The sequence below is a fragment of the Triticum aestivum genome, chromosome 7D (assembly GCF_018294505.1).
Source record: "Triticum aestivum cultivar Chinese Spring chromosome 7D, IWGSC CS RefSeq v2.1, whole genome shotgun sequence".
Classification (NCBI taxonomy): domain Eukaryota; kingdom Viridiplantae; phylum Streptophyta; class Magnoliopsida; order Poales; family Poaceae; genus Triticum; species Triticum aestivum.
The window spans coordinates 170,979,498-171,051,586 of record NC_057814.1 but is presented as its reverse complement, the minus strand read 5'-3'; the positions used below and the strand labels follow the sequence as shown (position 1 = coordinate 171,051,586).

General features: G+C 45.8%; 1 long non-coding RNA gene and 2 pseudogenes across 4 annotated transcripts; 1 reads left to right on the top strand and 2 right to left on the bottom strand.

The window, feature by feature from the left end:
• The first annotated feature begins 30,644 nt into the window (after positions 1-30,644).
• LOC123170016 (uncharacterized) lies at positions 30,645-35,710 on the top strand. Of its 4 annotated transcripts, XR_006485013.1 has the most exons (7): positions 30,650-30,993; positions 31,077-31,176; positions 31,657-31,736; positions 32,021-32,100; positions 32,256-32,402; positions 34,091-34,276; positions 35,503-35,710. It is a non-coding gene; the product is annotated as an uncharacterized lncRNA (long non-coding RNA). The 4 variants fall into 4 exon arrangements; XR_006485012.1 differs by having other exon boundaries at positions 30,645-30,993; positions 32,256-34,276; XR_006485014.1 differs by having other exon boundaries at positions 30,645-30,993; positions 32,256-34,276; positions 34,356-35,710.
• Positions 35,711-37,755: 2,045 nt separating this feature from the next.
• On the bottom strand, positions 37,756-39,379 carry LOC123170465 (uncharacterized; annotated as a pseudogene).
• Positions 39,380-70,842: 31,463 nt separating this feature from the next.
• LOC123163883 (NAC domain-containing protein 41-like) overlaps positions 70,843-72,089 on the bottom strand; it is a 1,339-nt pseudogene continuing 92 nt past the window's right edge.

The following is a 72,089-nucleotide window of genomic DNA, read 5'->3' as shown; positions in this document are numbered from 1 at the left end:
GTTGTGGACTGCTTCCGGCTTACTAAAGTGCTGATGGACGGCGGCAGCGGATTAAACCTCATCTATGAGGAGACTCTTCAAAAAATGGAAATAGACAGAAGTCGCATTGAGCAAAGCAGCACGACCTTCAGAGGAATCATCCCTAGTCGGGAGGCACGATGTGCTGGGAAAATCGCACTAGATGTGGTATTCGGCACGCCGGAGAATTATAGGTCCGAAGAAATCACATTCCAAGTGGCCCCGTTCAATAGCGGATACCACGCCCTTCTAGGGCGGGAGGCATTCACGATCTTCCAAGCCATACCCCATTACGGGTACATGAAGCTCAAGATGCCCGGGCCCAATGGAATCATCACTCTAGCTAGTGATCTGGACATAGCACTACGCGCCGAAAACAAAACAGCCGCACTGGCCCTCGAGGCGTTATCCGAAGCCCTCGCAGCCGAGGAATTAACTGCGCTGCGATCCACGGTGGACAGGGACGACGTGATACTCGACAAAAGATCCAAGTCGACCTCTTTTAAACCAGCGGATGAAATAGTCAAATTCCAAGTCCACCCAACGGACCCTACAAAAACAACATCCATTGGGGCACAGTTAAACCCCGCTGTAGACGCCACACTACGGGAGTTCCTGCGTGAGAATTGGGACATATTCGCCTGGCATCCTTCAGACATGCCAGGAATCCCACGCAGGTTGGCCGAGCATAGCCTTAACATTCTAAAGGGATTCAAGCCGGTCAAGCAGACTCTTCGGCGTTTCTCTGAACCTAAGCGACAAGCCATGGGAGAGGAGCTAGCCAAGTTACTGGAGGCCGGATTCATTAGAGAAATAAAACACCCGGACTGGCAAGCAAACCTGGTGATGGTACCAAAGAAGGATAAATCCTCGCGCCTATGCGTCGATTTCAAGGACCTCAACAAGGCTTGCCCCAAGGATCCCTTAGCCCTCCCCCGCATCGATCAAATTATCGATGCTAGCGCAGGACACGATTCATTGTGTTTCGTCGACGCATACTCCGGATACCATCAAATCAAGATGGTGGAGTCTGACCAAGCCGCAACGGCATTTATCACCCCATACGGCCCCTTCTATTTTAACACCATGCCTTTCGGGCTTAAGAACGCCGGTGCAACCTATCAACGCATGATTCAGACATGCCTGGAAACACAGATCGGCAAAACAGTGGAGGCATACGTAGATGATGTGGTCGTTAAAACCAGACACGTAGAATCCTTAATAGACGACTTGAGGCTCACGTTCGACAATCTCCGAACATACGACATCAAGCTCAATCCGGAAAAATGCGTTTTTGGCGTGCCCGCCGGAAAGCTCCTGGGATTCATCGTCTCCAGTAGAGGAATCGAAGCAAATCCGGCTAAAATCCGAGCTCTGTCACAGTTGGCTATCCCAACAGACCTCAAGCAAATTCAGAAACTAACTGGATGCGTGGCGGCCTTAAGCCGCTTTATCTCCCGATTAGGAGAAAAGGCACTACCCATTTATCGCCTTCTTCGGTGCACCGAACACTTCGAGTGGACGGATGCGGCCACGGGCGGATTGGAAGAAATAAAAGCCATCCTGGCCACCAACCCAATCTTGGCCGCGCCAAATGTCGGCGAACCAATGTTGCTGTATATAGCGGCAACACACCAAGTTGTAAGCGCAGTGCTCGTCGTGGAACGAGAGATGGACGGACATAAGTTCCTGCTTCAAAAGTTGGTGTACTATGTATCCACTGTCCTCACTCCATGCAAATCATGGTACCCACATTATCAAAAGATAGCATACGCGGTCTTCATGGCATCCCTGAAATTACGGCACTACTTTCAAGGGTGTTCAATTACGGTGGCATCTGAAGTACCACTCAATGAGATAATAAACAACCGCAATGCCACGGGCAGGATTGCTAAATGGGCTATCGAGCTCCTCCCGTTCGACATAACATACAAACCACGGCGAGCCATTAAGTCACAAGTACTGGCTGATTTCGTGGCCAAATGGACAGAAGCCGAACTCCCTAAAGAGTACGACGCGTACTCCAATTGGATCATGCACTTTGACGGTTCAAAGATGCTGGCAGGTCTGGGGGCAGGCGTTGTCCTGACATCCCCCACCGGAGATACAGTCCAGTACGTACTCCAAATATTATACACAGACTCCAACAATGCGAATGAGTATGAGGCCCTGTTACACGGTCTCCGGATGGCAGTCTCCATGGGCATTCAACGCCTGGAGGCGCGTGGGGACTCGAACCTCGCAATATCTCAGATAAATGGAGACTTTGACGCCAAGGATCCAAAAATGGCGGCTTACCGCAACGCCATCCTCAAAATGTCAGCTCGGTTCGAGGGGCTCAAATTCCACCATGTGGTCCGAGAAAACAATCAAGAGGCGGACATCCTCCCCCGCATCGGCGCTAAGCGCGACCCTGACCCACCCAATATCTTCTTGGAAAGGTTGTTTAAGCCATCCATGGTATGGGAAGGAGAGACCAGCAACAATAGTCCGAACTTGGCCACAACACCAGATACCGAACACTCTAACGTAATCGGAGGCTCCGCCACCGAAATAACACCTTCCGCCCACGTGATTATGGCTGTCATCGCCCCGTGGACAGAACCCTTCCTGGCCTACCTAACTAGGCAGGAACTACCTGAGGACCCAAACGAGGCACATTGCATTGTGCGGCGGTCTAAAGCCTACAAGGTCCACGAGGGAGAGCTTTATAAGAAAAGCGCTACCGGAGTCCTTCAAAGGTGCATCCCCGAAGAAGAAGGGCGGAAACTTTTGGCAGAAATTCATGCTGGACTTGGCGGCCACCATGCCGCAGCTCGGGCCCTTGTAAGCAAGGCCTTCCGTACAGGTTTCTACTGGCCGACGGCTCGAGCAGACGCACAAGACCTTGTCCAACGTTGCGTCGGTTGCCAGCTTTTTGCAAACCAAAGCCATATGCCGCCTACCGCTCTCCAAACAATCCCCATTACTTGGCCCTTTGCGGTCTGGGGGCTTGATATGGTCGGACCCCTCAAAGGGGGAAGCCATAAGAAAAAATACTTATTGGTCATGGTGGATAAATTCACCAAATGGATAGAAGCCAAACCAATTAAAACGGCCCGGACCAGTGATAGACTTCATATCTGGGGTTGTACAACGTTATGGCGTCCCCCACAGCATCATCACCGATAACGGCTCGAACTTTACAGCCGACGAGGTAAAACTTTGGTGCAGCAACATGGGCATCAAGCTCGATTATGCTTCTGTCTCTCACCCGCAAACTAATGGTCAAGTTGAGCGAGCAAATGGTCTTATCATGAGTAGCATTAAACCTAGATTAGTGCGGTCCTTAAAGGAATCAAACATGCACTGGGTAGAGGAGCTCGACTCCGTACTATGGGGGCTGCGGACCACGCCGAATCGCACTACCAGATACACACCGTTTTTATGGTGTACGGCGCAGAGGCGGTACTGCCCTGCGACATAATTCATGACTCACCTCGAGTGCGCATGTATGAAGAGAAAGAAGCCGAGCTTGATCGGCAGGATAGTTTGGACGCCCTGGAGGAGGAGCGTGACGTGGCAAAAGCCCGTTCCGCATTCTATCAGCAACAGGCTCGAAGGTATCAAAGCAGAGAAGTATGGGCCAAAACCTATAACGTTGGCAAACTCGTTCTACGCCTACCGGAGAAGAAAAAGAGCATGCTCAAGCCCAAATGGGAAGGTCCCTTCATTATCGACCAAGTTCTGACCGGTGGAGGGTACCGTCTGCGGGATGCATCGGACAATTGACTCAAGCCAAACCCATGGAATGCAGCCAGACTCCGAAGGTTCTACGCCTAGTGCCGGACTCTATGTTCGTCTCCTTACCCCCGTCAATTTTTTACATATCCGTTATCTGTCTTTTATCTCTTTCTTTTTTCCTTTTTCTTCAAGGCCTTAAAAGGCTAAATTGTGTCTTGAATACACAATCTTGACGCGCTAACCGCGCTCATTATACCTGGGGGCTTCTTATACAGAAGCTTAATATAACTATTTTCCAGGCTCTATGCCCCACACATGTGTTATTCTTCCACATGTACCTTTTTCGCCATTATATGCATCGATATGACTTAAGTTTTGGCCAAGATGGGTTGCCTGGCTCTTGTGTTTATGCCCTACGTTCCCGTTAATTCGGCTAGGGCATGAGGGGAACACCTCTGCGATTGTTACTGCCGGGTCAGCCGGATGTGTACCTCAGACTGGGTGAAGCCGAAAGCTAGCGTTCTTAAGGGAATACTCGGTCGGTGAACAAAAGATGACTTTTATTTATTTTAATACATGCCCCCGGATGCTTATAGCCTGCGTCTCTTTTCGCAGTTTGGACATGCACATTAGGGCATGCATACCCAGGGAAAGGAACCCTTAACGGAACTATTCTCCCTGGAAGATGTTTCTTACTATCCATGTAATATAACATAGCTAGTTGGGTACTTGTCTGTTCAAGCACTTATGACCCCTACGCCTGGTTTCCACGCGTACCCCGGTTTTTACATAACTGAGCGGGTATTCGGATACACTCCGGACTATTGGGTCCAGAGGTCGAAGCGAAAAGGTCCGCCATGACAAATGATTTACAATCTGGCTAGGGACAATATATGTCACTTGAAGTACACAGTCACTTAGACTGACTAAATTCTTCTACTATACCATCCAACAGGTTGTCTAGCCTACAATCCTGTTGGGAATACTTTGCGGCTAATTCTACTTGGTCATACACCAAACTGACGGGGATCTCCTTCCCATCAGGCCCCACAGGTCCGACCTCGGCCATGTGGTTAGGGTCGGCCTTGGTATACCGCGTCTTCACCATGGCCCAGGCTTCCTCGCACCTTGTCGGCAGGCTGATATCTTCCATAATTGGAAGCACCACCGCGCTCCCTTGAGCTTCTCTAAAAGCTCCCCCATGCCTCCTGGCAGGGAGACGGATGGCCACAAGGCTTGGGCAATGCCCTGCATCACCTGTCGAACTTGTTCGTGCAGTTGTGAGAGCTCTGGCAGAAGATCACCCGCGGACCCGGGCATCTCCTCCTCTGGACGACCCGTCAGCATACCTGCAGATATAAGACTGTTAGCCGGTTTCTTCGCCGAACTCTTTAAAAGTTTGTTCAAACACTTACTAAAAATGCCGTGTCGAAGCCTCTTATTCTCCTTTATGGAGTCAGCAAGCTGGGCCCGAACATCCTTCAGTTCCACGCCCAGCTGGATATTGGCATCTTGGAGATTGTTTTTCTCCTGCCTAACCTTTTTAAGCACGCGCTCACCAGCCTTTAGCTGTCGTTGGGCATGCGGCTCGTTCCCTACCTCGACCTTCGGATTCACTCCGGAGTCATCTGCAGAATCTATTGTTAGATTTGCATGCATGCCGCATACTATCTGGTACCTGTCATTCTTTGCAATAGAGACAAGTGTTACCAGAGGGGGCCTTCTCGGACTCCTTCAGCGCGGCAACTGCGGCCCGTAGCTGGGGTTTGCACTCTTCCAGCTCTTGAGACAATTGGGTATTCTTCTCTGTAAGAACCTGCACAAATAATGATCCTTAAATCAGTTGTGTCAACTGTTTCAAGTCTCAGGGGCTACTGATATATATATATATATATATATATATATAATTATCAGATTTTCTTGCCAGTATATCCTTTACATACTGGTTCGTGGCTCTAGCAAGACCATTTTGAGCAGCACGGATGTACGCGTCTCCTGAGTTGAAGGCATCAAATGCCTCTTGGGAGAAACAAGCGTCATGGAGTACGGCCCGGCGACGCCTGTGATTCATAGCGCTCTCCACTTCGGAATTTGTAGCGGATAGCCTATCCGCATCCTCTGTAGGAGGAACATCCGGTGTTCGCCCTATGTTAGCTTCCACCTCTATGTCCGGCCCTGGAGCCCGACTGGTGGAGGCGTGATCGGCAACCTCTCCAGATATAGTCCGGCGAGCGTTTTTCCTACTAGGAAACATGGACGTTATTATATTTTAAAAGACGACAACCACGGAGCGAGGTTCTGTATCATACCTCTGCGACGGTGTCTCAGTCCTGACCGCCTTCCTTTTTAGCCTACCCGGCTTCGGTGCCCCTTGTTGGCGAGTCACTGCGGGTTCGGCATGGCGTCCCGAGGGCCTTCCCTGTAAGATACCATATGTGTACGGTAGTTGAAGTGTAGAAAAGGGGATCCTTCTCGGAAGTTGGAACTCCGGTTTTACTTACATGCGATGCAGGGAGTAGTCCAGGATAGTCGGCTATGATGGCCACCATGGCATCATCGCAGCTCAATTGATAGAATGTCCTGTCGATCAGCTGCACAAATATGTCTGAATCCTCTTCGAGTCCGGGATCGAGGGCCCGGTCAGGGTCCTCCGGTTGTGGAGGCAGGCTGTGGACCTCCCTTACAGCTTTTCGCAGTTCCTGCCATGAAACGGCAAGGTAAATACTTATGACGAAGAATGCGGGAAGGTTGGGAGTAAAAAGTGACAACTCACCCAGCTTGGAGGGTTGTACATGGAGAATCCATCCATGGCTTAATGCGGATGAACTCCTCTTCCTCTCCCTTGTACAAATCGGATAGGATTTTTGCGAGAGCAGCGACTGAGTCCAGTCCCTTACGACCGCAGCGGGTGGCATCATCTTCTACGTTAAAGTGCCACATGGGATGCCCCCGATATTGAAGTGGCTGTACCCCCCGCATTATACATATTGACATAACCTCGATTATTGTCAGTCCTGATTGAGCCAGCATTTTTATCCGGACCATCAGGTAAAGGACTTCTCCGTTATCGTCCTCCTGGGGGCTCCAAGGGTGCCAGCTGCAGCGTTTCTTCAGGGGAGCATTGTCGAACTCAGGAAGACCCATCCGAATAGGGTCCGGAAGGGGGACGTCCTCCATATAAAACCACTCCGAAGGCCAATCTTCGGACGTCTTCTTCGGAGTACCAGACATATATCCGGTCCCGGCGATGCACCATATCTCGACTCCGCCCACTTGACATATCGACCCCTCCTGTGTACGGGGTACGAGGCATAATAGCCTCTTCCATAGCTCGAAATGAGCTCCGCAGCCCAGAAACAACTCGCAAAGGGCGACATAGCCAGCAATGTGTAATATGGAGGCATGAGTGAAATTATGCAGCTGGAGGCCATAGAACTCCAGGAGCACGCGGAGGAACGGATGAATTGGAAATCCAAGCCCTCTTAATAAGTAAGGGACAAGGCATACTCGCTCCCCCAAGGATGGGTTGGGAAAGCTATACGCTTGCTCCCCGCCATTATAGGTGGCAAGCCCGGCTCGAACGGGGACCATATACGCTGGAGGGAGAAATCCCTGGGTCTGCAACTCTACTAATTGGTTGTGCGGGATGGAACACTTCTTCCAATTGCCGGGCTTAGGGCTACAGGAGCGAGAGGAGGAGCTGCGATAGCCGGCCATGTTGGAATGGATTTTTTCCGGGCGCGCTCCGATGGATACTCGTTGTGGGAGGATGGTGTGATCTGGATCTGAGGATCCCCGTCTCTTTAATAGGCGATTTACCCACATGGCTAGGGTGGCAAATGTAAAAATGCCCCGACTTCTCGCATTCGCTCGACGCGTGGAGGATATCCATTATTAGGCGCGGAAGCCAAGGAGCGCAACATTTATGGAAGCCGGACACTACTCAAACAAGTATTCAGAATTTGGAGAAGAACCCGCCTTGCAATGCCGAAGACAATCTGCGCGCCGGACTCATCGCCATTGAAGCCTGGTTCGGGGGCTACTGAGGGAGTCCTGGATTAGAGGGTCCTCGGACAGCCGGACTATATCCTTTGGCCGGACTGTTGGACTATGAAGATACAAGATTGAAGACTTCGACCCGTGTCCGGATGGGACTCTCCTTGGCGTGGAAGGCAAGCTTGGCAATACGGATATGTAGATCTCCTCCCTTGTAACCGACTCTGTGTAACCCTAGCCCCCTCCGGTGTCTATATAAACCGGAGGGTTTAGTCCGTAGGACAACAACAATCATACCATAGGCTAGCTTCTAGGGTTTAGCCTCTACGATCTCGTGGTAGATCAACTCTTGTAATACTCATATCATCAAGATCAATCAAGCAGGAAGTAGGGTATTACCTACATCGAGAGGGCCCGAACCTGGGTAAACATTGTGTCCCCCGCCTCCTGTTACCATCCGCCATAGACGCACAGTTCGGGACCCCCTACCCGAGATCCGCCGGTTTTGACACCGACAAGGGTCTTCATCCAACCGCCTGAAATGGTCGACTGACCCAAATGACGAAAGTCACGCGGCTTGCGTGCAGACATTCCTTTATATTCAGTACCATCATTGTAGCTACTTAGCACTGCTCCTCAATCCATCAAGCTAAACAATGTGCCACTCATAATTCCAAACGTGTTGCTCAAATACAAATCTGATATGATGCTGATATTACTAAAACAGATAATGTTTAATTGGTCAGCTAATGTTCCTACTTTACTTTCGAAAGCACATGCACCACATATAGAGAGACACCAGGGAGTTGCATTCTTAATGCGCTCTGGTTCATCATGTGTGGGCACTGCGCAACGAACATTTTATTATCCAAAATATGCTTGCTCTTCTTTAGCATGTTCCTCTTTTGTTCTGCTTTAATGAGTACTCTCTCCGTTCCTAAATACAAGTCTTTGTATAGATTCCACCATGGACTACATATGGAGCAAAATGAGTGAATCTACACTCTAAAATGTATCTATATACATCTGTATGTGATCCATATTGGAGATCTCTACAAAGACTTGTATTTTGGAACGGAGGGAGTACGATAGTAGTACGGTATGTTCCTTGTAGTGAAGAGGAGCAGGGACATTTGCAGTGTAGAGGTCTATTCGGTCGGTTGTGATGGACACTTTCAACTCTTCGGGCCTCTTTGATTCGTAGGATTTGTTAAACATAGGAATAGGAATTGTAGTGGCCTGCCCACTTGAATCCTATAAGGTTAGCAAGGAAATGCGGGGACCTGTGTCGCCTTTGAGAGCTACACTGATATTAACAGTACCGAACCTTCAGTTGAAGAGAGCTGGTATCCGAAGCCTTTCTAGCCGTACCGGCAATAGTAGCCCATATTTTCCAGCAAGTTCCACTTTCTTGATTTTACTTGTGATGCTTACGGTTTTCTCGTTATATCTACACTATGATCTGTGTAGCTGCTTTGTGTCGCACTAGCAGCAGTCCACTCTTGAAGCTAAACAACACACCAATCATAAGTCTAAAGCTTACTTCTTCAAATACGAATTGTGATATGATACAGATATTAGTTAACAGACACACATTTAATTGGTCAGTTAATGCTCCCACTTGATTTTCCAAATGCATGTGGCCACATAGAGAGAAAGCATGGAATTGCATTTCTTTGGGTGCTGTGATTCATCATGAGTGGGCAACCAACATTGTATGCAAAGAAGCGGAACCTCAAGAATATGCTTCCTCTTCTGTTCTTTAACATGTTCCTCTTCTGTTATTCTGTATTTAGTACATACAGTATGTTCCTTGTCAGGAAGGGGAGTAGGGACATCTGCAGTCAACAGCTGATAGAGCTGGCATGTACGTGATCGATAGGCTTTCAATTAGTAGCGGCCATACAACACCGTATTTTCCAGCGAAATCCACTTTCCTGATTTATATATCCTGGTTATGGTGTACCCCTTTTATGTACACTACGATCTGCCTAGTTGCTGTATGCTCTTGTTATCATGGTTTGGCAATAAACTCTCTATATAGTAAGTTATGAACCTATCATGTGCCAACTATCCTTACTTCTGGAGCCTATTTTTTGTGTACTTGTGCCAGACTATATTAATGCACGCACCATATTACAGCACACATGGGCTCTCTCATCAGAATCCAGTGATAGCACACAAGGGTTTACAGGGAGCCCTATATTAGAATATCCTCTGAATTACAAAGATAATCTCACTACTGTTTATGTTTTCATGCTTCTTAGATATTGTACGAAATCACAATGAATATCAAAGTGCGTGCATCAGAAGAATATTGTTGAACACTGCAATGACTAACAAAATTGGCACCAAGGCAATGAGTGCCTTTCTGGATGCAATGCAACTCATACGCTCCTCACCTGCAGATTCTTGTTCAGAATATGATCCTAATGACTATTCTGGCCTTGAGGAGTCGAAAGCAGATGGCCTGTCCTGTTCACCCATCAAGGTGCCTGTTCTAATTTGGCAACGTTTTATTGATTGCGCGTATCTTGCATAAGGTGTCTTGCATTTCTTCTACTTTGTTGCACTCCTGTTTGCTTAGTTTACTCATCATATATGTCAAGATGCCATGCCCATCCATTATCAGTACATATTCCATCTATCATCATACAATGTTTTTCCACTAAAATGTTGTTCTTGTGCATCAGACATCACAAAGGAAGAGGGTGATTGCCGAACCTGAAGGAGCACCAGCAAAGTCCTTGAAAAACATGGTGGTGCCGAAGAAATCAGACAACACCCCACTTATATTGGCTCTACAACCAGTGACACAAAACATAGGACTGACTCTAGCAGACTGTACCCATACTTCACTAGCACCACCACACAGGACCTGCACTCCAGCAAAAGGTATGCCGATTTCAATTGCCATAGCACCAGCCGTACCATAGAAAAATCCCACTCCAGGAAGAAGTACAACAAGTCCACCGGCCGAAGACGTATCCCAACTGCAGAGACGCCCAATTCCTGCAGTTTGGAACCCCATTCCAGTTATTCCTAGTTTAAAAGACAATGCTTTCAATGTTGTTAGGGACTACGTGCATATATTCCCATCATGGGAAGATTATAGTGAAGACAAACACCATTTTCACATCTTCCTGTCCCACTTACGTGTAAGTGCTATTATTCTTGGTGATTGTTTTCCCATTTTCTAATAATTGAACACATCAATGATTTACATTACATTATGTAAGTAGGCAAGGGTCAATGTGGATATTCATGACAAGCAAAGCTTGCATGCGCTTTTCAAGGAAGCATTGCAGCAGTATCGGTGTTACCTGAGGAAATCACACTTTGATAGAAAGTCTATAAACGAATTTCCGGTGAAGTCTCCTATGCTAAATTTAGAAGATATTGAATGGAAAAACCTTGTTATGCACTGGTCTCGTTCCCAAGATGATGTACTATCTATGACATCAAATGACAATTTGAACTTCTACTTTTCCGCATGTGCCTTACGGATCTCTTTTGCAGGAAATCTGCTCGAAGAAGAATTCCGGTTTGAAAAGGACGACAGGATATCACAAATATGCTGCCCGCTGCTTTGCTCTTGTTAGTACCTGTTGTCCTGTATCACTGTACTTGCATTCATACCTGGTTCATTATGTGACACAATATGCATGATAGCTTGCTTATCAATTGTTCTCTCCAAATTATCTGATCTGTATGCATGGTTACATTAGTGTAGAATATATCCAACGCCAATGAAAAAGTTTAGCTCTGCATTGTTCTTGTAAGTACCTGCTGCCCTTTATCAGTGTACTTATATTGACAGCTAGTTGTTCATGTACCATCACTCTGCAGCTGATTTTCCTTTTCCCTCCATTTTCTACACATTAGATCTATATTTACTCTTACCATAAGGTTGGATAACACCGATGGTACTGAAGAAGTTTAGCTCTGCATTGCTCTTGGCTATACCTTTTGCCTGTATCGTTGTACTTACATTTATAGCTACTTGGTTATGTAGCATCACTCTTCATCTTATCTTAAATATTCTCCATTTTTTCTTATATTATCACATCTATATTTACTCTTAACAAAATGTAGAATAAAGGCAATGCTTATGAACAAGATTATGTGGTAAACTTCTTGAATTGCCCCCCCCCCATCGGCATGGACAAGGGCTTTATAGAGCCAGTCTTCACCACTAATGTAAGTTTGTCCTTCTCAAGCCTTCAAACTTTGTTGTGTATATTTGGTTAGGCATGACTGCAACAGCTGTTTATTTTTGGTGTTTGCATCAAATATCATGTTTAAAGTTTGTTATGTAGTTCATAAATAAAGTTTGTCCTTCTCAATTTAAGTTTTCAGCTGTACAACCAAGTTCCTTCTTCATACCATGTAAATTAAACTATGCAGAGCAAGTGATCTTCTTTTGCACTGCATATATGCTTCTGTTCTTGATCCGTAGTCCAGTGGTGTGGTGAACCTACCCACTACAGCACAATGTCATATTCTGCAATGTCTTAACTATAAACAATGTCATATCATTCTAATATTATTTAAACTGTCTCTTTCTTTGCCAATCTGAAATGGGATAAATTGACAGCACACTAACCATTGATGCTTGTGAGTTCTTGATCTGTAATCCAGTGGTGTCGTGAAGCTTCCAACTCCTTCACAATGTCATTTCCTGCCATGTCTTAACCTGAACAATACCATATTGTGTTAATGCTATTTTAAACCGTGTCACTTTATTCGTCAATAAGAAATGTGATGAATTGTCAGCACTGATACTTATATGTGCAAAACCTGTCATGTGTCTGCTTGTTTCTCTTTCAGAGTGAGGAGGATATAAGCGTCAAACAACCGCAGTGTCATCAGCTTGCTCAACTGCTTGCACTGCAGCTCCCGAGCAGGGCTAACCTTTCTTGAACTCTATTGAAGTGTTGTGGGTTTTGTATATTATTTTGTCGGTGTATTTATTTGCACTGGTGGCGATCTTTGATGCCCAATGTATGTAATCTGTTATCTGCTTGTGCTTTATTTTCATAGTGGCAAACTTTGATGCCCAGTGGATGTAATATGCCATAATTTCTTTATTGTATAGTCTAGTTTTTATTATTCACGATGCTGCAGTTATTTTACTGTATATATATCCTATCTTCGCTCCATGAAAAGTAAACCCGTCGAACCGTAAAATTACGGTACATAATCAGGTCGCCATGCAAATCACTATGTATGGGACGCATCATGGGCCCAGTCATCTTGGTCCGTTAACAGGCCTAAATGTCAATTGGCCCACTAGTAGTTTCGGGCCTTTAATAGGCCAAGTAAACCACCGGCCCTATTTTTGCAAGAAAATTCAATGGGCTTTTACTAGGCCGAAAAGTAGGTTGGGCCTGAAACATGCCGAACAGCTCATGGGCCGACCGCAGGCCGAAATAGACCCCGGTCCATGATTGTGCTAATTACATCATGGGCCGTTAACAGGCCAAAATTCTCTCGGTCCTTGTTTGGCCCAATCAAATTATTGGTTGTGAGCAGGCCAGATGCAAAGCGGGCCATAGTTAGGCCCAACTATATGACAGGCTTTTAACAAGACGAAATAAATATAAGGCCGAAATGTTAAACGGCCATTAACAGGCCAAAACTAATAATAGGCCGTGTTACTAAATGAGCCTTTAGCAAACAGAAATCCTAACCGGGCCTCAAGTGGGCCCAAAAGCACAACGTCCAGTTGACGGGCCGAATCTGATATGGGCCATAATTTAGCCCAAAGTCTCTTAAATGGCTGGATCTGATATGGGCCATAATATGGCCCGGAACGTGGTAGGCTATTAACGGGACAGATCTCATATCGGCCCTTATTAGGCCCAGAACGTGGCAGGCTGTTAATGGATTGGATCAAATATGGGCCGGCATTTGGCCCAAAACATGGCAGCCTATTAACGGGTTGGCCCACTAGTGTCTTCAAAATCTTGCGGGCCTTTAGTTGGGCCAGCCCATTATGGTCTGCAAAATCTTGTGGACCTTTAGCTGGGCCAGCCCATTATGGTCTGCAAAATCTTGTGGGCCTTTAGTTGGGCCGGCCCATTTAATCTTTATGGGCCACTTTTGGGCCGGTCCACGTATCAACATATCATAGGCGCATCTCGCCCATTGGATGAGTGACAGCTGTGCCAACGCGGAGCTGACATGTGGTTCTGTCGGCCAATGAGAATTTTACACGTGGAAAATCAGCATTGGTCGTGGCTGTTAGTGGGTTATCCGATCCAAAACCGGACCGATAGCTTAACGGCGACCCGTTACGGTGGATGCCACGTGTCGGTTACCCTTGACGAAAGCACTTCCATGACGCTCCATTTATCGCCATGGAAGTGGACACTTCCATGATGATAATTTTGGTAATGTCATGGAACACTTCTACGACAACACAGGTATGACTATCTTGATTCTGTCATAAAATCGTCATGGATGTACATGCATGACAGAAAACGTGACCTACTGTGACAAACTCGTATCATCGCGGAAGTGTATTTTTTTTGTAGTGGTGGTGACAACGCCGCCTGCACCGACCACGTCTCCCACAACGCCCACATCCTCATGCACCTCCGCATCCCCCGCGGCGTCGGCAGGGCCTTCGAGTTGGACAGGTGAGCTGCGGCACAAGGCTTCTTCTTGGGCGCCATAGTCGATGGAGCCATCAATGATAAAAATGGCGATGAAGATGATGTGCTGCTTACGCTCTCAGGTTCGTGCAAGTGATCCCCCTACCTGGCGCGCCAAAGATGTCGTGGGAAACCACGGCCACATATGGGGCCATGATCCCCTTTTGGTTCGGCGGGGGGATGGGCACGTTGCACAAAGAGCGGAGAAGCGCAACACAGCACGACAGAGATCACACGGGCAGTTTTACCCAGGTTCGGGCCGCCGGGAGGCGTAAAACCCTACTCTTGCTTGGTGGATTGATGGTGGAAAATGGTGGAGAAACGCGGCGCTCTTGCCTGGCAAGGTTGCCTCAGAGCGAGAGTGGCTACGCGCGTATGAATGTGCGGGGGCCCGAATTCTTTCTACGGTTTCCATGGGCCTCCTTTTATAGATCAAGGGGTCACCACAGTGGCAAATCAGTCTTTCTATACTGATTAGATAGCAAACAGTGCTATCATACCTAACTCTATAGGCTGACAGAGCGCATTAAATGCGCCGCTCAGTATCACATCACAGCTTGCCCGGCAGGCCCTGACGGGCTGTTTTGCCAGCTTCGCGCCTGCTTGCTTGACACGTCTCAGGATGGGTGTCGCTTGGAGGTATTTTCTGTAGGAAGTGGCTGCCATGTGGCAGGGAGCAGCCACTTAGTCACTTAGGAGCTTGACACCGCACTGATCGACGACGTGCGTCGCTGTGAGGTGATGTGGTGGAGTGGTTTGCCTTCGTGAGCCCCGACGGGCCTGCCAGGGCGATCTTGGAGGCTCGCTTCCGGGGTAACCCCAACCTCGCCAGGCTCGCCTGCCCAGCAAGGGAGGTTCCTCTCGTAGTGGTATCTTGTCTCTCTGGCTAGTCTTGGTCTTCTTGATCTGCACGTTGGTCCTTCAAAGAACTGATCCCTCGTGCTTTGATCTGATCTTGGTGTTGTAACCTTGTTCTTGGGCCTATGCACAGTCTGGGCAACGGACCCAGGGTTTGTTGCACTGACACGCATCGCCAGAGGGCTTGGAATAAATCTAGGAAAATACGAGCACCAGTGTCAAGTCTAGGACTTGAACTTTGGTGGGCTAGGAATATCACTTTCCTCCTAACTATCCAACCATAGTTTGGTTCATGCCCGCATATTACATTTGGTGCCATATATATACTTACAAGACTACTAATTCTAGTAGTTTGAAAAGGTAAAAGAGCACACACTCGTCCATCTAGCTAGTCACCATAACAATACACTACCATGGATCCCCTCTCGCTCGTCTCCCAACTAAAAGGCAATCCATAGCACTCACACTGATCTTGGCAATTTTAGACTAGACAGTATTAGTCCCCAAGTACTCCTTAACCATAGATGCGGCTATTCGAATAGATTGTTTACCCTGTAGCAGTGTACTTCTCCACACATGCTTTCACTACTAATCACCATGTACTCAGCAGACTTCAAGCGAAAGCCGACGAGGGTTTTGGCCACGACCGTTAACAACACAAGACTCTAGTCCAGGGAAATCGCCTATTTGAGACTGACCCCGCATGGAAGTTTAGCTGAAATTTCCAATATGCCCTCAAACGTTAGGTGCAGGGTTCGCCAGCCCACCACGCCATATGACACTTCGCTTGGTACACGGGGACACGGTGCCTAGTCATCCGAATCCCACCCCGTTGTGTAGTGTACGCTTTGTAAGACCAATAGTACATCCTATAAATACAGAAAGTACTTGCAACTCCTGGACAGAGATCAGGTAAGTTAATAACACTACAAAAAAAGACACATCCTTGACATTTTGGCCCGAACAAACTTTTTTCCTGTCATGTTTATGACACTTCTATGATGATAATTGTGACAAAAACATGTATCATCGTAGATGTGGTGGGATCCTACTTCTATGACAAAAAATCATGATAGAAAATGAGTTTTTCGTCGTGGGCGGGCCGGAGACGCACATGCATGACACTGTTTGGGCCATCCATGATGGAAAATAACATGGTAGAAGCGAGGGCGAGGAAAATATCGGGGAGTTCCCAGTTACGGTGGGTGGTCGGGGCTGAGCGATGCACTGTGGTTTGCGCGTTTCTCTTGTGTACGCGTGTGTCTGTGTGTGCGGCGTTGGCTAACTGAACCCGAGAGATCGCACTAGCCGCATCCTACGCCTCCCACGTATTGATAAATAGTTCATCCACTTGAGGGAAATTTGCTACTATCCTACAAAACTCTGCGCTTGGAGGCCCAACACGAGTCTACAAGAATAAGTTGTGTAGTAGACATCAATCTCTTTTCTGACGCCATTGCGGGGGAGGTGAGTGCTTGAAGGTATATCTTTAGATCTTACCATTGAATCTTTTAGTTTGTTGTTTATCACTAGTTTGGTTTATAAAAAGAAAATTACAAAAAATGGAATTGAGGCGGTCTCATATTGTTCATATTTATAATGTCTTTCTTGAAAATGATGGATCGGAAAATTGTGCTCAATTGATAGAAGAAGAATTCAATAAAATGTTTGGCATAAAATCCATGAATGATGAGCATGATTGCAATATTGCTAGTATGAATTCCTTGAATATCCTTGATGTTAATGATATGCAAAGCCATAAGCTTGGGGATGCTATGTATGATGAAGATGATATTTTTAGTCCCCCGGGTTTTGATGTGCAAATTTGTTATGATGAAAGCATGGAACCTATTTATGATGATTATATTGATGAAAGTGGGCTTGGAAGAGTGTCAACTTTAGATAATAATGATCCCACTATTTTGAAGGGTGTTGAATCTTATTATAATAATTATGAAAGTGGATTTGGAGATGTCATGACTTTATTTAGTAATGAATTCACTATTTCGAAAGAGGTTTCAATTGATTATGACAATATAGTTGCTATCTATGATAATTATGGTCATGACATGTATGTTATAGAGAATAATTATAAGCATGAAACTTGTCATCATGGTTTTAGCTTTCAATTGAATTATGTCAATCAACAATCTCGCGACAATTATTTTGTTGACTTTGCTCCCACTACTATGAATGAGAAATTTTTTGCTTATGTGGAGAGTAATAAAATTTATATGCTTGTGGATCATGAAAATAATGCTTTATGTGATAGTTATACTGTAGAATTTCTTCATGATGCTACTGAAAATTATTATAAGAGAGGAATATTTGCTTTTACATATCTAAATAATATCAAGTTTCCTCTCTATGTGTTGAGAATTTTGAAGTTATACTTATTTTGCCTTCCTATGCTAGTTGATTATTGTTCCCATAAATTGTTTGCTCACAAAATCTCTATTCATAGGAAGTGGGTTAGGCTTAAGTGTGCTTGTATGTGATTCATGATGCTATCTTTATATTTCAATTCTTTACTTTTATGCGAGTATCATTGAAATCATCATGCGTAGCTAAAAAGGCATTTAAAAAAGCGCTTGTTGGAAGGCAACCCAACATTTACCCCTGCTGTTTTTGTGTGTTTACATGATTAATCTACTGTAAATTGTTGAAATAAAGTGCCAAGTAAAGCCTTTGGGATAGTGTGGATGATAGTTGACTTGATTCTGTGCAAAAACAGAAACTTTTGCGCCCAGTCTAGGAATTTCTAAAATTCACGGGAACGTGATTTTGATCTAAAATGTTTACAGATGATTGATATATGAATTCTCTATGTTTTCCTAATTTTTCACAATTTTTAGAGTTGCAGAAATATGGTAAATGTTCAGATTACTACATATTGTTCTATTTTTGACAGATTCTGTTTTCATTACATAGTTTGCTTGTTTTACTGTTTCCATAGCTTATATTGCTCAATATAAATTGTTGAAATGATAAGTTACAGTAGGCATTGTGTGAGAACAATTATGAATATTGTCTTTGATAGTACGAAAGTGAATGATTTGTTTTATCATACTAACCTATTTCACGAAGTTCCGTTAAGTTTTGTGTGATTGAAGTTTTCATTTTTTGGGTGAGATATCGATATGAGGAGAATAATGAGTGACAAAACCCTAATCTTGGGGATTCCCAAGGCACCCCCAAGGTAATATTCTATTAATATCCAAGCAACTAAGCTTGGGGATGCCCCGGAAGGCATCCCCTCTTTCGTCTCCAACATTATCGGTAACCTCACTTGGAGCTACATTTTTATTCGTCACTTGATATTTGTTTTGCTTGGAGTGTTATTTTATTTTATTAGGATTTTCTTGATGTTATTAAGAATAATGTTTTGTATCTTTTACTTCAATAAAAATGTCAAGTATAGGCTTTGCCATGCTTATTTTGCAAGTATATGAGTTGTTGTTTCAGAACAGAAAGTTTATCGATGTTGCAAAAATTACCAAGAAAAGTCAGAATGTGATAAAATGTTGAAATTTTTCGCACAATAAGCTATGATAAAATTTCTATAATGTGGTAAATTTTCAGAACTTTTTAAGTTAAATAAGTATGGATCTTGCTGAATCCTTTATAGATTGTCCTGTTTAGACACATTGTTGTTATGTTTGCATATGGTTGCTTGTTTAATGATTCTATTTGAGGATAGGATTATTAAATATGCAGAGGAATTTAGTATGCAATGTTAAATAATAATTTAAGTTATTTGTTACAGTAGAGAATGCTAAGGTTATTGCATTGATTTCTACTAACTTATCTCACGAGTTCTTGTTGAGTTTTGTGTGGATGAAGTTTTCAAGATTTAGGGAAACCGTGATATAAAAGGAATTAAGGAGACACAAAAGGTCAATATGGGGGATGCCCAAGGCATCCCAAGATAGTATTTCAAGAAGTCTCAAGCATCTAAGCTTGGGGATGCCCCGGTAGGCATCCCACCTTTCTTCATCAACAATTATCGATTAGTATTGGTTGAGCCTAAGTTTTTGCTTCTTCACATGATATTTTCTATTCTTAGAATTTCATTTTATTTTGCTTTTCTTGCTGTTTTAATAAAATACTTAGATCTGAGGTTTTTAAATGAGAGGGAGTCCTCAAATAGCTACCCATTTACTAAACTACTCGTTTGATCTTCACTTATATCTTTTTGGAGTAGTTTGTCATTTACTCTTGTGCTTCACTTATATTCTATGAGTAAATTGTTGAATGAATTGAATATCATGAAGTTGAAATTATATGTTCATATCATGCCTAGTGGTAGCTTCATATTTGGTTTAGAAAGTGAAATCTTTTGAAGCTTGACAATCACAATATTGATCATACAAGCAATTCATGGATAATTGGTAAGGAAGATAACTTTCAGATACAAATATATTATCTTGGACATCTTCTATGATTGTGAATACCAATTAATTATTTTCAAACTTGAGAAAATTAGTTGAAGTTGGACAAGGAAGACAACGTAATGAGTTATGGTTGTGTATTTTTGCATAGAAGTTATATTGTTATGGATCCTCCAACATGTGGTGTTTGCTTAGGATCTTTTGCTAGCCAAAAATTCGTACTAAGTAGAGATACTACTTGTGCATCCAAAAATCCTTATACCCAGTTTCTTGCCATGAGTGTCCACCATACCTACCTATGGATTGAATAAGATCCTTCAAGTAAGTTGTCATCGGTGCATAAAGCAATCAAAATTGCTCTATGTTTGATCTTTTATTGTAAGTGAAAATAAGCGTTGTACAAACTTGTGATGGCAAAGTAATAAAAGTGATGGACTGGATAATAAAGGTTTCTATCATAAGGGGAAATATAACGTGATGTTCCTTTGCATTAAGAGATCGTGCATCCAAAAATAAAAAGTGCATGACAACCTCTGCTTCCCTCTGCGAAGGGCCTATCTTTTACTTTTCGGTATTTACTGTTATGCAAGAGTCAATAGTATGCATTCTCATTTCAACCTCAATTATTCTCTAGTTGGAATCATCATGTGGCGGGGAAAGATCTAGGCACATATGGCCAGTCAAATATATTTGATCATGATTTATTATTGTTGACAATTATCTCTATGATAAATGAGTTGGGAGGCGAAACATTAAGCCCCTATCTTTCTCTGTGTTCGATGGATGCCATTTGTTCTAAAAATATGGTTTGAATACTAGCAATCATAGAAGACTATATGATGATTGAGTATGTGGAGCTCTTACTTAGACTTTTTTGAATAAGTTGAATAGCAATTGTTTGGTGACTAAGAATATAGGTTGTTAAATTTCAAGAGAATTTATTGTTTGAACCATGAGATGTGAATTGGTTGCTACTTTAACATGAGAAGTTTTATGAGAAAGAGTTGATGTTATGATGCTAGGAAAAGTGATTGAAATTATCATTGATCAAACTTACACACTATGCTAGCATTCACACTGCATATTTTTTTATCATTTACCAACTCGAGGACGAGCAGGAATTAAGCTTGGGGATGCTGATACGTACGTCTCCAACGTATCTATAATTTTTGAAATATTCATGCCATGTGTACAACGATTTTATATGGTTTTGGTGTGGTTTGAATGGAACTAACCCGGACTGACGCTATTTTTAGCAGAACTACCGTGGTGTTGTTTTTGTGCAGAAATAAAAGTTCTCGGAAATGGACGAAACTTTTTGATAATTTTTTTCAGACGAAAAGAGAAATAATAGAGCAAAGAACCACCAGAGGGGGCTGCTGCCCACAAGACACCAGGGCACGCCACCTCCCTGGCGCACCCTGGTGGGTGGTGGGCCCCCTGAGGCCCATCTTCACGTGATTCCAACGCTGAAAAATCCTATATATTCATAAACCCTTGAAAGTTAACTTAGATCAGAAGTTCCGCTGTCGCAAGACTCTGTAGCCATGGAAAACCAATTGGGAACCCGTTTCGGCATCCTGCCGGAGGGGGAAATCATCACCGGAGGCCATCTTCATCATACCTATGGTCTCCATGATGAGGAGGGAGTAGTCGACCCTCGGGGCTGAGGGTTTGTACCAGTAGCTATGTTTCTAATCTCTCTCTCTCTCTCGTGTTCTTGATATGGCACAATCTTGATGTATCGTGAGCTTTGTTAATATAGTTGGATCATATGGTCTTTTCCACTCTCTATCTTCTTGTGATGAATTGGATTTTCCCTTTGAGATTTCGTTTTTATCGGATTGAGTACTTTTGTGGATTTGAGAGCACTTGATGTATATCTTGCTATGAATACCCCTGGTGACAATGGGGTATCATAGTGATTCACTTGATATATGTTTTGGCACTCAACTCACGGATTCCCGAGGTCACATTGGGGTAATCTATACATAGGCGTTGATGCATGTTTCCGTCCTTGTTTCTCCGGTAGAAATGTTGGGGCACTCTTTGTGGTTCTTTGTGTTGAATTGAGTATTATGAATCTGAAATTGCTTGATGCATATCGTATAATCAAATCACGGATACTCGTGGTGACATATGTCAAGATATGGTGCAATAGTTCAGGAGATCAGAGACCATTCTATTTCTCTTGAGTTTTGTAAGATAGAATATGAACGTCGGAGCTAAAATGTTGAACCTCACAATTTAGTGAAGTATGCTCTTAATCTACGTGGTGGCCGCCATGTTTGGTTAGGTCATCTCGGATCCTTCCATCCCTGTAAACGTTGTGACGGCTTAATAAAACTTTGTTGAATTGCCTAAAAAAAGGAGAGGCGCTGACAGGGATGTAGGGCGAAACGCGCTGGGTCGGCGTCGGCGTCCATCCGCTGACGCGGTATGCCGTGTCCTGCATCGAGTCGCTGGCACCGCACCGCCCTGCGCTGGATCTGATCCTCGCGAGCACGAGCGACAGCTTTGAGGGCGTGAACTCGTTCGGCGATCTCTTCTCCGAGCTAATCGCGTCCCTGGAACCCAACCTCGAGGAGAAATCCGCCCTACGTGGCGCGGAAGGAGGCGGCCTGCGGCACCTCTTCCTGGCCAACAACACCAGCTTCGTGTTGAAACGCGTCGGCGCGATCGGGGGAGACGACGAGTGGGCCGCGTGCCGCCAGAGCCGAGTCGAGCAGCACGTCGCGGGCTACGCCGAGGCTTCCTGGGCGCTAGTTGTGGCTTGCCTCGAGGCCGGCAAGCCCGCCACCAAGGTGCTGGCCAAATTCAACGCCGCTCTCGAGAAAGCTTACAGCAGCCACGTACACTACGAGGTCTCCGATCCCGAGCTCAGGGCGGCACTGTGGAAGGCCGTGTCGGAGAAGGTCGTTGGTGCTTATGGCGCGTATCTGCTGGAGCACCCCAAGCTTGTCAAGTCTGGCAGGTACACGCTCGATAGCCTGGCCAGCTTGGTGTCCGACTTGTTTAAAGGAGAGGACGCAATGCCCAGGTAGTGCTAGCACTGCTCGGAATACGTAGTCGTCTCGGATTCTGCGAAGGTATGTGTTCCCAGCCTCTCATGTGTTTGATAGCAATTAGAGGCGGTTTCTTTCTTGGGTCTACAAATAGATCATGAATTTGCATATCAGGTCACGGGACCTCAATGATGAATCATCAGATAATCAACTTGGAGGAGCAGATCTTGGGAGGAGGGATGTCCAACCCCAAGCGGCAGCAGGGGCCGGTGAACCACGGCGACCGCGCTGGCAAAAGATCGCGACATGTGCACAAGCAGCAGAAGCACCTCTATCTTGTTCTGGTCTTTTTTTACAATCATGTTATTACAGAAAATTACCACGATTTCCCCTCGGGTCAAAGTTACCATGGTATTCGTATGCAAGTTATCAGGTCTATGTTGCACAAGTTACCGTGCTATTTACATAGAACTTAACTATGTTTCAACAACTACACCCCCTTTCAAAGTTACCATTGTGTTTAGTACACAAGTTATCAGGTCCTTGATGTGTAAAATACCGTGGTACTAACACATAAGTTATTAGGGTATGTTTACATCAACCTCCCCCGGGTCAAAGTTATCATGGAGGATTACACATGAGTTAACGGTTCTACGGTTCGTATATTATTATGGTACTTACACCAAAAAACCCGGGTGTGTTTCAGTAGCTTTTTCCATAGGTAAAAAATTACCACAATATTTTTGTGTAACTTATCACGCCAATAGCTGGTCAAAGTGGACCTTTTTTGTGGTCAACCCAGGAGCACGTGTAACCCTCATGACACTAAAAATTATGTGACTTTCCCGTGGCACGCCATGTGGTGTCTTCATCCAAGAGGCCCCGCGAGGCGAGTGTATGTTTTTAACAACTTTTTTTCCTTTGGTAAAAAGTTACCATGATGTTTATATGTAAGTTATCGGTTATGGGTGCTTGTATTATCATGTTATTTACACAAAAAATCTCGGGGTTGTTTTGAACAACTTTTTTCGGGTCAAAAAGTTATCATAGTGATTCTAAGTAACCTATCAAGCCCGCCGTGCTTAAAATATCAAGCTATTTACACAATTTATCAGGGGTATGTTTCAGCAAAATTTCCCCCATTGGTCAAAAACGTATCATGGTGTTTAGTTATCACAGTGCATATGTTTTCATGCTATTACACAGAAAAATACCAGGGGAGGGAGGTATATGTAACGCCCCGGATCTGATGCGCCAGGTGTCTGCCAGTTATTCGCCGTAGTTGCCATGTCTTTTGCTTGCGTGCCGCACTTTGCCATGTCATCATCTGCATTGCATCCTCTTGTTTTTCAAAACATGCATCCGTTCGGGTTCTGCCGGTTCTCTCCGTTGTCCGTTCTGAGCCCAACCTCTCCCACACGCACCAGTTGCACCTCTCAGATCTTGTTTCGTGAGCGGGAGAAAAACGTTCTCGGATTGGGCCGAGATTTGCCGAGTGGCCTTGAAATATCAACGGTAGACCGCCCGTCAAATTCCGTTCCATTTGGAGGTCGTTTGATGCCCCAACCTTTAACCGCGTTAACCGAAACCCCCCTTCTCTTTGCAGCCCAGCACCCTTTCACACAGCCCACCTAGCCCATCTAACTCCCCTCCATGCTCTCCGCCGTTCGATCACGATCGTGTGGGCGAAAACCGCACCTCATTTGGACTCTCCTAACTCCCTCTACCTATATAAACACCCCTCCCCCGAAATTCGCGGATGAATCCACCCTAACCCTAGCCATCTTCTTCCTCCCGCAGCCGGACTTGTCCACCCGCGCCGGACGTGTCCGCCGGCCACCTCACTCCGACCAATCGGAGGCCGCCACATCATCGCGCCGCCGCCCCCGTCGAACCAGCCACCGCCATGTCGCCCCGCCGCTTCCCTCCACCGCGCCGGCCCACGCGAGCCCATCGCGGGCCTGCCCGAGCCCATCCGGCCGCGCCGCCGGCCCGCGCCTGTCCCGGGTGCCCGAGCGCTCGCCCCGCCGCCCGAGTCCGCCCTTCGCCGGCGCCGCGTCTCCCCCGTCTGAACCGCGTCCCCCGCTGCCCTCCTCGACGCCGGCCGTCGCCGACCTCACCGGCGCCCGTCGCCGCCCTCGCCGTCCGGACCTGCTCCGCCTCCGCCGGCGCCGGATCCGGTCGGACCCGACCTCCCCGACGCCTCTCCGGTCTCCTTCCTCCTCTCCGGCCAACTCCGGCGTAGATACCTACGAACCTCGACCCGCGTGCCCCGAAACCCTAGATCCGTTTTCCGGAGGTAAATTTCGTCCGAGTCTTTTGCTCTGTGACATTTTCAAGCCTACTTCAACATGTCGTAACTTCATGTGAGCTGCTCCGTTTTGTGCGTGTAATATATAAAAATGTTCATTGTGAGATGCTTTTCACTTTGCTCCACTGTGCCATGCTTTTTTGAGTTCATCTGGATGCCCTAATCATCGTTGCAAGAGTGCTATATGATGTTAACTGCTGTCTGTTTACAGAACTTGCTGATTTGTTATTTTCGTTGCATTTTGTGTGTGCACCCTATGAGCATGAGTTCTACATATTTTTTGAACTACATCATGCCATCTTTATAGGGGTACTTATCTTGTATTTTAGTGATATATGTGGTGACTAGCACAAGCATGCAAAGTAGCCTCCGTGATGTTGCTGATTTCTGTGACAGTTATTTCTGCCATTTCTGCTAGTATGTAGCTGTAACATTGTGATGCTATGTAAACCTGCTGCTACCATGAGTTCTATGCATAATCTGGAGATGTTCACTAAGGATGTTTTGTTAGACATGTTATTCTCTATCCATCCATGCCCTTGTTTGTATTTATAGCCTGCTGTAGCTTATTTTATTCTTGCTCCAAACTTGCTAAATAATGTTGCTGTCAGCCTGTTAACATTGAGTCCAGTATTACCATGTGTTTTGCTAGTGATCCATGCACCCTATGAATTTGCTCTTACCATGTTTAGCTCAATCAATGTGCCATCTTACTGTTGGTTGACTTAACATGCCATGAAATTCCTTGTGGTGAGTGGTACAAGCTCACCAACATGCCTACTTATCGTTGTTGCTGCCATGTACTGTTATTTTCACCGTCTGAATCTGTCATATCATTTGGCATGTTTGCATGGGTGCTACCATCTTGTATGTTGATATTTGAGATAAGTTCAGTAAGGGAGTTTTGTTAATTGCTTTTAGTACTAGCATTTCATGCCTTTGGTTGCCATGATAAGTTCCTTTAGCATGCTGTTTGATAGCTCTAAATATTGCAACCTGATGTTATTTCTGTCATGTCTAGTGAAATTCTGCTAAGTCTGTGAAACTGTTATTATTTGCAATCTTGCCATGCCCTTTTGAGTATGTTATATTGATTTCTGGAGTTAACTCAGTGTTCATGTTTTGTAATGCTTTACCTGTAAATCACGTCCATGTCATTTGTTTTCATGTTGAGGTGTTGTAGCATGTTGTTTTGATAATTGCAAGTTGCCTAGTTGCTGTTTTGAACAGCTTGTCCTTTAACCTTGTTTCATGTGTATGTGTTGAACCGTTGCTCCGTTTTGAGTGTGCTCTATATGAAACTTGCTTAGTTTTGCATGTACTTTCATGTTACCTTGTTGCATCCATGTTTTGAGTGTGTTTGCTTGATGTTTGAATGCATTTTGCATCAATGCCATGTTTAACTTGTCTTGCTCATATCTTCTAGGCCGTAGCTCCAAATTAAATGAACTTTATATGTAACTTGACTAGAATCTTGTGTAGATCATTTTGGTGCATCTTAACTTGCTGTTTAACAACTTGAACATAAGGTTTATTCAGATCTGGACCAATTTCGAAATTTGCATATGGGGATTTACCGGAATTGTTATATGTTGTTTCCGGCATCATTTAAACTTGCTTTGATGTGTTGTTCTTGTATGCATCATCTCTTGCCACGCGTAGCCTCATGTAGCCTTGTCATGCATCATACTTGGTTGAGCATCATGCCTTGTTCATGTGTGGTGTGTTTACCATGTTGTGTGCTTCTTCTCGATAGTTCCCGTTTCGTTTTGATCGTGAGGATTCGTTCGTCTACGCTTGGTTCGTCTTCGTGGCTTCATCTTCTTCATGGACTCGTTCTTCTTCCTAGCGGGATTTCAGGCAAGATGACCGTTACCCTGGATCTTACTACTATCATTGCTATGCTAATTGCCTCGTTCTAACGCTATGCTGCGCTACCTATCACTTGCTCTTCAAGCCTCCCAAATTGTCATGAACCTCTAACCTTTGTCACCCTTCCTAGCAAACCGTTGTTTGGCTATGTTACCGCTTTTGCTCAGCCCCTCTTATAGCGTTGCTAGTTGCAGGTGAAGATAAACAAGTTTGTTCCATGTTGGAACATGGATATCATGAATTTTGTTGGGATATCACAATATCTCTTATTTAATGCATCTATATACTTGGTAAAGGGTGGAAGGCTCGGCCTTATGCCTGGTGTTTTGTTCCACTCTTGCCGCCCTAGTTTCCGTCTTACCGGTGTTATGTTCCTTGATTTTGTGTTCCTAACGCGGTTGGGTGTTATGGGGACCCCTTGACAGTTCGCTTTGAATAAAACTCCTCCAGCAAGGCCCAACCTTGGTTTTACCATTTGCCTATCACCAATTTCTTTTCCCTTGGGAGTCGCGCTCCCGAGGGTCATCTTTATCTTAACCCCCCGGGCCAGTGCTTCTCCAAGTGCTGGTCCAAACCGAGCGATGTCCGGCGCCCCCTGGGCACAGGGTCTATGCCAACCCGACGTCTTGCTCATCCGGTGTGCCCTGAGAACGAGATATGTGCAGCTCCTATCAGGATTTGTCGGCACATCGGGCGCCTTTGCTGGTCTTGTTTTACCATTGTCGAAATGTCTTGTAAACCGGGATTCCGAGACTGATCGGGTCTTCTCGGGAGAAGGAATATCCTTCGTTGACCGTGAGAGTTTATAATGGGCTAAGTTGGGACACCCCTGCAGGGTATAAACTTTCGAGAGCCGTGCCCGCGGTTATGTGGCAGATGGGAATTTGTTAATGTCCGGTTGTAGAGAACTTGACACTTGACTTAAATAAAACGCATCAACCGCGTGTGTAACCGTGATGGTCTCTTTTCGGCGGAGTCCGGAAAGTGAACACGGTTTTTGGGTTATGTTTGACGTAAGTAGGAGTTCAGGATCACTTCTTGATCATTGCTAGTTTCACGACTGTTCCGTTGCTTCTCTTCTCGCTCTTATTTGCGTATGTTAGCCACCATACATGCTTAGTCGCTGCTACAACCTCACCACTTTACCCCTTCCTTACCCATTAAGCTTTGCTAGTCTTGATACCCATGGTTATGGGATTGCTGAGTCCTCGTGGCTCACAGATTACTACAACAACAGTTGCAGGTACAGGTTATGCGATGATCATGACGCGAGAGCGATGTTACTTGTTTTGGAGTTCTTTTTCTGCTTCTTCTTCGATCAGGGGATAGGTTCCAGGTCGGCAGTCTGGGCTAGCAGGGTGGATGTCGTTTGAGCTTCTATTTGTGTTTCATTAGTAGTTGGATGTTGATCTTATGTATGATGTATTGATGTATTCTAGCGGCATTTGTATGCCTTGCATGTATCCCCATCTATTATGTAATGTTGATGTAATGATATCCACCTTGCAAAAAGCGTTTCAATATGCGGGTCTATCCTTGGTGGGACCTTCGAGTTCCTCTCGGATAGGGTCGCATATTGAGCGTGACAGTATACTACCGTGCCATTTACACAGAAGTTACCGGAGTATCTTTTCGATAATTTTCTTCCCTATAGTCAAAGTTTCCATGGTGTTTCTACCTCAGTTATCATATGTGCGCTGTGTATATTACCATCTATTTACACAGAAATTATCGGGTATATTTTTACATTTTTCTTCCCAATGGTTAAAGATATTATGATGTTTGTATCTAAATTATCTGGTCTATGGCGTGAATGTTATCGTTCTATTTACAGAAATTACCGGGGGGTTGGGGGAGGGGGTCAACAATTTTTTTCCCAATGATCAAAGTTACCATGATGCTTTCACCAAAGTTATCACGACTCTGGTGCTTATATGACTATGCTACTTACACATAATGTAAGGTGTGGTATACAAAAGCTATCATGTTGGTGGTGCGTTAGTTATCGTGGCGGTGGTGAAGAATTTACAACGGGAAAAGTTTATGTGCCAGGATTGATAGGTGAAACAAAAAGTTTTTCTGTGCTAACATATTAAAGGCAAAACATGTCAAAACCGTATTTTCCTTATCTTGTTCAACAATGAGTCGTAGGTGAGGTGGTCAGCTCCCTTTGTTGATTACCTATAAACCAGAGATCAAATCCCAATGCAAGCATTATTTTTGCCCTGAAAATCGGGGAGGCGCGTGGGGCCGTAACTGACGACTACGAAAATTAGAAAGGCACCTACGGGTGCGCGCGATAAAATTGGGAGGACGTGCGGGAAAACTAAAGAATGAAGGAAATCGGGAGGGTGGAGTGGGTGCGCGCGATCGGATCTGACGGCGCTAGATGCATGTGGTAGTTTTTGCAGTCTGCCACACGGTTGCCACATACATATTTCGATACATATAATCCGAACATCTGGAAGATATAGCGGTCCTATAGTCCCTATATATATATATATAATATATATATATATATATTTAGATTTACATTTTTACATATGTTTTTTTAGAAATCTCCCCGACTTTATTGATTCGCAATGATGTTCATAGGTACAAGATTTGGATCATGAGGGACACCCAACCAAACATGTCTACCTATGTCTAAATTACAAGCAAATTTGGCGAGATTGTGAGCCTCGAAACTATGATTTCTACGCTCATGCACAAAACTACAGGAAAGAAAACTAGAACTACGAGCCATTATTTCATGTATGATAGCTGCATGAGGACCCCTAGTCCCCATGTTGATGTCGTTAATGACCCCTTGGCAATCTAAGGCCACCGTGAAGCTCTGAATAGCGAGATCCTCGGCTAAAGATAGCACTTCCCTGCAGGCATATGTTTCGAGAACCACCGGGTTCGTGATACCCCGGTAAACAATCGCCGACGATCCAAGGTAGGTGCCATCGCTGTTTCAGCAAACAGCTGCAGCCACCCCTCCTCGTCCACCTCTCACTATGGCTCCATCCACATTCAACTTCATCCTTCCCTGCATTGGAGGTAACCACATATTCAGTTGTGCTTGGATTACTCTCGGTGCAGCAACCCTTGCCCGGCTTACTGTAATTTGGTCCAGTTCAGCTATGAAGGTGTTCACGAACCCAATAGTTTGCTGCGGGCTTTGAAAAATCCCTTCATAAACAGCTTTCCTTCTTGCAAACCCCATTGCCCATAATGTAACAGCCATTTTTGTGAAGCTCGTGTGGTCTAACAATTTAGATAGCTCGAACAGCCACGACTTGGCGCTAGAATCTTGCAGCTCTGACATCTTAGAAACGAGTTCATCATCGGCCAGAGCCCACACACACCTTGACATGGAGCACAAAAGCAAAGCGTGCCTTCATGAATCTTCGGCACCACACAATGGGCATGCATTCTGAGTAGCCTAAAAATACAATCCAATTTACCTTATAAAGGATGAAGGGGTTGTTATTCACGACCAAGCCATCCACATCGGCTATGAGTAGTTAGCAAGCGGGCAGCGAGAGAAAAGGGGTACACGTCCGCTGCGAGAGAAAATATCTCGTCTCTCTCCCGAGCGGGCAGCGAGAGAAAAAGGGTACATGTCCGCTGCGAGAGAAAATAGATGAAGGGGTTGTTAGTCACGACCAAGCCATCCACATCGGCTATGAGCAGTTAGCAAGCGGGCAGCAAGAGCGAGCGGGCAGCGAGAGAAAAAGGGTACACGTCCGCTGCGAGAGAAAATATCTCGTCTCTCTCCCGAGCGGGCAGCGAGAGAAAAAGGGTACACGTCCGCTGCGAGAGAAAATATCTCGTCTCTCTCCCTTCTCCGTTCTCATCCGACTCCTCTTCTCCATGCCGCCGTCGCCTCCTCCTCTTCCCCGTCCCTCACGGCCTCCTCGCCCGCTCCGCCTTCAGCACCTCTTCCTCCCCTTCCTCTCCTCCTTCCCTGCCTCCGGTTCCAGGCATGGAGGGATGAACCCGGAGAGCTGCAGCCGGTGGATGCCGCGACGGACGGGGAGGCGATGGTGAAGGGGAGTTTCGGTCAAGTGGAATCTGATGGGTTGCAGGGCGAGGAGCAGGGAGTAGCCTGGCGTAGATACAGAATATCGGCCTCTCCCCACGACCCACCTCTCCCACCAGAGCACAACTAGGTTTACCTCCGCCTCCCTTTTGATTGCAATTCCTTGTGTGAGCTCCTCCCTCTAATTCATGTCCTCCTAATTCATTTTTCCAGTCATCTAGGGTTTGGATGGGTCTGGGTTCCTACAACGATGGCAGTAGAGGCGACAAAGACCACTTTGCAACCTCGCTGAACTGTGTTACTGAACTGAAAGGTATTGTAGCAATCCTTCTGGTTTGGTAGCTAAAACCAAGATACTTAGCTTGTTAATGCCTTCATTTTTTGTAGTAAAAACTATAATTCCAGCATCTGTAGAGTATTAGATTTCAGTTGTTTGTTGTAGTTTGTTTTCTGGGTTTTTGTATCAAGCGAGAATGAGCAAGGCTCGCTTCTGATTGTTGTATGCCAACCCATGTTTTCTATTTGTAGATGGTTGTGTTTTTTCAGTTGGCCTACATGTAATAATTAGTAATTAATGTCTGGATTACTTTCGACCAAATATTTCGAAGGTTGCTTGTTCTTTTGTACGTATCTATGTTGGATTATCAATGCATGATCTAATTATCGTTTTCTTCATATCGATATCCTATTAATTACTACTACATCAAGGGACATATTCATGTTGTTGGTTTTCTTACAAATCCACTCGTTGCTTGTGGACATGATGGTTTAATTTCTTTGATATTTTCTTCAGTTTAGGGACGGCAGTAGTTCTACCACCGATGGTGTTGCATGTAAGCTGGATGTTCTCATTGTTCTGTTGGCTCTGATCAGGTGAGTTCTTCCCTATTTCCTTTTTTGATGCCTCCATATGCTCAACCTATCATGGTTTTAGTTGTAGTGTGGATGTTTTACTGTATATATATATATATATATATATATATATATATATATTTATGTGTTCTCTGGCAGTGTGGATGCTATGAAGTTAAGGTTCTTAAGATGAATGATGTTTATAGAGGGTAGATACAGTTTTGTCATTCATTCATGATCATATTTGGCCTCTCTTAGTGGACAGTCTATGGTAAATCTAATAGTTGGTCTTGATAGTGAATTAGTGATGCGGGATGTGAGGTACAACTATCAAAGTGACATTAATTTTGGTTTTGCTTCCTATCCGCAGCCTCTTCTACACTAGGTGAGAAACTGGTTAAAAGAGTAAATTTTATTACTTTCCTAAAAATATCTTCTGAGAAACATGATTATTATGTTCAGTAGTGTTGCTTCGCTATTCCAAAGGCACATGGAAGTTTACATAAAAAATCTTACAGTTGTTTTTTTTTGGATCTTCAGAAAAGGAAAACACTCGACGATCTGGCTCTGTCTCAGGTATATGCTCCCTCGCCCGCAAGATCCGCTCTCTCCCATCTATGCATCACGGCAACACTTCAGCTCCTCTTATGGATTCTCACCAGATCAGGCCACCTCACTCACCTTCAGGTAAACCTTGAGCGACGACACAGTATGTTTTCGCGAACTAATCTTCTTTAGTCAACCTATCGATCCTTGTTGCGTGTGCTTCTTAATCGACATGTGAACAATCTGTTGATGCATGGAAATACATGCTGATCTCCTATTTTCTTGCTGCCTTCAAGATAGTATATGCATGAATCTTGTTCAACTACAACAACTTGAAAGCCCTGTTATTCTCAGAAAAATTATCATCTACGGTTGTATGCATATGCCTCTTGATATTTACCAGCTCTCCTTTAAGATTTCCTAACTAGCATACATATCCTAGCTAAAACATAAGAGTTCGAATTTGTACATGTGAACTGCACATTAAGTTACTATCACCATTGTTTAACAACACTGTTAATTATGACTCAAGTTTGTAAACAGTCATCCATACCATAGGTACGTACGTTAATGCAGAAGCACTACTATTGAATTAGATGTAGTAACTGCGTCATTCTGAACATTTTAGCAAGTTCATGCATTAACCGCTTAGGGTCCATCGATGAAACAAAACCAATCATATGAATTGAAGGAGCTACTGAAATAAAATGGAAAGAACAAAGAGAAAATTGAAGGTTATCTATATGAAAATTCAGAGAATGGGATAGGAGAGGTGGTTCTTCCCAATAGGAAAAAGAGTGGAGTATAGTACTGTTATCCTGCCTTTTCTACTACAATCCCAGTTAGCATAATAATGTGACATGGAAAATCATATTATCGATTCAATTATGATTCAAGCAACATGAACAATTATCCATGAAATTCACTTCTAAACCCTGGTTTTATTTAGTTTTAACTTCAGGATAGGCATTTACTGTATTGTAATTGCCAGACTTCCAAAATTCTACTATTACCATTGTTTAACAACACCCTTTTTGTCACGGGAAAATAATAGATGGATAAACGTCTCAAATCATACACTATGAAGCTTCCAACACTTGCTTACAGTGTCTTTCTTGTGTAATCAGTCTGTCGTGATGGACAAAGTTAAGATCCCAACAAAAAGTGCTTCTTGATACTATGATGCAGCAACTTAACCTTCCAAATTGCAGTTTACTAAACAGAAAGTGCTTCTTGATGCTATGATACAGCTTCTTGATGCTATGATGCAGAAACTTTATGCTATGGGCAAGTGATTCATGCTGCTCTTGGTTCTTCTGTACACTTGAAATAAGGAACAATATTCCAAAGTATGATAGTGTTTGGTTAAAACATATACCTTAGTCCATTACTTCAGTTTCTTCTTCTGAAGTTATGTTTTGCTTTTCTACTTCTTTGCTCTGCTTTACACAATTTACATGGCTTTTGAGTCCTTTTATTTAGGAGCAGGGAAAAACCTCTAATTGTTAACTTTGTATTTTCGCACTGACTAGCGCATATCTTGCCTAAGCGCAGGCTTAAGCAATGTGTTTTGTTCTGCCCTAGCGCCTAGGTGCTTACACCCTTTCCCCCTACTGATTTAAGAGGTGTGGAGATTTTTTTAAGGAGGTGTTGCTCGCTTTGTTGTTCAGATCACAGAAGAAGTATGTACAAGTATACATCACCGCTGTTACTTGCTTGCAATTACAGTGTATTTTAAGACACACACTTGGCGAACATCTGCTCGTGCTTACAATGCTCTATGAGGGAAATAATAGATCAACACTTGCTTTTTTGCTCCTTTTGAATAGTTGTCAGGACCTCACCGGCAGATCCCTCAGCTATCAGGGAAAGCAGCCATCAGCGGAGATTGAGGGTGCCTCTCCGGCGAGAGTGCTTGTGTCGTGGTGGTTTCCCACCAGCGGCATGGGGGAGGCGGTGTCCTCCGCAGCTAGGTCTACTTGCTGGCGACCTCACCGTCACCAGCCCATCTGCAGGTATGCTAGCTCCTCTTCTATTAATGCAAAAAGGAGATGCTCAAATGGATTGAGTGGTACCCTCCTGAAAGTATTGTAGGGATGGACATATGGATTGATTGGTAGGCCCCTGAAAGCTACACAGATCTGAACCAATAACTTTAATAAGAATGTGTATCCCAGCTCCTTTTATAATCTTGAATCCTTCTCGGTCCTACTAAACTGTAACTCATGTTTATTTTTGGAAACAATATTTTGGACATTCCTAACCTGGTCAAGGGAATGTATTGCCCACCTACAGTGAGAGACACATACGAAGTAGGTCCTACTAAACACCTAAAAGGATGAGTTACAGTAGGTGTGCATAGAGTACTAACATTTTTGCTATCTTTATGCTCCTCCATATGGATGGGAACTAAAAGGATGATGATATTATTCTACCTTTCAATATTTGGTGGCGCATATTTAAGAAAATCACAGCTAAGCATGTCACTTTCTAAAAAGACGCTTGACTGGAATGTATATGTATGTAGTTAATAAAATCATAGTGACTGATTGTCCAGTTCCTCTGTTTAGATTAGAGGTGTCTGCATGCATCCAAGTGATCGGTCTTTCCAGCTCAAAAGAGAAAGTGACCGATGTTTTGGCATATTTTCCTATTAGGAATAAATGGACATGCCCATGCACGTATGCACACAGATTTCAGGTTACAGTTTAATTAGGAAACAGATGATACCTCATTGTGTCGTCTTGGTCTAAGAAGAGGGGATATACTTGGTGAATATATATGTTCCACCCGACCGTTAATTTCAGAGAAAAGGACATGCACTTCAATAGCAAAAATTTGATTGTTATGTACTATCTGTAATGCTAAGCATTTATTTGCTAATATCTCCTCATCTGAATTTGTATTTTGTGCCATTTGGCCTTTTAACTATATGGGCATCTGCAGATGGTCTGAAAACCAAGATATGCCACAGATAATAACTATACGGGCTGCTCCAGATGGACTAAGAATGGAACCATATCCTAGGCCTACATGCTAATATTGTACAGCAATGAATATCTTCACTTATTTATACTTAATCAGTTGTGTAATAATAAGCGTGATATTAGCTTTCGTACCCATCTTCATGGTTAAAATACTTTTCTGCAATCTGTGACACATTTGCTTCAGTTTCCATATGTCTTGCTTCATGCTATCAACATTGTTAATCATTTATCTTTATCTTTCTTTCCTTTTACAGCCTACTTGAATGGATATGGTTCCTGAGAGACCATTTCTTATGCATCAGGTCCTGAAGGTGGATGTTGCTTGTTTAGATATCTATGATTACAAATTATTCAAAACGGTTCATGTTATACTGGATGCTATTTTATTGAGAGTGGCTTCGAACAATATGGCATGAACATATTTGTTTTCTCTTTGGCCAATAATGAAATGATCTTTGTGCATATAAAATGGTTATCGATACCATAATTCTTGGTTTTAATTAGCTTTTTGCACTAACCGGTTTAAGCCATTCTACTATCTGTAATACAATCCACATTGCATCATCTTTTCATTTACGTCTCTTACTTATTCACTACTAACATTTCTTCTAAATGGCTTCTTGCGCCATTGACGCAACCGGGTCAACTAGTAGGCCTAAAAATCAGCCTAACATGCTGAAAATGTGCAGCCCAGCTGCTAAACGGGCCAGCATGCCGGCCTGTTAACTAAATAGGCCGTGTCTGGGCTTAGAGGCGCAGCACGTGGGCTGGCACGGAACGGCCCGCTTTCTAAACGTGCCTCCGTGGGCCGTGTCGTGCCTGGCACGATTAGCTTTGGGCCGGGCCGGCCCTTTTGGCCAGGTCTGCTGCCATCTCCCACAGCACAGCACCACTCGAGCTCCGCCTCAGTTCCCAATTCCTCTGTTTGGTCTCTGGATTGATCTGCAAGTCAACACCTCAGTCTTCCGGTCAAGGTCTGGCAACACGCAGCAGAGCGCCGCTTCTGCTCGCCGCTCTGACCTCTGCATGGGCGCCGCGGCAGGGAAGGCCGTCGAAGACCTGGCATCTGCTGCTGATGGGACACAACGCGAGCGGAGGACCGGCTCGCCGTCGCTGAGCGCGTCATCCTCGAGTTCGAGCGCCGCCGCGCATCCTGCGACGGCACCAACGTCGGCATATGGGACGCGCAGGCGCAGGCGACCTGCATCAACTCATGGCCCGCCCAGTCCATAGCCCATACCACTTGCACCGTCCGCCCGGCAGGCCACCGTCGATCTGCTTGTCGCTGTTGCCAACGCGAGGCAGGACAATCGATCTTGACGCGCGGGTTAAGACTCAAGATGAGACGAGACACCATCCACCTGCTGTCACCGGAACGATCCCTCCCTTCTCCTTGTCGTCCTTGTAAGTAAACTTCTGAATCACTGCATGTAAAACTTGCCACTTCCCACAGGCCTTGCAGATTATAAGTCGGCATTGCTATTACGGCTATCGAAGATCTTCGTGTATAGCTTTTGGATCAAAGTCCAGCATTTCATATCGCCTTCGCGGCGTATACCAGTAGAAAATACAACTAAATTATGGGATTCATGCATAGTCAATGAAACTACAAAAGGAAGTCCGAAACTGCCACAAAAGTTCAGAGTTAAATGATCAACAATCACAGAGTTTGCACTAAAAAGACAACTAGTACTACAATCTGTAAATTTTTTGTACTGTAAAAAAGGTTAGAGAGAAAAGTTAATGAGGATGAGTCACATAAACCAATTCAGATCACTCCCTCCCCAACACTGGCAATGCTCACTAGATCTTTATAAACCTGGGTACTTGTTTGGGATAAAAATAGCAGAAGGGATTTCAGAAAGGAGTTCAAAACATATAACATTGGAGGGTTAGATTCAATTTAACCTCTTGTACCTCCTGTACATGTGTGAATTAAGGAGTAGCAAGCATAGGAACAGCAAAATTCAAAGATGACAGAAAATCAAGGCACAAATTACACAGAACCATGAAGCTAAAATATAACTATTTAAATCAAGGCACTGTTAGAAAAGACAACATAGTTCAGTGAAGTCATGAACATAAATACTGCAGAATTTAGAGACCACTTAGTACTGTAAATTCAGTTAGCAACAAGACAGAGAAATTGCACTTAGATTTCAAAGAAAAATATGACTACTCCACACTGTAAATCATCAACATTGACACTGTAATAATTGTATACTCCACACTGTAAATAGACAGAACATTTTTTTTTGCCACAACTTGAATCTGCTCTGCAACTTATGAATTGTAGTTGTTCTGCAGATTATCATGAGGAGTGAAGCAATTTTGATTTACAAACATAGTTACTCCTACTACTTATCTGCGGTTGCCCAGATCATAATTGCATCATGCTTGCTTATCTGAGACTAATACAAAAAGAGAAGAGCAGTTTTAAACAGAGCAGAAGAAGTACTAGTGCAGGAACGAATGTAAGGTTCAGAAAATCCATCACAGGAGCAAGAAGAAGAACAACAGTTTTACTGGCTTGCATGAACAAGTGGAGCAAATTGCTCAAAGGTACATCCGTCGCGATCGTACATGGACGAACTAATATATCAGCCAGTGAGTATCCTCGTATACACTTTGGAGAGAACTTCAACATCGGATTTAATAGACACTTGCAGGCGAGAAGAAGTTGCTGTGCCCTCCAGCGTGAAGATTGGCCGCGGCATTGCACCTCTTCTCCTTCTCGAGCGCCTCTTCGGCCTTCCACGCTGCTTCAAATGGATCGAAGGAGCACGGCCGCGGTTTGGACAAGTGGTCCTGTCCCTGAAGCGATGGAGCGTCAAGATCCGACGCGGCATTGTACCTCTTCTGGGCATCATCATCGAAGGCAGGATTGTGCATGGCCCCATCCTCTGATCTCCACATTGGGTAAGGGTCATCGGACTGCAGCATGCCCTCCAGCACGCCTTGGTCCAAGGCATCCAGGTACAGAGGTTCCTGTTGGCCCATCTCCACGCCAGTGTTGGCTCCAGTGACCGGCTGAACTTCAATTGGGTCGTCTTCCATCATTCTCATTAGTTCTTCAAGATCAAAACCATCTTCCTCCCAATCCGGCAAATCGAAAAAGGCCCCAATGGCTCAAAGACATCCTCTTCAGATGTGCTCCCAATCCTTGCAATGCTTGAGCCAGCCTCAGGAACAATCTGTTGTTGGCTGTAATGCTTGACAGACTCCAGCACAACTGATTGGGTGGACTCCAGCACATCTGACTGGGAGGAAATCTCAGGAGCTTGAGCAACGTCGGAGCGGCTGGATGTTGTAGTGGACTCGCATGATGCTTGTGCATACTGAATAGGGAAGTTGGTGTGAGCCAGCGGGCCATGCATTGCTCTGGCTGCCTCATCATACATCAAGAACGACGGTGTGGCAAGTGCCGGGACGGGGACGGCACCGCGCATCCTCTTCTTGGGGCGCGGCGGATGAGGCTCGGCAGCGGCAGCGGGCGCTGGCCTCTTCTGCGCGTGCGTGCTCGGGGTCACGGCCTCTGGTTGCTGTTGCTGAAGCTTGTACGCTTCCGATTCCTGGCGGGCCGCGTCAGGGGCATGCTGAGCCAAGTGCATCTTGCAGAACACCTTCACCCCGTCGGAGACGGTGGCCTCCGGCAGCAGGCATCGGTATTCCTCCATGACCCAGCCGGTGGACTTGCCCTGCTTCTTGAAGGACAGGTTCTTGACCTCGCCGACCTTGCATCCCGCGTGGCTAATCTCGGTGGTCTTCTGGATGCTCCAGGTGCCGCTGCCGGCTCCGCGCACGCTCTGGAGCTTGCTCCCGTTCTTGCTCTTGCACGTGGTGAAGAAGAACCGGTCGCCGCTGCTCACGGCCTGCGGCACGGGCGCGAACCGGCGGGCCAGATCCTTGGGCTCGCAGCCGGAGATTTCGACGCGGTGGATGAGCTTGTCGGCGCCGTGCAGCGTCTCGCCGGAGAGGAGGCGTGGCAGGTAGTAGGTGACGGCCTCCACTTCCGTAGGGCACAGCCGGTAGTGGTGGAAGACGTCGTCGACGTCGAGCCCCTCCATCCCGGCCGGCGGCTGCCCGATCTGCTGCTAGGGTTCTACTCTAGGTAGGAAAGGGTGATGTCTATCGAGGGCGGGCGGGCGGGCGATTGGGATTTGGGCGAGGTTTGTCTGCGGGATCGGAAGGTGTTGCCGGACGCGAAGGTGCTGTTGATCGAGGGCGGGCGGGCGATTGGGATTCGGGAGAGGTGTTGTGACTTGTAAGACGCGAAGGTGCTATAGACTACTTTTTGGATATTGAAAGACGCTGGACATTGTTAACAGTGGCAGTTCAGTTTCCCGTCAGAAATTTCCTTTTTCTGAATCCGAAAATGTCCCCAGTTAAAGATGGGCAGTGCAATAGAGGACGCGTGAGATTTCCTTTTTCTGAATCCGAAAATGTCCCCAGTTCAGTTTCCCGTCAGTTTTACGAAACCTGCCGCTCCCGTTTGCTTTAATTTCCGTCAATCCGATGATGGTGCGGTCCTGAAGACGTAGAGGACAGATTCCGTGCTGATTGTGATTCTTGATTTTGAGCCTTATTCAGATCCATTTCTTTTCATCCATGGCAACATCTGTTGCGTGATAATACTGTGTTATTTACCTTCAGAGACATTGTTAACAGTGGCAAGCAGATTCAGCTCAGAGAGAAATATTTGGCCCCTGTCCAACTGCGTGTGCAATTAACGTCGGCCATGGCACCACCTGCGTGATGCCTATTCACCACGCACGATTCACGCAATGTCTTCCAGTCAGAATGGATTCACCAAGACAGGTCCAGCCCATACTACTCACCAAAGCAGCTGAAATTGAGTGCTATACATACATAAAGAAGGCCAGAGATTGAGTGCAATACATACATAAAGAAGGCCAGAAATCCATGATCATCATATGCCATCAGGGTACACTACCAAAACCCCAGCTTTCACATCGCACAATCTAGACATGAATACTAATCTGCAGTAATCGCCACGTGTCCATGCTTCGGCCGCCACCAAGCTTCATCGCCGGTGTCATTTCTGGCATCCATTCCTCGCGCGCCAACCCACTGGACGTGGCGCAGCCCAGCTACCCGTAGCATCTCCTTGCGTGCCAAATGGCCGCCGTTCCGGCAAACCTCCGCCACTGACAGGTGGTTAGTTTAAGCACTAATCATCTCCCTTGTTCCACTGACAGGTGGTCCCCCGGTGGTTAATCAACCGACTAATTTAGTTTAGGTTTAATTTAATTTATGTTTAACAGTGAGCCTATGACATGTGGGACTCACTGTCAGGTTTGACTTTGGTCAAGTCAATGCTGACTGTGCTGATGTAATGCTGACACAGTAAATCATCTCTGGATTTTAAATAAATCTAAATGATGTATTTATTTTTTAGAAATTGGCCTAAACTTCAAAAAATCATATAAAATCAATCGTAGCTCAGAATGAAATAATTTATATGTGAAAAAATTATCAGAAAAATTCAAACTTTCCGTTTGTACCATTTCCATGTATGTTAGAGAAACTTATACCTGCTGATCAGGTCAAATTCAATAAAGGGCATTTAAAATGCTTCTTTTGAAGTTAAAATTTGAATCCTTGGTTCAAATGAACTTCAAGCAATATGTTAGCTAATTGCATTAGCTCAAACACCGACATATTTCCATGTCATGACCATGCATCATATTGTTGCATTTTGTTGTGTATTGATTCCCCTTCTTCGGTGTTGTTCTCCGTGATAGGATCTGTTCCCGAGGGTACGTTCGAGTATCCATCGGAGGAGTGGTATTCCATTGTTGATCTGCCTGGCAACCAAAACCCCTTGAACATTCTGATACAATCCCACTCTCTTGCTCTTGCTCTCTTTTATTGTATTAGGGCAACAACGATTCAACTGTTACATGTCTTGGTATTGAACCAATTCCTTTGCATGACGTGTCATTCTCACAGTAAATAGCTAAACATTCCTAGCATGATTAGGAGTTGCTTGAGCCACGTTGTGACTTCATCCATGCCATGCTTGCTTGCTTAGAATTGTGTCATGTCTGATCCATCTGGACAACGAATTGGAATGATCATGTCCTAATGATGAGAGTTAAGTGCGTGAACCTGATTTGATAAGGATAGCGGTGAGAGGCCATGTAGGAGTACATGGTGGATTGTCTCATTGAGACCGGTCCGTTCATAAGAACTGAGTTCGGTGTATGTGATCCAAGACTAGCTACTACCACACATTGGGAACTCAGTGACCCTGACCCTCTTGGCCCATTAACTCACTTGATCTCTGTCCAGGAGTTGCAACTAGTTTCTAGTGTTTGTAAGTTTGCTCTTACCAAGCGGACAATACCTGGCAGGATGGGCTTGGGATGGAAAGGCACGTGGCATGGTGTACCAAGAGAATACTACCCGAGGGTGGGCTTGGGAACTCTGCATGCATCATTTGAGGCCGTAATAGAAGTTCGTAATAGAAACTTCGGCCAAACTTCCTTTGCGGGTTCAACCTTAGATAAACGATAAACCTGGGCTAGAATCTCGTGCGGTTAACTGGCATGGTCTACACCATGCCTGCTTACCACTACTAGGAAAAGGCTTAGACATAGAAGTTTACCAATAGCACGTGTTAAGGACCCCACGCTACTGATAAGTACCACTAGCGTCCGTTATAAAGCGTGCTACTGGTACAGCTTAGCAGTAGCATGGGTTTCCAGCGGGCACGCTACTGGTAAGTTAGCCACACCACACCCCTCGGCCAAAAAATAGTAGTAGCGTTGGTACTCTAACCAGCGCTACTGTTATGAAAATAGTAGTAGCGCCTGTCCACCAAGAAGCGCTACTGCTACTTCTTCTATGTGTAATCTTTTACCCGTGGGTTTTGGACAAGCGCTATAGCTAGTTTTACTTACCAGTAGATATTTTGGCTGGCACACATAGCAGTAGCACGCTTTGGTGCCCCGCGCTACTGCTATGGTTGCCAGCCAAAATATCTGCCACCTTTTCCCCCTCTTCTTCCTCCCCCTTTCTTTCTCCCCCCTCCCTCTTGCACTTGCTTGTTCTTCAATGCTTCCCCTCTTCTTTGCCCCTCTTACCCCCCTCCATTAATGCCCTCCCTCCTTTCTCTTCCTTTATTTTTCCCCTCCTCCCCTTCTCTTCTTTGCCCCTCCACCACCCCCTCCATTAATGCCCTCCCTCCTTCCTCTTCCTTTCTTTTGCCCCTCTCCCCTTCTCTTTTTTGCCCCTCCACCACCCCCTCCATTAATGCCCTCCCTCCTCCCTCTCATAGCTCTCTCTCTCCCTAGCTAGTTGGAGCTATATTTATGTAGGTACCTCACTATCTAGAGCTACTAGCTAATTATAAGAAGGTGCTCGATATCCCTCTCGACAAATAGGTGAGCAAAAAAAGAGTTGTGCAAGAATGGAAATATGTGTGTTTGCGATTAGGATCGAAACTATGTGCGATATGAATATACCGAATTGTGTGTGGCATGTGAGTGACATGAGTTGCCATTGTTTTGCCGAATGTCGATTCAATTCCGTTTCGGCGAATTTCGGGCAAACTCAATATGTCCTATGTTTAGGGAAGGTCATGCCGAATTTTTAAATTTGATCCATGCATGCATATATACGTGGTTATAATATTTGCTCCGCGCGCAGGTGATCATGAAGGTCAATGGAAGGATGGTGGAAATATACTGGCAATCCGCTGTGGACGACATTTATGAAAAAAGACTGAAGGATGTTTTATGTCCGTGTCGAAAATGCAAAGGAATAGTCAGGCTCAACCCCTTTGAGGGTGGCACATTCAAGGCGCACCTGCTCATGCATGGTTTCATGCATGGCCATACTCGGTGGATAAGTGATGATGATGATGAGGATGTCGACGGGGCAGGAAATAACGACATGGGGCCACCAGACGAAGAGATGACCGATTATGTGCCCGAAGAGGAAGACGGCCTCAGAAATGTCGATGCCGAACAGGCAGTTCAAGGCAGAGAAGACGCGGACACGCCGCCGTCGTCGTCGCTACTAAGTTCAGCCATGCGGGACCCGCATGTTCGAGACCTGCTTCGCAAAAAGACGACTAGCGACAGAGTTGCTTCTAGAAAGGAGGCCAAACTGGCGCAACTGGAGGTAGACTCGATGACTCCTTTGTATGATGGTTGCAATCCCGAGGTGACCCACTTGAGTTTCACACTAGAACTTCTAAAGACGAAGGCAAAAATCAAATGGACAGATACAAGCCTGGATGAGCTTCTGAAGTATCTAAAGAAGGTTCTTCCCGCAGGAAGCCTGTGTCCTACTAGTGTCGAGGAGGCAAAGAAAATCGTGTGCCCTCTTGATCTGCCACACATTAGATATCACAAGTGCATCAATGATTGCATCATATATCGGAATGAGCACGCGGAAAAAACCATCTGTCCAAAGTGCAATGCTTCACGATATAAAAAGGCCCGAAAGAAAGCTCCACAGAAAGTTGTATGGTACTTTCCGATCACTCCGCGTCTACAGCGGTATTTCGTAGATCCTAAGGAAGCAAAGCTTATGCGCTGGCACGCGGAGAGGGTGAAGCCAGATGACGGAGATGAGCCGAAGCTAAGACACCTCGCAGATGCTAGCCAGTGGAGAGCATTAAATGCTGAATTTGATTTTTTCGCAAATGATCCAAGGAACATCGTGCTTGGCGCTAGTAGTGATGGCATGAATCCATTTGGCAACCAGAACACCAATCATAGCACATGGCCCGTGTTTGTATGGATGTACAACCTCCCCCTGGTTGTGCATGAAGGAAAAATACATACACATGGCTATGCTTATTCAAGGGTCGAGACAACCGGGAAATGATATAAATCTGTATCTCGGGTTACTGAAAGAGGAGCTACAGACCTTATGGACAACACCGGCCAAGACATGGGATGCAAGCAAAGGAGAGTATTTCTATATGAGAGCCGCGCTGATCACGAGGTGCAGGACTATCTCGGTTACGACTATCTCTCCGGCTAGGTGTGCCACGGATATTGCGGATGCACGAGGTGCATGGACGATACAACTTATCTGCAGCTATCAAAAGATGGCGGGTCTTCGAAAATCGTGTAAATGGGGCATCAAAGATGGCTCGAGAAGGATGACCCGTGGAGAAAGCGTGGAGATCTATTCGATGGTAAGGCTGAGCATCGAGGTCCTCTACGTAAGCGTAGCGGTGCAGAAATATATGAGTTATTGAAGAACTGGGAAGAGTGCCCCTCGCCGGGAAAGATGAAGAAAAAGGCGCCGGAGCCCCTGCTGAAGGTATGGAAAACGAGATCTGTTTTCTGGGACTTGGAATACTGGCCCATACTCGACACGCCTCATAGCCTTGATCAAATGCATATCACAAAAAAATCCTTGAGAGTTTGCTTGGAACATTGATGAACATGCCGGAGATGACCAAGGATGGGCCGAAGGCAAGAAAAGACTTGGAATTTTTGAATATCAGGAAAGACCTCCAAATGCCCGGTAAAAGGTCGTCAGAGGAGACCGAGACGGAGATGGAGACGGAAGATAGGGGCAAAAAAGTAAACAAGAAGGAAGAACAATATTGCCCCCCTCTTGCTTCACCTTAGATCCGAAGGAGGTCGATCAATTGTTCAAGTGCCTTGCCAGAATCAAAGTTAGTTCCGGATACTGTGGGAAGATAAGATATCTGGACACTAAGAAAAAAGGTTCAGTGGGATGAAGTCTCACGACTGTCATGTGATGATGACGCAGTTACTCCCGGTTGCACTAAGAGGGATTATGGACACACATGTGCGTGAGATGCTTACTGACCTATGCCACTTTTTTTATGCTATCTCTCGAAAGTCGATCAGTGTGAAGCAACTCCATAGGCTACAGGAAGAGATTGTTGTCATACTGAATGAGCTAGAGATGTACTTCCCGCCCGCATTCTTTGATGTCATGGTGCATCTATGTGTCCACATCGTGGACGACATCATCGACCTAGGGCCGACATTCCTGCACATCATGATGCCGTTCGAGAGGATGAATGGCGTCATCAAAGGATTCGTTCGTAACATGTCCCGTCCAGATGGAAGCATAGCCCAGGGATATCTGACCAAAGAGTGCATCTCTTTCTATGAGAGTTATCTAGTAGGCACCGGAGACCCTGTTGTTGGTTTGCCCGTCAACAAGCACTGTGGAAGGCTCGAAGGCGAAGGTCACACCAACAACCATATGGATGTGAATGTGTTACGCTTGGGCCGACAAAACGACCTTGACAGGGCAAACTTAGTAGTGCCACAACACCTAGATGTGCTAGAAGATTTCGTGACACTGCACAAAGAGACCATCGCAAAGAAGTACCGTGACCGTGGGGTGCACAGAACGGACGCTGAAGTTATTAGAGACCACAACTCCACTTTCTTGCGTTGGTTCAAAGAGCGAGTTCTGGCTAATCCCCCGGAAGAGGGTTGTCCGAACGGAACACTCATATACGCCTTAGCACATGGCCCCTCGACCAACCTCGCGACTTATCAAGCATACGATATCAATGGATACACATTCTACATGGAGGAGAAAGATATAAACAGTGATGACCAAAACTCAGGGGTCACGATGGAAGCCATGACCGGGAATGTAATTGAAAGATATTACGGAAGGGTCGAAGAGATATGGGAGCTTAACTACTCTGGATTGCATAGCGCGACGATGTTCCATGTCAGATGGGCTAAGAATGTACACAGAGAAAACCGACATTTCACTACCATGTGTATACCCGACTCCGATAGCAGTACCATCAACTCCATCGCCAAAAACGAGTCATGGCTACACGCTAACACTAGTAGAAAAAGGGGCTTTTACCCCGGTTGGTAAGGGCCTTTTGTCCCGGTTTTCGAACCGGGACTAAAGGGTCGTTACTAAAGCCCTAACCCTTTAGTCCCGGTTCTTACACGAACCGGGACAGAAGGTCCTCCACGTGGCCGCTGCTGCCAGCCCAGGCAGGGGGGCCTTTGGTCCCGGTTGGTGCCACCAACCGGGACCAATAGGCAGGGCCTTTTGTCCCGGTTGGTGTCACCAACCGGGACCAATAGGCATCCACGCGTCAGCATTTCAGGGGCTGGGGTTTTTGTTTTTTTTGAAGGGGGGGGGGTTGGGGGGTTTTGGGGGGTTAATTTAGGTGTTTCATATATTGTGTTAGCTAGCTAATTAATAGAGAGAAGTGTCCTCTCTTATCTCCGTGCTTGGTCGACGCTACGTACTATATACGTATGGAGAGGACTAGACACGCTAGCTAGTAAGCAAATGAAGGAAACAGAAGATCGTCATGAACATATGCATACAGAGAGAAGTGATATCGACCACCTCTCCTTCTCCGAGAGATTGGTCGAACAACAAGTTCTCGTATATCTATCTGACACTACCGGCTACATATATACAATAATTATCTCTTACAATATAATCTCCTAATTAAATTGTAAGAACACAGGGTCCACATAGTATTCTCCGTTTTCAGCGATCACGTGGTCAAGGAAGAATGCCGCCAATTCCTCTTGAATTGCTCGCATACGATCTTCTGCTAGGAGTTCATCCCGCATCCGAAACATCTAATTTGAAGAAGGGGGTCAATACATATATATATGAATAAATGAAACTCGACACAAATGATGGTAATAAAATAAAATTGTGAATATTATTGCTTACGCACTTCATATTGTTCGTCAGAGTAGCCCCGCTCACAGGTCGTGTGGCGGATAGACTCGCAAACGTAGTATCCACAGAAATCATTCCCTTGTTCCTGCCACAACCACTTTACAAGAAATAGAGGTCAATCTAACTGATAAGCAAGCATGCTAAATGGTATTGATGAAACTAGCGCTTGAATCACTAGGAGATGTGCGGAACATGCTACTATAGTACTTACTTTCGGGTGTCTAAATTGCAGCTTCTTCGGCAGTCCCGGAGCTTTTGTGGTGAATTTTCTCCAAACCCTGCCAGACAAAGAAAACAATTACTTGATATCAGGAAATGAACAAAGTTGCTGATATGGTGGATAATGATCGATTTAACTTACTTCTCGAGCATTTGAGTCATGTCCGCATAGTCCTGGGGATCTTTTCGTCTCGAGTCTAAGACGGTTACTACTCCCTGCTCAAGCTTAATCTCTAGGAGAATATAGTGGAAGCTGCGCATGCATGCATAAGTCATCAATTACATTACCATAACCTGGACTAATAAGGGAAACCGAATATGCACAAGACAGTAACACTCACTTGAAGTTGTAAGGAAAGAGTATTATATCTTTGTTTTGATTTAATACCAACGATCGTAGCAAGTTGGCCTCGGCTTCTTTGGCATGTTTTTCAACCGTATATGCATCTATGAGATTTGTGTTAATGAACCCAATATCACCGATTTGTCTTTTCTTCAATTCGGCGATCTTCAATCTGCATAATATAGTGAGGATAATTATAAATACATGCAATGAAAGAGCTGACCTATATAGAGAGACTTAATGACAGAAGTAGTACTACTTACAGACAGTAGCAAGTGATCGTTGATTTATCGAGGGCCTTTTGATTGAAAAACTGGAAGAACTCCTCAAATGGAACATTCAGCAGTTCAATTCCAACGAGGTCATGCTCCGGTTTAACTCTCAGCGTCAAAGTATTCATCCCATCAGACTCTCTGCAGGTTTTCATGTACCAATCATGTAATCTTCGCATCATCGTTGTTAGAGATCTTTCATCTTTGACGAGAGGCTTCCCGTAATGGTATTTGTGTTCGTCCACCTCCATGATTTCATAATGTACATCGTCGGGCAGGTAATCTCCAAGATTGCTATAACCGGCCACCATCCTCGGATCATTAGCGACGATGTCTTTAGACACCTTGAGCGGGGGGCACGATTGGTTCGCTTGTTCGCCGAGCTGGGCAATTTTTTTCCCAGCTCGTCGTTCTTTTAACCTTTGATCACTGACAGTACTTCCCGACCGCTCCGCTTCGACAAATGTCTTTGCAATAATGCGCTCATAGTTGCCTTTCGGCGGAGACTTTGGTGGTTTTGTCAGGGCATCCAGAGTGCGCTTCGCTTTCACCGGATCTACCTTCTCCTCCGGAGGTGGATGTTTCTTTGCTTTCACCCCTTCAAAGAAGTTCTTCACTTCGGCTCGCACGATCTTCGCGTTCTCCTCCTCGGTCCTCTCGTATGGTAACTTCTCTGGAGTCTTCAGAGAAGGACCGAATCTGTATTGCCTCCCGCCTCTGGCAGCTGTACTGCTAGACGCCGGCAGAGCAGACGGAGCGGCTGCGGCTGTCTTCTTTCCTTGCTTACGAGGCGGAGGAGAAGGACTACGACGCGCCGGAGCAGCCGGAGCGGCGGCGGGTCTCTTCCGCCCTTGCTGACGAGGCGGAGAAGGAGGAGGCTGGCTGCTCTGGCACGCCGGCGCAGGCGGAGAAGGAGGCGGAGTGCCGCCACGCGCCGGAGAAGGAGGCTGAGTGCCCTGATCACTCGCCGGAGGAGGAGGCGGAGTGCCGCCACGCGCCGGAGAAGGAGGCTGAGTGCCCTGATCACTCGCCGGAGGAGGAGGCGGCGGCGGAGTGCCCTTACTCGCCGGAGGCGTCCAGTTCGGAAGGTTAATGAGCTCCTTCCGCCATAGGCACGGAGTCTTCAGAGCTAAACCCAGCCGAGTCTCCCCTTCACCGGTAGGGTGGTCAAGCTGGAGGTCCTCAAATCCCTCCGTTATTTCATCCACCATCACCCTAGCATATCCTTCTGGAATCGGCCGGCAGTGGTAGGTTGCGCCGGGTTCAGGAGGTAAAACAGAGCCAACAGCCGCCTTGACTTTGAAGTTCTGCCATTCCGCCATAAGGTGGCAATGTTGAGACTCCGTGATAGCATCCACGGGGTAGCTAGCAGGAGCCGTCAAGACATGCTCCGGCTAAGCAGCTCGGTGGAAGCCACGCTGCTTCTCCGCTGAGATGGCGGGGTAGCTTCGGGGGTAGTTTCGGCATGTCGATTGCCGTCTCGTTCCTCTAGCGCTTGAACCCTTTCGTGCAGCTTCTGAATTTGGGTCTGCTCCATTTTTTTCCTCCTCTCCTGGCTTTTGTAACCGCCTGCGTCCGGAAAACCAGCCTTCCACGGAACGGAGCCTGGCGTGCCTCGTGTCCGTCCAGGGTGCTCAGGATTCCCGAGGGCCATTGTGAGCTCGTCGTTCTCTCTGTCTGGAACGAACGTCCCTTCCTGCGCTGCATCGATATATTGCTGAATCTTCTTGACTGGTATTCTCAAAAGCTCGTTCGTCCAAACGCACCTCCCTGATACAGGGTCCAAGGTTCCGCCAGCCCCGAAGAACCAAGTCCGGCAACGGTCTGTCCAGTTCATTGTCTGTGGTTCGATCCCTTTTTCAAGCAGATCATTCTCAGCCTTGGCCCACTTAGGCCGGGCTTTGAGGTAGCCACCTGACCCCGTGCGATGGTGAAGCTTCTTCTTCGCAGCATTCTTCTTGTTTGTCGCTGACATCTTCTTACTCTTTTCCGATGTCTTGTGGGCCACAAATGCGGGCCAGTGATCTCTGATCTTCTCATACCGGCCGATGAATTCTGGTGTCTCTTCTTTGTCGACAAACGTTTTCAGCTCATTCTTCCACCTCCTGAATAGGTCTGCCATCTTCTTAAGAGCATGAGACTTGATTAATTGCTCTTTAACTGGCTTCTCCGGATCCTCCTCTGGCGGTAGGGTGAAATTTGCCTTCAGCTCAGTCCAAAGATCATCTTTCTGCATATCATTGACATAAGACACCTCAGGGTCTTCCTTCTTAGGCTTATACCATTGGTGGATGCTGATCGGGATCTTGTCCCTAACTAGAACCCCGCACTGAGCAGCAAATGCATCCTTTGTCCGGATGGGTTCAATCGGTTGGCCGTCGCGCGCGATTGCTGTGATCTCAAACCTTTCATCCGAGCGCAACTTTCTCTTCGGGCCTCGTCTCTTTACCGAAGTTGTGCTCGATCCGGAGGGCTAGAAAAAAGAAGAAAGACGAGTGTTAATTAATATGTGTACATACCAAAACAATGAATGCATCAATTAGCTAGTCAGCACAGGCTTAACTAATATATTTACCTGGCCGGACTCTGTTCGGTCACCGGAGCCGTCACCACGGGCTCCTTCTTGCACCAGCATTGGGTCACCGGAGCCATCATAATCATGTCTTTCCTCCTCCACTCTTCGATCACCGTAGCCTGCTTCTTCACCCTGTTCTTCCAGACCATCATTGTCGTTAAGATACGACAAGATATCACCTCCGGCTAAGATTATGTCCCCCAACACCTCTTCTGCTTGCTCGTCTCGTCCGTGCTCCATTGTTTCTGCAAATATTACAACATGGCAATTATTACACAAACATGACAGCAGGTGGATATATTAGTGCAAACGTAGACCTAGCTTATTCCGGGTTTGGGGTGGCCTCGGCAACGCTTCAAGGGTAGGGGCGCGGCGGGAGGGGGTAGGAGACCGACATCGTTTTTTTCTAGGGTTTGGGTGTCCTCGAGAGTTTTGGTCGAGCGAGAGGGCCGGGGGGTGCTCCCGTGGTATAAGTTATCACGGTTGAGAGGGGGTATAAATATCGACCGTCCATCATGTCGAAGTTATCTGGGAGGGAGTTATATATATCGACAACGACAACATACATACATGGGAAAATAATGTTATCGGGGAGGGGGTATATCGACCCCCCCCCACGTGTTGAAGTTATCGGGAGGGGGTTATATCGACAACGACGACATACGTACATGGGAAAATAATATTATCGGGGAGGGGGTATATCGACCCCCCTCGTGTTGAAGTTATCGGGAGAGGGGTATATCGACGACGACAGACCCGATAAAACATAAGAAAACGAAGAAGAAATAAAAAGAGGAGAAGAAGAAAGGAACAGAGGAGAAGATCGAAGAAAAAAAAGAAGAAAAAAAGAGGAGAAGAAGAAAGGAATAGAGGAGAGAAGAAGAAAAAATAGAATTTTTTCTATTTTTTCTTCTTCTCTTCTATTCCTTTCTTCTTCTCCTCTTCTTTTTCTTCTTTTTTCCTCTTCTTATTTATTTCTCCTCTTCTTCCTCTCCTCTTCTTCTCCTTTCTTCCTCTTCTTATTTTCCTTTTTCCTCTCATTCATAAAAAAATGTTCAAATAGAAAATTTCGAAAAAAGTAAAGGTTTTGCCTAATGCATTGTTCATATGAATATACAAACATTTGCATATTCTACAATAATTAATATCACCAAAAAAATCTATGAACAGAAAAAAAATCCTAACTTTTCTAAAAATCTATCTTTTGCATATATACATGAACATATATATACACAGAGAACATATATACATACATATATACATTTTTATAAAAATGCAAAAAAAAGATCTAAAAAAGGACATATAAACAGATATACACACATACATATACTCATACATATACATATAATCAGGAAAAACATCATATATATGTGCAGAAAAAAATTGGGAGGAAGGGGGCAGTGCCGGCCCTGACCAAGGTGACGGCGGCGCGTCGGGGCAGGGGTAGAGGCGACGGCGGCGTGGTCGGGGCAGGGGCAGAGGCGACGGCGGCGTGGTCGGGGCAGGGCGAGGCAGAGGCGACGGCGGCATGGTCGTGGTAGCTGGGGCGACGACGACGTGGTCGGGGCGGGCCGCCGGCGGCGTGCTCGGGGAAGGGGCGGCTGCACGTCGACGAGGCAGCAAAGGGCGGCGACGGCGTCGACGGGGCGAGCTCGGGCAGCCTGGCGGCGTCGTCGGGGCGGGGCAACTGCAGAGATGAATCTGAAAAACGCTAAGTGTTTTCTTATATACTTAGAGCATTGGTCCCGGTTCGTGGCACCAACCGGGACCAATGCCCCTTTAGTCCCGGTTGGTGCCACCAACCGGGACCAAAGGCCTCTTTTCAGCAGCCCAAAGGGCGGGAAGCGGCGGCCTTTGGTCCCGGTTGGTGGCACCAACCGGGACTAAAGGGGGGGCATTGGTCCCGGTTGGTGCCACGAACCGGGACCAAAGGGTGGCATTGGTCCCGGTTCGTGCCACCAACCGTGACCAATGGCCTTGCACAGCGGCGTGGTGGTGGGAGTTTAGTCCCATCTCGCTAGCTGAGAGAGAGCCGCACCTGTTTATAAGGTGCGGTGTGCCTGAGCTGTCGAGCTCCTCTCTAAAGCAGGCTTACGGGCCTAACCTCTCTGTACATGCCTGTGGGCCTACTGGGCCTTCTACGGGCCTGAATCCTGGCCCATGGATGGGTTTCTAGTCGTATTCAGGCCGTGGTGGCCCAGTAGGTGGCATAATTTTTATTTTTGCATGTTTTTTGTTTTCTTTTTTGCTTTATTTATTTTGTTTTGTTTCTACTTACAACAAAAAACTTATTTATTTTATTTTATTTTGTTTCTAATTACTTATTTATTTTACTTTATGATAATTCTTTTTGCTATTAAAGTTTCTAACAAAAAAAGTTCTTTATGAAAATTATTTTTGCTTTCAATGATTTTGAACAGAAAATACTTCGATAATTTTAGTTGCATCAATTTTATATAATTTTATTCAATAATATTAGAGGTTGCTTATAATGTTTTGTTTATTTATGTTATTAAAGTTTATTTTATTTTGTTTCTACTTATATATTTTATTAAAGTTTATATTATTTTGTTTCTAATTACTTATTTATTTTATTTGTTATTTTTCATGCACCATTTTTCATGCATTTACTGATTATTTTGAGCTATAAGACCCTAAAATTGAAAAGCATTTCAAATGAACTCTGAAAAGGTTGAAAGTTGGCATGGTATCATCATTTCATCCACATAGCATGTGCAAGAAAGTTGAGAGGGTTACGACAAAAACTGAATGCACTTCGTGTACAAAACGGACAATCTCTTTCGAAGTATCAGGATTTCATACGGAAACTCGTCTGTTACAAAGGGATTTCATTTTTTAAAACTTATTTGAACTCCTGACTTTTTGTGTGTTCAAAATGCACCATTCAAAGCCACATCATCAATTTTCAACCCTTTCTGGCTTCATTTGTTATTTTTCATGCATTTACTGATTATTTTGAGCTATAAGACCCTAAAATTGAAAAGCATTTCAAATGAACTCTGAAAAGGTTGAAAGTTGGCATGGTATCATCATTTCATCCACATAGCATGTGCAAGAAAGTTGAGAGGGTTACGGCAAAAACTAGATGCACTTCGTGTACAAAACGGACAATGGTATCATACTCGTCTGTTACAAAGTTGGCATGGTATCATCATAATAGTTGCGGGAGAAAGTCTTCACTTTTTCTTCGCTTGTGTCATTTTCTTATTGCGTCGTAACCATGGATAATCTTCATCGTTTATTAGGATGCTTGGGTCAGCCTTGACTTTGAAGGGAGGAATTTCATGAAACTTATCATAATCTTCAGACATGTCTGTCTTGCCCTCCACTCCCACAATGTCCCTTTTTCCTGAAAGAACTATGTTGCGCTTTGGCTCATCGTATGATGTATTCGCTTCCTTATCTTTTCTTTTTCTCGGTCTGGTAGACATGTCCTTCACATAGATAACCTGTGCCACATCATTGGCTAGGACGAACGGTTCGTCAGTGTACCCAAGATTGTTCAGATCCACTGTTGTCATTCCGTACTGTGGGTCTACATGTACCCCGCCTCCTGACAGATTGACCCATTTGCACTTAAACAAAGGGACCTTAAAATCATGTCCGTAGTCAAGTTCCCATATGTCCATTATGTAACCATAATATGTGTCCTTTCCCCTCTCGGTTGCTGCATCAAAGCGGACACCGCTGTTTTGGTTGGTGCTCTTTTGATCTTGGGCGATCGTGTAAAATGTATTCCCATTTATCTCGTATCCTTTGTAAGTCAATACAGTCGAAGATTGTCCCCTGGACAACGAGTACAACTCATCACAAACAGTGGTGTCACCTCTGAGACGTGTATCCAACCAACCGCTGAAAGTCCTGATGTGTTCACATGTAATCCAGTCATCACACTGCTCCGGGTGTTTGGAGCGCAGACTGTTCTTGTGTTCATCGACATACGGGGTCACCAAGGTAGAGTTCTGTAGAACTGTGTAGTGTGCTTGAGACCAAGAATATCCGTCCCTGCATATTATTGAGTCCCCTCCAAGCGTGCCTTTTCCAGTCAGTCTCCCCTCATACCGCGATTTAGGGAGACCTATCTTCTTAAGGCCAGGAATGAAGTCAACACAAAACCCAATGACATCCTCCGTTTGATGGCCCATGGAGATGCTTCCTTCTGGCCTAGCGTGGTTACGTACATATTTCTTTAGGAATCCCATGAACCTCTCAAAGGGGAACATATTGTGTAGAAATACGGGCCCCAGAATGACAATCTCGTCGACTAGATGAACTAGGACGTGCGTCATGATATTGAAGAAGGATGGTGGGAACACCAGCTCGAAACTGACAAGACATTGCGCCACATCACTCCTTAGCCTTGGTATGATTTCTGGATCGATCACCTTCTGAGAGATTGCATTGAGGAATGCACATAGCTTCACAATGGCTAATCGGACGTTTTCCGGTAGAAGCCCCCTCAATGCAACCGGAAGCAGTTGCGTCATAATCACGTGGCAGTCATGAGACTTTAGGTTCTGGAACTTTTTCTCTGGCATATTTATTATTCCCTTTATATTCGACGAGAAGCCAGTCGGGACCTTCATACTGAGCAGGCATTCAAAGAAGATTTCTTTCTCTTCTTTCGTAAGAGCGTAGCTGGCAGGACCTTCATACTGCTTCGGAGGCATGCCGTCTTTTTCGTGCAAACGTTGCAGGTCCTCCCGTGCCTCAGGTGTATCTTTTGTCTTCCCATACACGCCCAAGAAGCCTAGCAGGTTCACGCAAAGGTTCTTCGTCACGTGCATCACGTCGATTGAAGAGCGGACCTCTAGCTCTTTCCAGTAGGGTAGGTCCCAAAATATACATTTCTTCTTCCACATGGGTGCGTGTCCCTCAACGTCATTCGGAACAGCTAGTCCGCCGGGACCCTTTCCAAAGATTACGTGTAAATCATTGACCATAGCAAGTATGTGATCACCGGTACGCATGGCGGGCTTCTTCCGGTGATCTGCCTCGCCTTTGAAATGCTTGCCTTTCTTTCGACATTGATGGTTGGTCGGAAGAAATCGACGATGGCCTAGGTACACATTCTTCCTGCATTTGTCTAGGTATATACTTTCAGTGTCATCTAAACAGTGCGTGCATGCGTGGTATCCCTTGTTTGTCTGTCCTGAAAGGTTACTGAGAGCGGACCAATCGTTGATGGTTACAAACAGCAACACGTGCAGGTTAAATTCCTCCTGTTTGTGCTCATCCCACGTACGTACACCGTTTCCATTCCACAGCTGTAAAAGTTCTTCAACTAATGGCCTTAGGTACACATCAATGTCGTTGCCGGGTTGCTTAGGGCCTTGGATGAGAACTGGCATCATAATGAACTTCCGCTTCATGCACATCCAAGGAGGAAGGTTATACATACATAGAGTCACGGGCCAGGTGCTGTGATTGCTGCTCTGCTCCCCGAAAGGATTAATGCCATCCGCACTTAAACCAAACCATATGTTCCTTGGGTCAGCTGCAAACTCAGCCCAGTACTTTCTCTCGATTTTTCTCCACTGCGACCCGTCAGCGGGTGCTCTCAACTTCCCGTCTTTCTTACGGTCCTCACTGTGCCATCGCATCAACTTGGCATGCTCTTCATTTCTGAACAGACGTTTCAACCGTGGTATTATAGGAGCATACCACATCACCTTCGCAGGAACCCTCTTCCTGGGGGGCTTGCCGTCAACATCACCAGGGTCATCTCGTCTGATCTTATACCGCAATGCACCGCATACCGGGCATGCGTTCAGATCCTTGTACACACCGCGGTAGAGGATGCAGTCATTAGGGCATGCATGTATCTTCTACACCTCCAATCCTAGAGGGCATACGACCTTCTTTGCTGCGTATGTACTGTCGGGCAATTCGTTATCCTTTGGAAGCTTCTTCTTCAATATTTTCAATAGCTTCTCAAATCCTTTGTCAGGCACAACATTCTCTGCCTTCCACTGCATCAATTCCAGTACGGTACCGAGCTTTGTGTTGCCATCTTCGCAATTGGGGTACAACCCTTTTTTGTGATCCTCTAACATGCGATCGAACTTCAGCTTCTCCTTTTGACTTCCGCATTGCGTCCTTGCATCGACAATGACCCAGCGGAGATCATCATCATCGGGCACTGGTTCCTCTTGATCTTCAGCAGCTTCCCCCCTTGCAGCATCATTGGGCACATCGTCTGGTTCCTCTTGATCTTCAGCAGCTTCCCCCGTTGCAGCATCACCGTATTCAGGGGGCACATAGTTGTCATCGTCCTCTTCTTCTTCGCCGTCTTCCATCATAACCCCTATTTCTCCGTGCCTCGTCCAAACATTATAGTGTGGCATGAAACCCTTGTAAAGCAGGTGGGTGTGAAGGATTTTCCGGTCAGAGTAAGACTTCGTATTCCCACATGTAGGGCATGGACAACACATAAAACCATTCTGCTTGTTTGCCTCAGCCACTTCGAGAAAATCATGCATGCCCTTAATGTACTCGGAGGTGTGTCTGTCACCGTACATCCATTGCCGGTTCATCTGCGTGCATTATATATAATTAAGTGTGTCAAAAACCATTACAGAACATCATGAATAGATAATTAAGTGACCAAATTAATAGAAGTTCATCATCACATTAAAACCAAAGTACATACATAGTTCTCATCTAACAACATATATATAGCTCTCCAGAGCATCTAATTAATTAAACCATACATTGAAACTATGTAAAACATTTCAATGCGAAAACAAATGCGATCATAATCGCAACCAAGGTAACAATTGATCCAACGGCATAATGATACCAAGCCTCGGTATGAATGACATATTTTCTAATCTTTCTAATCTTCAAGCCATTGCATCCATCTTGATCTTGTGATCATCGACGACATCCGCAACATGCAACTCCAATATCATCTTCTCCTCTTCAATTTTTTTATTTTTTCCTTCAAGTAATTGTTTTCTTCTTCAACTAAATTTAACCTCTCGACAACAGGGTCGGTTGGAATTTCCGGTTCAACCACCTCCTAGATAAATAAAATCTATGTCACACTGGTCGGCATATTTTTCATAAACAATAAATGAACCAAATAGTTATGAAAACATAATATATACCACATCCGAATCATAGACAGGACGAGGACCGACGGGGGCGGATACCAAAACCACCGCACTATGTAATAAGAAGGAATAATAAAAGTAACAAAATTAGACAAGTATCTATCTAAAGTAAGAATTTTTTTCTTTTAGAAAGAAGATAAGAACAAGAGGCTCACCACGGTGGTGCTGGCGACGAGATCGACGCGGGCGATCGACGGCGATGAAGACGGGGACGGGACGTGACGGACCGCTAAACCTAGAAAAATCTCGGGGAAAATGGAGCTCGGAGGTCGAGTTTCGAGAGGAGAAAGATTAACTAGTGTGGCTCAGACATTTCATCGAACACCTCATGTGCATAGGAGGTGAGCTAGAGCACCCAAATGCCCTCCCCTCGCCGGCCAGAAAAAACAGAGCACTGTGGAGTGCTCTGCTGTGGCGATGGGGTATATATAGGCAACCCATTGGTCCCGGTTCGTGGCACCAACCGGGACTAAAGGCCTTTGGTCCCGGTTGGTGCCACGAACCGGGACCAATGCCCCCTTTAGTCCCGGTTGGTGGCACCAACCGGGACCAAAGGCCTTGTGCTGCCCCGCGTCAAAAGTTTAGTCCCACCTCGCTAGTTGAGAGAGCTCGAGAGTGGTTTATAAGCGCTGCTGCGCCCACCCTCTCGAGCTCCTCTCAACTGCAGGCTTTCGGGCCTAACCGTTCTCTTTGCCTGTGGGGCCTACTGGGCCTTCTGCGGGCCTAAATCCTGGCCCATGGATGGGTTTCAAGTCGTATTCAAGCCGTGGTGGCCCAGTAGGTGGCATTATTTTTTTTCCCTGTTTTTTGTTTTCTCTTTTGCTTTATTTATTTTGTTTTGTTTCTACTTACAACAAAAAACTTATTTATTTTATTCCATTTTGTTTCTAATTACTTATGTATTTTACTTTATTTATTTTATTTTTATTTATTTTACTGCTGCTATTTTTATTTATTTTATTAAGGTTTCTTTTATTTATAACAGTTTATTTTCTTTTATTTATTAAGGTTTATTTATTTTTATTTATTTTATTTACTATAAAAAATGAACATAGATGCGCCTATAGAGAAAATTCAACCTAAATTCATAATAAATTTCTATGAAATTCAAAGAAATTTACTCTGAATTTAGGTCAAATTCCCTGTATAAGGGCATCTATTTTCACTTTGAGAGGAGCTCAACAAGGCAGAGAGGGACGGGCTTATAAACCGGTGTGAGCGCCCTTCGGTTGGCGAGGTGGGACTAAACTCTGGCCGCTACTAGGACCAACCCTTTAGTCCCGGTTTGTGGTATGAACCGGGACTAAAGGGTGAGCCGCTGGTCCCAGTTCAAGCCACCAACCGGGACCAATGGTGGTGGGCCAAGAGCGAGGCCCATTGGTCCCGGTTTGTCCCACCAACCGGGACCAATGCCCCCACGAGGCCCGGCAGGCCCCTGGCCACACGAACCGGGACCAATGCTCACATTAGTCCCGGTTCGTGACTGAACCGGGACTAATGTGAATATTGCCCTGTGACCAAAGCCCAGTTTTCTACTAGTGTAAACACGTGACACAATGTTTCTTCATAACTGATCCGACCAATCCCAGCCGTGTTGTCGTGAGGAGAAGCAAAAGGAGCATCGCTGGAATGAATGGAGTCGCCAACAAGGAAGACTATGACCAGTACGGTGATCCACTGAGGGAAGATGATGCTGATGACGATGAAACATACGTCAAAAGAAGAATGATGACTACATTACCTATGAAAGATCCTAATCCCTGGAGAAGGAAAAGTCACGACCATGGGCTCAATTATTCGACAACGAACAAAAGAGGGAAGAAGATCAGTCTGAATCGTCGTCGTCGTCCAAGCTGACTAACTAATCCACAAAGTTTGTGTGTGTCTAGCTATTTTGTATACCGCCGATAGCGGTCAAATGATGTAATATATATTATACTAATTATTATCCGAAGGGTAACAATGGTATTGCTCCAAAGACAGACCAAATTAAAGGAAGGAAAGTGCAAAAGAAATATAAGAAAATGAGAAGTGCAAATAAAAAGAGAAATAAAAATAAAATAAAAAGGAAGGAAGTTTGTGGAATATGAAAAAGAAAAATAAAAAGAAAAAGAAAAAAAGTTAGCAGTAGCGCGTTTTGGCCTGGGCAACGCTATAGCTAAGGAAAAGAAAAATAAAAAAAAGAAAAAAAGAAAAAAAAGTTAGCAGTAGCGCGTTTTGGCCTGGGCAGCGCTATAGCTAAGGAAAAGAAAAATAAAAATAAAAATAAAAAAGGAAAAAAGTTAGCAGTAGCGCGTTTTGGCTAGGACAGCGCTATAGCTAACTTAGCTATAGCGCGTTTTGCCAACACGCGCTAGAGCTAAGTTGCCTACAACACCGGTCCGCTAGCTCCTATCTCTTTCCTCTCTCTCACTCTCTCGATTGATCACCTTCTCTGACCTTGATCTCCCGCATGCCACCGCCGACGCCCGCACCCGCCCACGCCACCGACGCCCGCACCCGCCCACGCCGCCGTCGACGCGCGCCGCACCCGACCCCGACGCCAGCCACTGGCCACCCCGACGCTCCCTCCCCCCATGCTGCCTCCTGCCCTAGGTGCACCCCTGGCCCGGCCCCTCCCCCCGTGCCGCCCCTCCGCTGTACAGTCTCTCTCTCTGACCAAATTTGGTCTCTCTGCAGATCGACAAGGAGGAGAAGGACCCCCTCTGCCCCCTGACCCCGACGCCACCCCCTCAGCCCCGGCGACCCTGACCCCGACGCGCGGTGAGCCACCCCCTCCTTTCCTGTTGTTCTTTAGTTAGGGCAAAAATTCAGAAAATGAAGTAGTATATGCCACTCTAGCTAGCTCTAGTTAGGGCAAAAAATTCAGAAAAAAAGTAGTTGATGCCACTCTAGTTAGGGCAAAAAAAATCAGAAAAAAAATCAGAAAATGAAGTAGTAGATGCCACTCTAGTTAGGGCAAAAAAAATTGTAGTTGATGTCCATTTGTAATTCATGAGGCAAAAAAAAGTAAATGAAAATGAAATTGAGGATTTTTAAAAATCCAGAAAATGGAGTTACCCACTTGAAGTTACTGTAGTTACGCACTTGAAGTTACTGTAGTTGTATTGGCAGCAAGTAGTTGGCAGAAAGTATTGTATTTTGCATTTCTGTAACTAGTCCATTACAGTAGTATGCAATTTTATTTGAATGCAATGTTGATGGACACAGCAACAAGTTTATGAAATGAAATGAAATGCTATCCATTGGAGACCATTTAGAGTTGCCCTATTGCTTGTGAGATGCTCTATATGTGACCTATGTTTTGCCGATTGCGAGTGACCTATGTTTTGCCGGAAATGTTGATTCATTTCCATTCTGGCAAATTTAGGCGCTCTATATGTGCACTTTCTAGCAAAGGTCATGCCAAAAATTTTCGTGAATTTCGGCATGACTTGTGCTAGAAAGTTGGACATATCAAGTGCTCGAGATTTGTCGCGACGGGAATGAAATGACATTTTCGGCAAAACAAAGGTCACTTTTTTCATTATTCACTTTATTATATAAAGCTCGATAATTAAACGACTACGACATTGAACCCTAGGAAACATGACCGACACCGATGAGGCCGTAGGTTCTCAGTACCAATTAGGTCAAGCACACGCCTACCTCGACTTTCTGGCGGATCAGGAGAGACCGCAAGCTGGGTGTCAGGACCCCCTTGTCATGATGGATGACGACGGTGGTGGCGCCGGCGCCGACACTGATGCCACCAACGACACCGGCACTGAGACTAGCGCTGATGATGTTTCTAACTACAGCACGGAAGGTGGGACCTCCCAAGCCAGTGAGGGAAAGAAGGAAAAGAGGACACGACGCCCAAATGAGCTCGACACCGAAAGACTGGTGGTCACGGCGGTCCACCCTGGCGAGTTCGAGCCAATAGAGCCGCGGGAAGTGGCAGCGTGTTACGGCAACCAACTAGCATGCATCCTACGGGATACAGTTAACATCAACACCACGAAAATACGGAAGAATGAAAATTTGAAGAAGCTGCTCCTAACTAGGAACGCAAGATTCCTGTTTCCCGGTCGGAATGACGATGTCGACCCATGGGATGATGATGCCATGAAAAAAATCAACAACAAAGCCCAAGGGAAGTTTTGAGCGCTTGGAAAACTAGGGTGAAAAGGGCGATTGAAGTAGACCAATGTTGGGGATACCGCTTATCGGGAACTTATCGGTCGACCTATGATAAGGGGTAAATCGGCCAGTTTATCGGCATATCGCCCGATTTATCGCCATATTGGTTGATTTATCGGCCGATTTATCTTATCGGTCAGACCACGATAAGCGATAAATCGGCCGATTTATCGGAATATCGGAAGATATCTTGAACAGTGGAAGTAGACCATGAAACCTACGCCGAGATTGTTGCGGACAATCCAAAAATTACGATAGAGGACTTTGAAAAGTTCAAGGAGACTTGCAATGAAGAAACTGCCAAGGCCAGGTCGGAGAGAGGCAAGCAGCTGCAGGCAAAGAACATGGGGAACCACCGCCTTGGAAGTCGTGGTTACATGGGAAAGAGGCCCATGTAGGCTAAGGAGGACGCAAAACATGAACGTCAGGGGATCCCAGACCCATTGGCTGAGTTCACTGACTAGCAGGAGCACGACTTCATCAGGGCCCGATTCTCTAGGGACCCCCCAAAAAAAGATTTTTTTCACCGACGGGCCGACTAGGAAATTCATGAGATTACTGGTAATTATCCTTTTACCACCTTACATATTAGTTTCTAATCAATGAAGTCTACTACATTCTAGTCGCATTCATAAATGATTCACGATCCATTTTGCAGAGAGAGCAACACAAGCTTGCGGCCGAAAGCGACTCGTCGACTCAGTCGACGGCGAAGTACAAGTGGGACACTCCTTTCAACTGGGCCATGAACATAATGATGGGACACCCGCCCGGCCAGCGGCCGCAATATGGACGTGTGCACGGCGCCGGGGATGGCGCCACGTGGGAGTACTATTATAACGAGGACCCCGAGGCCAAAAGACAGAGAAAGAAGTTCAGTCAAGTGACTATCAACGAGAAGGTGGCGCGGGCGATGGAGAAAGCAAAAGCTGAGACCAAAGCTGAGATAATCGCTGCCTGTAGAGATGATATGGTGGCTGCCTTTACAATCTTGATTCCAACAGTGGTCACATGGGTGCAACAAAATCCAAACGCGCCACCAAGTGATTTTCCCATGCCCAGCTTCACCAGGAGCAACTCAATGAACACCGCACCCATACCCGTACCTAGTATGGCAACCGCACCCGCACCTCCTCCAGCACCTGCTCCTGCACCCAGCTCTCACAGCAGCCCTAGCTCTGTCTCTGGCTTGAATGTCGGGCCGTCGACATTGGCTGAGCTCGACGCCCTCACGGTAAATACGCGTCGCACCTTCATCAACTCAACTAATTAATTAATCTCCAGTTGCCGTTCTTTTTGGATCTCTGACACCACACGTATATGTCTTTGTAGGACGACTCCACTCCGTGCATCCTCCTTTACCACATGAAGGGAGGGTTGGTGGATGTGGGGAAGGGTACTATAGTGAAGCCTAAGGATCGATTGTTTCACCGCCGGCAGATGCCTAATAACGCCTTAAGGGTCTCCGTGGCGAGTGTGAAAGCGGGCTACGAGGGTTTCCCTCGTCTGATACAAACCAATGGAGAGGATGACGAGACCCCCACGCAGCTTGGCCAATGCAAAAATTGGCTGATCCTGTGGCCGAAAAATCTTCTTCGTGTCGAGGTGGCCGGGAGCACACCAACGGGACCTCAGGAAGGTATGACCACAACACCACCTACACAAGTACAACCATCGTTTGTGCTGCTTGCTGAGATCGAGAGACATGAGGAAGGAGGGCCAACCGTTCCGGCAGATGATGCCATCTGCCCCATGGAAGAGGATATGGCTCATGACATGGAGGAGGCCGATGACCCTCTCTAGTATCTCAATACTGCCTTTGACAACGAAGTAACAATGAGTCAACCATATGAATATGAGATGCATGTACCAGAGCCGGAACATCCTCGGGAGTGCAAGAAGTCTTTGTTCATGCAATCCTCGCAGGACACGCCTCCAGATGCTGGCTCCACCCAAGCTCAACTAATTAGCCAGAGTCATCTAATGCTGAGCCCGACAACACTAGGGGTGGTGCTCAGGGAGGGTCTGAGAGACCCACCAGCACCTGAGCCCACCAAGAAGAAGCAGAGGAAGAGACCGACGGCGAGAAAATCCAATAAAGCTGGCAATGTTGGTTCTAGCAGCTAGCCGCCTTCGACCAAGGTTGACCGTGTACCGATGAAACATGCGCCATTAATCCATGTCGCGGGAGAGCCAATGGTACCGGTGAATGCACTAGCTGCCATAGCAGGGGATCTCAGGAGACTCCATGACCATGTGCTTTCGACAGAGAGAAGCCTCCTCGCCTTGGATGATCCAAGATACCCACTTTATACGGTTCATGTGTCGAGCAGTTGCAAGATGTATGTCCACACATGCCCCGCAGACCTCTTCTTCCTGAGGTTTGATTGCATCTTCCAGATGTTTCAAATGAGGACACTCGATTTTACGTTCGTCCGCCTGTATGCGCTGCACATGAACTACATCGTCAGGAGAGAGCAAGTCACCGGTCTTGCGGTCGCGGACCCATACTACATGCATGAGGGCTTCTTGTCAATCAACAACGCCAACCTTCAATATGCGAGTCAGTACATCGAAGAATTCTTGGTCAGCAATAAGGACAAAGAAACAATTCTCCTACCTTATCATCCCAGGTAAGTCATCCGCGGATAGCACTATAACACATACGTGCATTTCAATAGTTACTTTGCACGCATGGAGGCTAACTTGATCGTGTATTTTGCGCAGCGGGGGGTGTCGTGCCGTTCTCATCGTTCTTTACCCGCGTTACTCCCGCGCTCTATATTTGGACCCGTCGAAGAACATACAGAAGAAAGATTACACATACATAAAGCATGTTCTGGACAGAGCTATGCTGGGCTTCAGCATGCGGGGTGGCTACATCCAATGCAAAAAAACAAATAAGGCCGGTCTTTGTTTCGGCCACAAGACTGACTTTTGTTGCATCCAGCAACCGGCAGGAAGTGACAATGATGGATTCTACGTCATCCATCTAATGATGGAGTACAGAAGAGATGTGCAATCACTTTGCATGAAATCTTCATCTGATACCCATATCCAGAGATGGGCCGAAGCCTTTGGAGCCGTGCCGCATAATCAACTTCGAAATGATTCCTACCGGATCCAGCAGGAAATTGCGTCCATCATCATGAAAGATGTCCTCGAAGAGAACGGGATGTTCTACGGCGGCCCAATATCGCGAGCTGACGTCCGAACCCGCATTGCCCTACAGCGTCAGGACATGACGCCTTTCACTAAGCTTGGGTGCACCCTTCGGATATGGACAGATGGGAAGAGTCCACTGCTTAAAAACAATGTGTCTGTTTAGTTACTTGTTACTTTCTATATGACGAAACTTCAAATCTCTCAGTACGACGAAACTATTAGATGTATGGTGCCGCGCTCTAGTTAATTACTTTCGGTACGATGAAATTTGTTAACTATATTTACTATATATGTTGCTTCCATTTCATAACTGTTTCGTTGAATTCGCTTCATGATATATATATATATGTGTGTGTGTGTGTGTGTGCATCTCTGACAGGTATATAGATCAATGATGGTGAGGAAGTGGTATGTTGTGTATGTAGGGCATGTTCCGGGTGTGTATGATGAGTGGCCAGAGTGTCAGGCCCAAGTCTCTGGCTTCTCTGGCGGAAGCCAGAAAGGGTTTGATAGCAGAGCGGAAGCCGAAGCTAGTTACTTGAGATTCATAGCACAACAAGGGATTCAGAACCTGCGCCGCTGCAAAAACTACTACATAATACCGCTTTTGATCATCGTGATCGCTCTTATCTCGTATGTCATAGTTTAGGTAGATGATGAAACATGTGTCTACGGTGACAATGTAAGAGACATGTGATCATTAACTTGTATCGCTATTTCAAGATGATGATGAGATCGACATCATTTGTGTTGAGACTATGTTGATACGATGAGACTATATTGTACCACTTCGATGATGATGATGAGACATTCCTTTTTCATATAGTTTCAGTGTATGTGTATGTTGTAATTGTATAAAACCTGTAAAAATACGAATACAGCAACATAAAAAAAGAAAATACTAGCAGTAGCGTGGGGTATTGGAGTAGTAGCAGCGCTGCCTTACTAGTAGCGTTGGTTGTAGGGGCACACTACTAGTATTAGCAGTAGCGATGGACAGGGGAGCGCTACTACTAGATATAGATAGCAGTAGCACTGGTTCAAACAAGCGCTACTGCTAAAAAATAGTTGTAGCGCCGTAGCAGTAGCGCGCCTGCCCGCGCTACTAATAGCCAAAGAACCAGCGCTACTGGTAATGGTTTTCCTAGTAGTGTACGCTTGAAGTATGCCGAGTACATGTCGCATATAGGCGCTAAGTGGTGGACACATGTGTTAAGAAGTACACCGTGCAGGGTTATGAATCTATTCGAATAGCCGCGCCCACATTATATGGACTACTTGAAAACTTATATTGTTCATAAACAACTTTAATGGTTACTTTAAAAAAGTCAAGATAAGTGTTTGCGCTATGGGTGGCCTTCTGGTAGGGAGACGAGTGAGAATCCATAGTGGTGTATCGTCGTGGTTACTAGCTAGTTGGACTCGTGTGCGCTCTCTCACCTTATTCAACTACTGTAGTAAAAGTACAGGTTAGCCAAGAGTCAAAGCTAGCTTGCTGCAATAAACTCCACAACCCCCTTTATTGATACTGATGCATAAGTAGATAGTTCTGATGTATCATATGAACCATATATGTTGATGAAGTTATCCATGATTATGTGCTTTCTGATCCTAGCTCCTTCCATCGCTAAGATCCTTGCTCTTTGGAAATCTTTTATCCGTATATGTGACCAAAGAAATGGGACCTCAACCGGTCAGCTAGCACATGGTTGTGACCGTCAACAAATGCCACGATGAACCAAACTCCACATGATCTGTTCAACTTCACCACCAATTGCGCACCGCACTTGCACCGAGTTTTAGGTCTTAGCCTGCGGCTGCGCCCCTCCATGTTCAAGAACTTGCTCTACTGTTTACCTACCCTGGAGCAAAGAAACCACCTGAATTGTATACTTCCCGAAGGACCTTTCCCTCGTTTCACCTTCTCTTTTCTGATGTTGAATCCATGCTCTTTCACGTGGTTGTTGTAGAACATGCCTCCAGTTGTGAACCAAAATTCATAGCCATAACCTTTCAATGCCTATCTAGTGCCTCTTGCTTGTTTTCAGCATGCCCAATGTCCATCTCTGCATCACCATCATCGTCCTGGTCATCATGCCCACTAGGACCATCAACCTCCTCCCACAAGATTACAAATAAACACATGTAAGTTGTCATCACTTAGTTCATATGATTATGATTGTGTGCCATACAAAATATTCAACGAACTGGCTCAATTTATTGGTGTAAGATTCCTGAAAATCATTAATTATGCTCAGTTTGAACATCTACATCTTCCTGTAGATTTTAAAAGAAAGACATCTAAGTTGCCATGCGGTTGTTTGCCAATAAAAACACAAATCAACATACACTTACGTTCACTGCATGCACCATCCTCATGAATTTGGAAGTCCTCGACAGGTAAGTTATCATATGACGACCACAATTCCTTGTTGCTACTATATTAATCTTTGTTATTACAATCGTTATTGGTATGAGAGCCATTATCGCTACCGTATTCATCACCCGCATATCTGGTTTCTTCCTCCATTTAAACACCTAGATCTACAGTCCCCGATCACTACCAACACTGTACAACATGAACAGAGACATCATGAAATCTGATGACACTATATGATGACGATGAAAAATTAACACAGGCAAAATCGCTCTGAATAACTTTGTGCACCATTTCGTTGTTCAGTGAATGATTTAGAATACAAACGGGAAGGGGTGCCAACGACAGTGAGGATGACGGGGGTCGGGGCCATGCGGGAAGGGGCGCCAACGACGGCGAGGATGACACTGCTGACACCGACGAGGACGACGGATGGCGGCAAGGACGGCGACCCATACAACGGCGAGGACGGCGACGCTACCGACAAGGAGGCTGCGATAATGTTAGAGCCATGATGGGTGACGGGGGGTGGTGAATGAGGCGGCGGCACCCGGCGGCGCCAACCGTTGACTACAGGCGGGCAAGGCGCGGCGATCGACCGGTGGGTCGAGAGCGGACGCGGATCGTGATGGGCGGGCGGATCGGGTGGGGCCGGCGGACCGACTGTGTACGTCTACGTACAACTCGTACGTGCCACATACGGAGGTGGGTATACCTTTTGGACAAATGAGCATACTGCCCTTATACCGTTTTTTTAGGGGGGGGGGTATACCACCACACCATCAATCCGATCAATGAGACTTCGGCATTAACCTTCTTTATCATAACCATCATCATCCCTCTGTTCATCTTGTTGTAATACAAAAACCCTCCTATGTGCATTATATTGATTGTTCATCCATGATTGCCATTATTATCCCTATGATGCTCGTTGTCTGAATGTTGAGTAAAACCCCTAGTTCTCGGGGATATGGTAGGATGTTTAGGTGTTGAACGCTGATAGGATAAAAATTCTCCTTTGAGGCTCTATTTGGTGGCTAGGGGGAAAAGCCTAGGATGCTAAAACCCCAATAGAGGAATTTCAAGAGCACATGGGATCCCCTTCCTTCCACCGGGGAGATCTCCTCCTCGGGGATGATCATTTGGTGGTAAGGGAGGGGGGGGGCAGCAGGCGATGAAGGCAGAGTTTAACGAGGAGGTGGACAAGCATAGTGTGAGGCAGATGACACGGGGAAATTTCCTCGAGTGCATAGGCGTGGACCTCTTCCCGGGGAAAGAGATGGTTTCGGGCTGGCATGCCACATGGATTGGGTCACCAAATGTCAGACTCGATTTCCCTAGCGTGAGTTTCCACCGGGGTTTCGGGCCCAAGTAAAAGGAAGGGATTCCTGAGGGAACTGTGGCAACCAAATGAGCCCTGAATGTTTATGTTAGTAATGTTCTCGATGTTGTGTGAAGTCAGACCACATAACATTTGCCCTTATGGACGAGAAGGATATTATTGTCCTTGTGATGGTGGGTTGCGGAGGTACTGCGGTGACAACATAGTTTAAAAAACCAAACCGGTAATCCAACCGGCAAGGCTGTTGGTTCAGGTTTTTACTGGTCGGACCGCCGGTTCACCGGTTCAATTGTCAGTTTTATAGAAATAAAATAATATATATTTTATCAAGAAATACACCAATCAATAGATTAAAAAAATGTGTAATCACGTTCACAGAGTAACCAACAACTCCATATTAATATCCAAATAATTCATATAGATAATCTCCAACTCAAACATAGTACTATAGTAGCATTTAGCAAGGTAAGCAACATCAAGTAGTAGCAGCAAGCAACATCACCATCAAGTAGTAGCAGAGGTGGCACCCTTGTCCTCCTGCTAGGCTGCTCCTGGTCTGAACTCTGGAACATAGGGAGGCCTTTGTAGACTTGAATGGATTGGAGGGAGATTGGAGTTGAACAGTGGGAGGCCTTTGTAGACTAGGCGGCGGCGGCCCCTCCCCCAGCCATCAACAAAGGGGGCACAGAACAAGTGGCGCGCGGGCTGGTGGCCTAGTGTTGTCGCACGAAGTGGCGAGGGAGAGGCGGCGTCGCCGCACCTCCTGGCAAGGGTGCCGGCGGAGGGGAGCGGCGGCGCCCGATAGTGTTTGTCTATGGGCAAAATCGAGAGAAATGCTCCCAATTTGGCAGAAACCCTACCAAAAGGTTTTTTTTCCTTTTTCAATTCTAGCCCAACCTTGTTCGCACGAAAACGAGTCAATTGAACGGTATTTCTGAAAAGAACATCGAACCGGCCAGTTTTCTGTGAACCGCCTGGTTCACCGGTTTTTTGAAAAAAACGGCCGGTTCAACCGGTTTTTCTGGTTCGCTTGCTCGAACGGTCTGATGTGCTTTAAAAAACGCCGGGATCGCTGTTTCCGGTATTTTCCGATCCGACCACCTGTTCGGTTCGGTTTTAAAAGTACGGGTGACAGACTACCTCCCTCCTTCCCTGACCTCTTGATAGAGGAATTACCGAGAGACCTCCTTTAGCTACATCCATGAAGAGACTGGACAGGTCTTGTTTTCATCTTCCACAATCTTGCAGCGATGATAAGCAATTCCTCAACGACATCCCATTTCTATTTGTTCCGTGTGAAAAATCTGTCGAGGTGTCTAGTCAAACTAATCTGAAATAAGCTTTCTCCAACCAAATAAGTGTGAAATTTTCAGAGAGAGTTCCTCAAGGTTATGTGTGACTGTTAAACAAGATTTGCAAATTCAGGCTTGACAACTCATGAATCGCGGATTGTACATCTGTTCTCAAAAGCACATCCAGAAGTTAATCAGACTTGTAAAACTTAATCTAAGCTGCACTAGTTGTACGTCCTGACTACGGAGTGGAAAGTTTCAGTTAAAAAAAATAAACTGCTAGAGCATACTGCAGTGATAGCTGAGACTTCAGAACCTTTACTGCCTGTACTTACCTGGTTCTCTTTTACTTCAGAACCTATCCTCTCAACTGAAGGTCTGAGATGGGTTGACCAGTTGTTGCTGGTAGTAAAGGTTAAAGGTTGCATGGCTAAGTACCATTATTTTTTCAAGTCTTAACTGAAAAGGTCTTCTGTTCTTAACTACCATTATGTTTTCAAGTCAGAGTTGACACACGTCGAAGTACTTGCCTAAGTTTGTCAAAACGATTGTAGAGAGAAAACCTCACTAAAAACGAGACTTCAGAGTTGATTCATATAGAACCAAATGTGAGTGAAAGAACTGAACCAAAGCTTAGTAGTTGATCATGAAAAATTGACCAGAATCATGAGAAGTTCTACTACTCCCTCGTCCCACAGCTTGAAAAATGTTTTTATATTTTGCGACGGAGGGAGTAATTACGAAGTTTGCAGCTGAGAGAAACTAAGCGAAATAAATATGAGCTGCAGCATGCAAAATTGTCAACACAAACTTCAGAACATCGATAGCAGGAGCAAGAAGAAGAACAACAATTTTACTAGCTTGCATGAACAAGTGGAGCAAATTGCTCAGAGGTACATCCGTGGCGATCGTACATGGACGAACTAATACATCAGCCAGTGAGTATCCTCGTATACACTTTGAAAACAGTTTCAACATCGGACTTAATAGACACTTGCAGGCGAGAAGAAGTTGCTGTGCCCTCCAGCGTGAAGATTGGCCGCGGCATTGCACCTCTTCTCCTTCTCGAGCGCCTCTTCGGCCTTCCACGCTGCTTCAAATGGATCGAAGGAGCACGGCTGCGGTTTGGACAAGTGGTCCTGTCCCTGAAGCGATGGAGCGTCAAGATCCGGCGCGGTATTGTACCTCTTATCCTTGTCAGCATCATGGAAGGCAGGGTAATCGGACTGCAGCATACCCTCCAGCACGCCTTAGTCCAAGGCATCCAGGTACAGAGGTTCCTGTTGGCCCATCTCCACTCCAGTGTTGGCTCCAGTGGCCGGCTCAACTTCAATTGGGTCGTCTTCCATCATTCTCATTAGTTCTTCAAGATCAAAACCATCTTCGTCCCCATCCGGCAAATCGGAAATAGGCCCCAATGGCTCAAAGACACCCTCTTCAGATGTGCTCCTTGCAATGCTTGAGCCAGCCTCAGGAACTGATTGGGTGGACTCCAGCACATCTGACTGGGAGGAAATCTCAGGAGCTTGAGCAACGTCGGAGCGGCTGGATGTTGTAGTGGACTCGCATGATGCTTGTGCATACTGAATAGGGAAGTTGGTGTGAGCCAGCGGGCCATGCATTGCTCTGGCTGCCTCATCATACATCAAGAACGACGGTGTGGCAGGTGCCGAGACGGGGACGGCACCGCGCATCCTCTTCTTAGGGCGCGTCGGATGAGGATCGGCGGCGGCAGCGGGCGGTGGCCTCTTCTGCGCGTGCGTGCTCGGGGTCACGGCCTCTGGTTGCTGTTGCTGAAGCTTGTACGCTTCCGATTCCTGGCGGGCCGCGTCAGGGGCATGCTGAGCCAAGTGCATCTTGCAGAACACCTTCACCCCGTCGGAGACGGTGGCCTCCGGCAGCAGGCATCGGTATTCCTCCATGACCCAGCCGGTGGACTTGCCCTTCTTCTTGAAGGACAGGTTCTTGACCTCGCCGACCTTGACCCCCGCGTGGCAAATCTCCGTGGTCTTCTGGATGCTCCAGGTGCCGGCGCCGGCGCCGCGCACGCTCTGGAGCTTGCTCCCGCTCTTGCTCTTGCACGTGGTGAAGAAGAACCGGTCGCCGCTGCTCACGGCCTGCGGCGCGGGCGCGTATCGGGCGGCCAGATCCTTGGGCTCGCAGCCGGAGATTTCGACGCGGTGGATGAGCTTGTCGGCGCCGTGCAGCGTCTCGCCGGAGAGGAGGCGT